This window comes from Impatiens glandulifera, chromosome 3 (genome assembly GCF_907164915.1).
Source record: "Impatiens glandulifera chromosome 3, dImpGla2.1, whole genome shotgun sequence".
Lineage (NCBI taxonomy): Eukaryota > Viridiplantae > Streptophyta > Magnoliopsida > Ericales > Balsaminaceae > Impatiens > Impatiens glandulifera.
The window spans coordinates 49,502,608-49,574,696 of NC_061864.1; the positions used below are offsets into that span (position 1 = coordinate 49,502,608).

Below are 72,089 nucleotides of genomic sequence, written 5' to 3' on the forward strand. Positions count from 1 at the left end.
ACGCTTCCTAGAAATAATAAAACTCCAATTATTATTTGTAGCTGATAAGATTCGAACCATAATCACTAATGTGACAAGCGAGAGTACTTACCACTGTACTAGAACACCTTATTGTTATCTTTAAATATATTAATATACTTGATATGATTTGAAATTAAATATATATAATTTAACTTATATATATGATTGAACTTAGTTTTATTCATTCATTATCAAAACCTTCTCATAAATTATAATCTAACAATTTCTCCATTTTTGATGATTTAAAATGAATATTCAAAACCTGGTAGTTTTATAATCGTTGACTAATTATCCTAAATTAATTAGCTAATTTAATCTAACAATTTCTCCCTTATTGATTATTTAAACTAAATTATCAAAACCAGGCGAGTTTATAATTAAATCAGTTTAGGCATTATCGTAATCTAACCATTCTAAAATATTTCTAAGGTAAGAAAACTTAGACTCGGGAAGTGGCTTCGTTAGGATGTTAGCCACTTTATGCTTGTTGCCTTCATATGCGATGTTTGTCAACAATCGTCTGTCCAGATGTCATGCATAATCTTCCACACTGCAGTCCTGTTTTATCTGCATTCATAGACAATAACAAATTTGGTACCCATTTTTCTTTGGGTCTGTGCCTTATTAGTCCCTTGAGAATCCATACCTTAATTATGCTTATGGATTTCCCATTGTGTGCATGTGTGGTAACTTTGGCAGATCTCTTACTGCCTACTGATGATTCTTTAGCTTCAAAAGATGATTTTTAGTAAACATTTCTTGACTTCCTGTCAAGTTTTTCTTTGCCATATCAACTGGCTATCCTTCTCTTAGGTTTAATCCAGTTTGAAGTTGGCTTAACATAAATCACTTCTTCCTTTGAAGTAAAATCATCATAGCTTGGATCAGTTCCCTTTTCAATTGACTATCCCTTGACAAAACTTATTGAGGAAAGTTTGCCTCTGTTAGGTTTCAACTTCTTGGTGGACTTGTTTGGGTTGCCATAGTCATATCCTAGACTAGATTTATATCTGGCAGGCCTTAGTTGACTTATCATCTGTTTGACTGCATCTCCAGATTTTTTCCATGCATCGACCACGTAGTTGGATCTCTCATTTTCTTTAGTCAACATTTGAATTGTCTCCTTGAGCTTCTCTGATAGGATCGACTTTATCGATAGAGACGGGGGTCTGGCTAAGGATGAAGGCTTATGAAAAACAGTTTGAAAGAAATCTTGTTAGGGATTTAATTCGTTTTCTATTCTACGCAAACTTGTGTAAACACTTGAAACGGATTCAAGGCGGAATTGTTTACTTGGATTTGAAGCACAAGATGAAATATGAAGAGATGACAGAAAAGAAGAACACAACAGTTTGTTTATGGATGTTCGGAGAAACTCTCCTAAGTCACCCCTTCTTCCAACCACCGGAATGATTCACTATAAAATGATTAGAATCAAATACAGTTTACACACACACTTAGCTCACTATTGAACAGAACACTTTCTGTTCAATTACAAGATGAAGAATATCACTCAGCTAAAGGTGTTTTGATTCTAGCTCTCTCTCTCGATTCACACACATTACAATCAGAAAGAAGCTTCAAAATATGAGTTCAATAAGCAAGATGATTGAGTAGTTTCTCTCTCTGCAAAATCAGATTGCTTGTTCGTTGTGTAAGGCTAGGTACTTCGTCCGTTGTCCTTAGGATTAGTTAAATATTGAGCAGGAGTTAACGGTCGAAACTTCAAGAATGATACGTGACACTCTTCCATTGGAAAGCCTCCATTGTACATAGCAGGTTCTGAGCACAAGGATCGTGGTCGTACAGAACTGGTAGTGCGCCGAATATTCCATCAGAGATGTACCTGCAAAAACAAGTAATTTGAGGAAAATTCTCTTACGTGGCATTCCTTGATTGGATGCGTATAGCTGTTGTACTAATCTTCACTAGAAAGTGGAGCAGAAGTAGGGTAAAGCTATAGCACGTGGGTAGGTGAGATGCTATATTCAAACGTACTGCTCAAACTAAGCATTAGACATATTTCAGTTAGACAGATTGTGAAAATCAGTCTAATGAAATAGGTCATCACCTTCTAATAGAAAAACGTCTATTAGACCGCCTAGTCTAATAGAATTAGACTCGCGTCTAATTACAATAACCATTAGATGGTACGTCTAACTCCACTGAGTTAGACTGCACCTCTAATTCCGGATCTACCTCAGACTTGTCTGAAGGAGTTAGACGCACGTCTAACTTTCATTAATTAGACCAGACGTCTAATTATTCAATAACCATTAGACTGGCACGTCTAACTCCACTATGTTAGACTGCACGTCTAATTCCGGTTCTACCTCAGACTTGTCTGAAGGAGTTAGACGCACGTCTAACTTTCATTAATTAGACCACACGTCTAATTATTCAATAACCATTAGACTGGCACGTCTAACTCCACTGAGTTAGACTGCACGTCTAATTCCGGTTCTACCTCAAACTTATCTGAAGGAGTTAGATGCACGTCTAACTTTCGCATCAATTAGACTACCCGTCTAATTACAAATGTATTAGACTACACGTATAACTCCGATGAGTTAGACTGTACGTCTAATTCTATTAGACTTACGTCTAATTTCGTGTATTCATTAGACCATCCGTCTAATTCTTTACATCTATTAGACTACACGTCTAACTCCAATGAGTTAGACTGTACGTCTAATTCCGTGTATTCATTAGACCATCCGTCTAATTCTTTACACGTCTATTAGACTACACGTCTAACTCCGATGAGTTAGACTGTACGTCTAATTCCGTGTATTCATTAGACCATCCGTCTAATTCTTTACACGTCTATTAGACTACACGTCTAACTCCGATGAGTTAGACTGTACGTATAATTCTATTAGACTTACGTCTAATTCCGTGTATTCATTAGACCATCCGTCTAATTCTTTACACGTCTATTAGACTACATGTCTAACTCCGATGAGTTAGACTGTACGTCTAATTCTATTAGACTTACGTCTAATTCCATGCAATGAAGGTCAAAATCGGTCTAATGATCCTCATTAGATCCAAGTCTCATAGCATATCGTCTCAATACACGTGTATCAAAACTCATAAATTATTTCATCATCAAAATGTCAGTGGTTAAATTATTTCAACACTTAGTCAAAATAATTTGACCCAACATTCTCGTTCTTAGAGGATAGTTCATTTGTCTCACTAATCACATTGTGTAGTTGAGTTGAAATGAGATCAGATAGTTTCTTGTACTTAATGACCATGTCATTGAGTGCAGTAATCAAGTCTTACCAAATGAACTCTTTAGAGGAGAAATCAAATACATCATCGTTGTTCGCCATGAAACATTTGATGTCCTCATCATCACTGTCTCTAGATGAGCTTGAGTCTGAATCGCTTTCGGCCCATTTGCTTTTTCTTTTTCAGCCATCAGCATTTTCTAATCCTTCTTATGCTCGGATGCTTTATGATCCTCCTTATGTTTCTGATCAGCATACTTCTTGTCATCTCTCCTTGTCTTTCAGCATTCGGACTTGTAGTGACCTAAAGTATCATAATTAAAACATCGTATGTTAGCCTTATTAGAGTCATTAGAATTATTATTGAAAGATGAGTTAGAATGATTCTTCCTCGTATATTTTCCAAATTATTGATAAGTAAAGACATCGCATCTTCGTTGATCTCTTCAGTAGTCTTTGATGAAGAGGGCTCTTCAGCAGTCACTAAAGCTTCAGTGATGATGGAAGTTGATGGCTCCTCCTCATTTCTCGAGTTCATATCAAACTCGTAGACTTTTAGATCAGCGAAAAGATCGTGCAACTTCATTTGGTGGAGATTTCTGGACTCCCTCATCACTGTAGCCATAATGTCCTAAGTACTGGAAAGAGCCTTCAACGCCTTGACGATGATTTCTTTGTTTCCATAGACCTTTCCTAGAGTGGAAAGTTCAAGGACAATGCAGGTGAAGCGTTCGTCAAATTCGTTCATCGTCTCCCCTAGGCGCATCTTAATGCTATCGAACTTTTGAGTAGCAACCATGAGCTTATTCTCTTTGGTTTGTTCGTTGCCCTCATTGAGTTGAATGATGTTCTCCCATACTTCCTTAGCGGTGACACATGCTCTGATTTTTGCGAACATGTTTTTGTCAAGAGTTTTATACAGAGAGTTCTTAGCCAAGTTATTAAAATTGTTCTTTCTTTTATCTTCAGCTGTCTATTCGCATCTGGGCTTCTCAATCTTTATCGGATCATCAGTGATAACGAACCACATGTCGTCGTCTTGACAGGACAAATGCACATGCATACGGATCTTCCAATCAACAAAGTCTTCATTGCGGAACATGGGGGGCTTGTTGGAAGAAGACATGATGATATTCGAATGCTTGAGAATAGAAACAGTCCACTTTGATACGACTTGTTAGGATCGGGTACAACGATATAGACGGAGTCTAACTATGTTGAACGCTTATACACTTCGGTTTAATATTAACTTTTTTAGAAGTTAATATCCGTTTCTAATCTTCGCAAGTCGTCACAAACTCTTGAACGAAGTTCAAGTGTGTAAGTGTGTTGTTTAGACTTAAAGCGGCAGATAAAAGGTTGGAAGATTCAAAAAGTAAAGAACACAAGAAACAAATTTTGTTTATGGATGTTCGGAGCAAAACTCTCCTACGTCACCCCTTCTTCTCGACCTCAAAAAGGATTCCACTATAAGATTTGATTTGAATAACACATCTACACAAATTCAGTCAGAAACCAGGTCTTAAACACTGACTGTTTCTGAATTCTTAGCACACACAACACTCTGTTGTTAGACACTCTATTAACTTACAAAGAGCTCACAATATAGAAAATGATACAATGATTTTCGGTATGAACAATCTCTCACAGAAGAATTGCTAAGGCAAAAGCTTGAATATATATTTGTAGAGAGAGAGTTTTTAATTACCAAGAGAGCCTAGATCTTCACCGTTTGCTTCTGTTTTTTCTTTGATCTTCTTTTGTATCCAAGGAACAACGGTCAATTTGCTTCAGAGGACACCAGTCCTAATTTGATTGACTGAGTTCCAGAGTAGTACATCAAAGAAGATCTTCTTTTGATCTTGTCTGTACTGAATGATAGTAAGCCAAAATATTCATTAATGGAATGTGGTATAATGCTTGTATAGTACCGAAATTGTAAAATACCGAAAGCGTCTCTTAAATACCGAAGTCATTTAATATCGGAAGCGCCTTTTGATATTTTGGAGTGTTCAGCGTGCACAACCGAACTCGCATACATCCGAACCGGATGCGGTTTTTAGTCATCTAGTTGGACACTTTCCTGAAATAATAAAACTCCAATTATTATTTGGAGCTTGTGAGATTTGAACCTAGTCAACTGTGTGACAGACGATAGTACTTACCACTATACTAAAACACTTTGTTGTTATCTTTAAATATATTAATATACTTGATATAACTTAACAATTATATATATATATATATATATATAATTTAACTTATATATATGATTGAACTTAGTTTTATTCATTCATTATCAAAACCTTTTCATAAATTATAATCTAACAAATTCTTTCAAAACAGGAAAATGCTTAAACAATGGAACGTTATAGTATTGAAATTGATTCCCAAAATCTCACTACCGGAAAAAAAATTAGAACTTTCGTCATATTTCATGCTGTAAATAAAACCACCTCTAAAATCTTTTCGCAAAGATTTAAAACTGTTATTTCAAAATTAATTAGTTTAGGGCAATCAATTTTTATACTGATTCGTTTTATCACCCATAACATACTTCTTATACAGAGTTTATTGAAAAGTTATGGGAAAAGTTATATCTCCAAGAGTGGTTTTCAAAATTGACATTCAGAAAGCTTTTTGACTTGATAAGATTGGAATTCATCCATGAATTCCTTAATGTTGTCGGTTTCTCTAACATTTTTATCAAGTGGTTAATGTAGTGTGTTTCGACCATTCACTTCATTGTTGGTTTGAATGACATATATAATGATTTCTTTAAGGGTGAAAGGGGAGTAAGGCAATGAGATTCTCTCTCACCTTACCACTTCATTCTTATTATGGAAATCCTGGACTACATCTTTAAAATGCTCTTAAGGAACCATAAATTCAAATTTCACCCCTATTGTAAGGAAGAAGCAATAACACACGTTTGTTTCTCTGATGATCTATTCTTAGTGGCTCACATAGATGTTGAATATGTTTATACAATTAAGGAAGCGCTGACAATGTTTTTTAGTATTACATGTTTATCCATTAATGAAGACAAAAGTCGGGCTTTCTATGGAGGAAGAATGAAAGATGATTCGAAGAAAAATATATTTAATATCATGGGGATAAAAGAAGGAACGCTTCCATTCAAATATCTTGGATTCCCCTTATATGCAAATCAACTTCAAAGCTCACATTTTCGCCCACTTATTGAAATAGTCAGAAATCTTATTTTGGATTGGACTACAAAAACACATGTCGTACGTAGGAAGAATAGAGCTTGTGAAAAGAGTTACTATGGGAATCATTGGATACTAGGCACAACAAATATTCATTCCTAAAAAAGTCATGGCTGAATTGGATAAGCCGGTGAGAGACTTCATTTGGGGTACTCAAGACAAATAAGACAAAAAGGTCAAATGGGAAATTGTATGTACCCCAAAAGAAGAAGGAGGGTTTGACATTAAAAATTATGTTATATGGGCTCTTAAGATGAAAGATTTATTATGGATCAAATGGGTTCATATGAGATTCATGAAAGGAGAAGTTAACATATAGACATGTAAAATTAAAAATGAAATGGCATGGTCCTTTGAAGAAAATCCTAAGAACCATAGGAGAGGCGTATCTATTGATGAAGTTTAGAATCGGTAATAGGAAGGAAATATTATTCTAGCACAATCCATTTCTAGAGAACAATCTCATAATTCGTCGGGAGGAATTCCAATCTATTAGAGTCGGAATCAGAAGAAATTGTCTCTTGTACTCAATTAGAGATATTTAAGAAGGAAAATGCAACTTTATTCCGAGGAGTATTCTAGAAGGAGTCAGAATTCTAAATCTGATCAATAATATGCAATTTAATGGAAACATTGATACAAAGAGCCATGATACTATTATTAATGGAAAGTTTGTGGCATGAAAAGTGAGAGATTATTATAATAAAGGAGGTAGTGGTCGATTGGCATAAAGTAGTTTGGTCTTCAAAGGTTATACATCGACACCAATTCATCCTTTGGTTGACATTCAGGAAAAGATTGGCGACAAGAGACATAATTAAGAAGTATATGAATATTTCTTACATCAATTACCCAATCTGCATAGTAAAAGAGGAAAGCATTTACCACTTGTTTGGGGAGTGCGCGTTTGTATCCAAGCTAAAGATCAATTTTACTCAAAACATGAATATCACTAACTTTTCAGGTACATGAATGTTTACAAATGTTTCTTTGGAACCCTAGTCTATAATACCTAGAGAGAAAAAAATACAAGAATTCATAGCACGAATAAGAGAACAGAAGGAAAGTTTGGGATGATATTATTTCTGATGGTAACGCTATCATACATACATGGAGGAGAATTCCAATTAATGAAGCTAGTTGAAAGTTAAGTCATAGATGGAATATACCCTATAAAATCATTACAAGAAAAGAAATGTTCAAATAGTTCTTGTTTGATTACTTGTTTGTAATTCAATTGTTTGTTGTTCTGTAATTCAGTTGTCTGAAACTCAATTGGTGTTTTTAACAAAGTTAGGATGTTGAGATGTCTTGAATTGATGATGCAAAGAAAGAGAATATTGAACAAAAGGAAAGTATATCTTTTTGGTGTGTAATCTTGATTTAAGAAAATAAGATTAACACAAAAGGAAATATGATCTTTTATTATAGTAATATAACTAGGAAAGTATTGTGATAATATTTGGGAGATTATTTGCCAAAATATTGTGTTGACCTAGTTGAAGACTATTTAAAGGTGCAGTCGGGCACTTCAGAAAGTTGAAGTCTTTGCCTTGAAAGCATCGTTTCCAGTCCCAGTTCTGTAACTGTTAGGGTTTCGGGGGACCGAGTGTTATATAAACTCGTGTCATAACCCTAGTTTATACGGTTGTAATCTTTGTTCTGATCTTGTAATAAGATTTTCTCTTCTGGGTGGACGTAGCCAAGTTTTATCTTGGTGAATCACGTTAAAATTTGTGTCGTTCTTTATTGATTACGTCATCCCACGCGTTCCGTTATAACATAGGATCTATCTAGTTTTTTTTTTAAAACTCATTTCTCTCTTTTGAAGTTTTTAATGAAATGAAACTAAACCGTTTTTCAAAAAAAACCATATCATTTAAAATGAATTACGTTTTTTATTTATTTTATGAAGACCCATAGACCCTACTAATTAAAATTTTGGTTATAACAGTAGAAATTCCCCTAAAAAATTGAAAAAGTGAATTAGAAAGGTAATGACGTTGCATAATTTATTTTTTTTAAAATAAAAAGATTTATCTATCTTCTCTCTCATCACATTTTATCATTTTATTCAGGGGAAAATGAAGTGATGTCACGTCATTATCTCGCCATATCCTCCTCTTAATATATATTCATCGTCATATCCTCCTCTTAATATATATTCATCTTTATTTATTTTCTTAATATTAAACTCTAATAAATATTATTTGAAAAAAATTAATAATAATTTGAAAAAATAAATAATTATGATAAATCAATTTATATGCAGTTTATTATTATTCAATTTTTTTAAAGTAAATTTTATATACATTTGTATTAATTAATGATTTTTGTTAAATGAATCGAACAGACTTTATAATTTATCCAATCCGACCAACTAACTAATAAATCAAAATTGACTATTTGAGATTTGGCTAAATTGATTATAATGATTTGGTTATGTATTTCAATGTATATATTGACCAAACCAAATCATTTCTTACAAATATTTTTTAAATTTGAGATAGCTAAGATTTTTAATTATTATTTTTTTATTCCATTTAGAAAATAATAATCTTTGTTTGAAAACCGTAACCCATCTAGTTTTGAATCCAAACAAGAATACGTGAACCTTGATTAATTAAGGGTGCCAGTGTAAAACAATAAAAAATTAGAAAAGAGTTATTTTTTTATTAATTCAAAAAAGAAGTTAAATATTGAAAATTAAATTTCAAAATAATATAAACAAAATTAAAACAACTAAATACAAATCTAAGTGTTAAATAATATGACATATTTATAATAATTATGTGTTAAATAATAGGACATATTTGCAATAATTAAAATTCTAAGGATAAAGATCGAATAATTTTGTAATATTTTTAAGAGTCTCCAAAGATTCGTAACGATAAGGGATGAAATAGAACAAACTGAACAAACCAATCAAACTAATCAAACAGTGTCAGAAGAATCTCTATAAAATATTTTGAGCGGCATTGAATTTTTTCATTGACCGAGGGTTAGTAGACAACGCCAGAAAAAGTATGTTAAGTGATAACCGATCATCTACATATATGGTCAAAATAGTGAGAAACTTGTAGAAGCAATAAGAGAATACATGTAAGAGGGCCTCCGACTAAAATATCTTATTTGGTGACTATTTATTAGAAAAATGAAAAACAACTCAAGATTCGGTAACTTTATTTTCTTTGTTTCTAAAAAGAGAACGTCGAGCACAGACTCAAAATAAGTATCACCAACACAATCGAGGGATATCAGCATCAAATGATCCACCGAAGATTGATAGAATTATTTGGATCACAAAAATCCGGGATAAAAGTTTTGATACAACTAAATAAGATGTCGCATCGAACAAAATACAACAACTCAAATTTGAGGAAAAAAAACAGAACACCTCCGATGCTAGAAAAATCATCAAATGGGCCATGAAAGAATGCTTTTTTTACTCTTTTTTTCAACTTTTTAAACATTTTATAAGGAGAGAAAAGTGAGAAAAAAAATTAAATGATATATTTTAAATCCAATTTTTTACGAATTATATATATATTATTAAAAAATTATCATAAAATTACCTTGGTACATTTTTGTTTATGAATTACCTAAGCTTTGAGTATTTAAAAAAATGAGTATTCTAGATAATTGTTGTGAATTTCAAAAGGACAAACACGGTGTTTATTTATTTCTTTACCGAATTTTGGGAGATAAACTTGTTATTGATGAATGTGACATAATGACCTAATCATGCTAAAAAAAATATTTTTGTTAATACTTAGTTAAACTATTATCTTAATAGAATAAAAAAATCAAATTTAAATTTTAAATTAATTGACTTTTTTGAGTTCATACAATGTAATATTGTTAATCTGAAAATTTGTATTTCATTTATTAACTATTAACTATTTTTATAATTAGTTTCATCAAAGTTTAGTCAAAATTGTTTATCTACCTATTAATATTTTTGTAAGAGAAAATATGTGATCTCAATCTTAGAAATTCGGCGCTTTGATAGAGTAAAGAATACCGAATGGAATGACTTTGAATATCGATTCATTAGTAAAAAACCTTCTCCAACCTTTGAATTATCAAAGCAAGAACTCTATGTAAGAATTGAAGCTCCAAAAGGGGAATTGGGAATTTTTCTGATAGGAGATCAGAATATTTTTCCTTGGAGATGGAAAATTAGACCGCCGGCTTTTATCAATTCGCAAATTTTTCCCTTTATAACTTTGATTGGGATAGACTTTACTCCCAAGGAATCAATGTTCTACAATTCGACGTCGCTTATTAGACCAAAAACTTATTATCCTTATTTGTAGCTTATCCATTCAACATAAGCCATCATTGAGACTCGAAAATGTTCCTCACATATCATAATTTTGTGTAGGAAGTGGGGAAGTTGTGGTCTAATTATCCTACGATTGAGGGGAGACCATCTTTTATCTTTTTTCACAAACTTAAAAATCTTAAATCTTTATAAAAGAATGAAAGAAAACCAACTATGATTCCAACGTTCAAACTTTACCATAAAATTGATAGTTTCGATAAATTGGAAGAAGAATGTACTCTCATAGATAGGGATGACAATGAATACTCGTATGCCCGATACCCGTGATATCCGATAGTCGGGTTCATGTATTTTAAATTGGGTTCAGGGTCGGGCAAAGGAGGGGAGTAAGTATCCGATCGGGTACGGGATTGCATATAGGGAATGTGCAAAACTCAAACCCAATATCCGACTATATTAATATTAAAATTATTTTTTATTAAATTTTAATGTGCGACTTTTCAAATTATTGATTATTATAAATAATTATCATAAATATTATCATTTAATTTGGTTTATTCACACTCTACTCCAAATATCGTCATAAATACACTACACTCCAAATTTAAATTTTTTATATTTCCCAAAAAAATATTTCTCTACATAAATCTTCTTGTTCAACTTTAATTTAATAATAAAATATTACTTCTCTCTCATCATTCTTAATATTCAGTCTCTAACTTTTTTTTACTTTCATTCTAGTTTTTCTCCACTTTAGTTATATTCTTCAAAATGTACAAAATAAGTATATAGATAAGTAATGTTTTTATTTGTGTTTTTAACATTTCGATATTATTAATTTTAAAATTATTTACTAAAATTATATTTCTTTTTCTTCAATCTTTACAATCTTATAATTTTGTTACTCGGGTAAAGGCTATTTGTGGGGATCAGATACCCGACGAATCGGGAATGATGATAGAAGTAAAGATATTCGTTGGGTTCGGGGATAGGTACTTCACTACTTAACGGATAGGGTACTCGTTGTTATCCATACTCGTAGACATTGAGACATCTAATAGATTCACACTCATGGAGCGACTCAATTCTCTTTACAAATAGAAAGAGGATAATACTAGGTTGGGATCACGTTGTTTGTGGCTTAAGGAGGGAGATTCAAATAACCAATTTTTCCATAACTTTGCTAATTCTCGTAGAAGATACAACTAGATCTTTATTCTTAAGGTTAATGGGGTCGAGCCTTCTAACTAGTCAACCATTACAGACTTCATTCTTTATTTGTATGAAGATATCCTTATTGAATAGACTAATTAGAGACCTAATCTTAGGATTGTGCTTTAACAGATTTAACAGTCAAGAAAATCTAGGAAGCCCTTTCTGGTTGCAATAGGGACAAAACTTCTAGCCCTGACGGTTACACAATTGCATTCATCATATAATTTTGGGATATCATCAAAGATGACTACTTAAGGTCGTTCAAGCATTTTCACGGAACGGCCTCATTTGAAAAAGATGGTACTCTAGTTACATTATTCTTATTAGAAAGATTCATTGAGTGAGGGAACTCAAACACTTCAGGTCTTTTTGTCTTGTTTCTAGTTTCTACAAGAATATGGTTAAAACCATTGCAAATACTCTCAAAGTCTTCATGTCGAACCTTATCTCCCACAATTAGATTGTTTTTGTGCAAGGTAGGAAAATCTCTCATGACTCACTCATCTTCAACGAGTGCACTATCATTAGAAGAAAGAAAACGGGTTGTCTTTGTAAATTGGACATTGAGAAAGCTTTCAATCATTTCATCTAGGACTTTCACCTTTTTATCCTCGAAAAGATGGGCTTCGGGAAAAAGTAAAAAAATTGGATAAAAACATGCATCTCTTAACTTAGGTTCTGCATCATTATTAAAAAAATGTGATAACAAATTAAGTATGTAGCTCGCAAACACACTTAAACATTTAACCAAGCGCAAAACTTGACGGGCTCGAACCTATGAACTTAGGGTTAGTATCCACCTCTTATTGCCACTAGGCTAGAAGAGAGGATTCTGCATCATTATTAATGGTGAAGCTTTCGGGTTTTCAAGAGCTCGAAGAGTCTCAGATAGGAGATATTTTTCTCCCATTTTGTTCACAATTGCTATGGAAGGATTATCTAAGCTTTTTGAGAGGACAATTATTGCAAAGTCTTTACGGGGATAAATTTAGGAACGTTGAGATGGACTAACTTCATTACTTCATTACACTTTGTCTTGTAAGCCCACATTGTGATCGATTTTAAAAATACATTTTTCTGGTAACTCTGTTGGGGACATTCGACGTTTGACTCCAAAGTAATTTTGGCCAAGTATTTAAACTTTCTTACTCTTTAATTCATACTCTATGTTCACATTATTTGATTATTTGCATGAGACTTAGAGCTCCGATATGGAAGTGTGTGAGAATACATCGTTGGATAAAACTCACACATTTATATTTTATGTGCTAAGGGTAGCCAATGTGGATGACACCCTCAACCCATTCCTTGAAGTCTTGTGTGATTTGAGAGTTGAGAAAAACACTATGAAAAACCTGGATTAACCCTCTCTTATTTATTCCTATGGATTTTTTCCTTATTCGCTGGTTTATTTAATCAACACATTTTCTTTTCAGTTGTTGTTTCACCCCAACATTCTATTCTCATGGAATTCTACTTTTTCACCGATTTATTTAGTCGACACGTTGACATAATGTCGTTTGATGAATCTCAACACTTCCCGAGTTTATCAGGATTAAAGATTTTGTTATGTTTTTTGTCTTTAAGTAATATATAAGACTCTTGACATTTTATCTTGTATATTGACATTCAATTGTATCCATTGACATTCAATCTTATCCATTGACGACAGAAATTCACATTTGAATTTGGTGTAAATTTATATTCATTTGGATGAAATTTCATTTAATTTACTTACCCAAATTCTTATTTCTATTTAATTAATGGAATTGGTTTAAAATTCCAGTAGATTATATCATCAACAATTTACCATCTCGTCTTCAACTTTGAGTTGTTCAAATCTCTTCCATCTTCAATTTGATAAATAATGTTATCATATATAGAATAATATATTTGTAAATATTATCACAATATTATAATATTGAGATTATATCATTATTATATTATCATATTAGTTTCTTTGTAAGTTTAATATAATGCCTATATATTAGATATAACTTATACAATTTAAAATAAATTATTCAATACAAATTTTTTCTCTTCAACGTGAACAATTTAGAAAAAATAAATAAAAGAAATTTTCAAAAAAAAAAAATTTAAATTGAAAGAATCAAATACTTTATGCTTCCTTATGCATTTATTTCTATCCCAAAAAGGGGATTTTGTACGGATTTAAAGTTTTTCTTTTATCTTATTGGCATTTAACTTATTTTTATCCTCTATTCTTTTGTTTTTATTTTTTTTCTCTCTATGTAATTCTTTAAACGCATCTTGTCAATTTTTTAAATAAAAAGTTAAACTTTTAAGAAAAGAATCCTTATAGCACAAACTGTATACAAATTCATCAATTGAACATCAAAGCTCATCATCCACTGCCTACACTACTTTCTCATTAACTACAAAATTCCAAGTTTCAAATGACCAAATCTACTTTTGTAAAAGTGAAAAAAATATGGTTAACAAACTCTTTTTCATTGTTCATTCTCGAGAATTATTTTGTTTAACTCCCTTGAAATTTTTCTTTCACCATGAACTTGATTTCATTCAATGTATCATTCATTTCTTGGTCATGGAAACAATAAATTTTAATTTTGAGCAATTTTATTTCATTTCATTTCTATCTCCATGTGCATTAAAGAATGATATGTACTTTTAATGGCAGACCACAATGCCCAATCAAAAATATTTAAAGTCTTTGGAATTCACACTGCAAGGACAAAGAGTCTTGATCTCCAAACCAAAACTCTTCTCTTTGACAAAGAAATCACATTTTTCCTTGGAAACTTCAAAAAAATCAATATTTCTAACTGGGATGGGGCTTTTATAAACTTTGATTATAAACCCACTCTCATTGTTTTGTATACTATTGACAAAGAATAAATTTTGGCTGCAAAAACAAACTCACAAAATGAATTTTTTCGCTTTCATTTTGAAAGTATTTGTCATTCAGATATTGATTTTCTTAACAAACTTGAACAAAACCCATACATACATTCCTCATCTTGAACTTTTATTGTTGTATCAGCTTTCTTAACAATTCAAAAACAGACCAATCATTTCTAACATCAAGTAGCAAAAATCAAAAATTAAATTAAGACAAGCCTGATACCAAATATAAATTTTTCAAAAATTCATATGATAACTCATCACCAAATTTGTATGTACCTCATCTGATATAAAATAGAAACTTTAATTAGACAAATATTCATAAACTTATTCACAGTGTTCTCGTCTAGATCCAATCCAAAATTTGTTTCAAAATGACACCATTTTGCAATTTCTCCAACAAGAATCTAAAGAAACAATTAATATAGATCAGAACTATCTTATTATTATTTCCAATTAATGATAAAAGTTAAAAGTGTTTTCAAATTAGATAACCTCATTTCATCATATCACTTATTAGCCCCAAAGGCCCAAGATCATCATCTAAGTAATTTCTAGGTTTCATAATTTCTCTATATACACATACTTATCGTAAATTCGAAATCTAGATCATCTATCGACCCTTATAAGAAGGCGAGCAACTGAGATGCTTAGGCCTTTCTAGAGAAAGCTTCTCTAACTCGGAACTATTGGTGCTCTTCAATTCTTCAGAGCATAACTCACTTATTTTAGTAGTCTCATCGGCCTTCTTAAGTTCATTTAGAGTCTTTTTTGCGTAAATGGTGAATCCAATTGTGGAAACAACTGCAATAATTAAAGATATAACATTGTATATTATCTCTATTGAACTCATTCTATGGTTCCCATAATGCACATCTGCCAATGTCCTTATCAGCCTCCCACTGCATATCAAAATCAACCAAGAAAGTAACATTCAGTATCTTTTTGTTTTACGGGATAAATACAAAATTTGACATTAAAAAACAAAAATAAATAAATGATTTTCTTCTTTGATTGCACATTGAATAATCTATAACTGTTGATCCAACATAAAATCCAGCTTGTGATCTTCTCCTAGTTCATTCAACTACATTTATTAACAAATAAAATGTATCTATTTCTTATAATAAATTGGTGGCTTCTAATTGGGATTCAACCAAAACTACAATCACTAATTCATTTGTCAAATGAAGCTTAATCACACTTTTTTACCAAGCTATGGGCTGTTTTGGTCTCAACTATAAAATAACAACGATCTAAAAAATAATTTGGATCATGAATAAGAATAAGGGAAAAAAGAATCTATATACCAAATGAAGTAAAAAAAAGAATCTATATACCAAATGAAGTCAAAAAAGGAATCTATATACCAAATGAAGTCAAAAGGCACACTATAATTTGGATAATGATCTAGAAAATTGTTCAAATAAAATCTTATATGAAACGGAAAAAAATCACTTTCAATTTTGACTTTGGCTGTTTTTCAATGGTCCCTGATTTGACATAAATTGTGACAAAATAGCAGTTTCCAAATGAATCTGTTTCCCAAAATTAGTTGTCAATCGTTTTGTGATCCTGAGAAATCTACGGTTATATTTGCCAAAAATCACAATGATCAATAAAATAATTGGGATTGTCGTCTAGAAAAATTAAAGCCAAAAAGCACATTATAATCTGGATCATGATTAAAAATTAATCTTTAACAAAATGAAGCAAAAAAGTACAAATTTTATTTTTTATTAGTTTAGTAAAGTCAAGTTTGGGCTCTCTAAAGACTAAAGAAATCTTGTACAAACCGAAAAAATATAATTATCAATTTAACTTTGCCAATTTTTCAATAGGATCGTGATTTTGATAGATATTCGTTCAAATTGAGCTACAACTATAATATTTCTATGAAAAACATTTTTCGAAATGGGTTAAATGTTATGAACAGAGAAATATCCTTTCTCCTGGTTTTCAATAGCATAAAAATGAATCCAAAAGCAGGAGAAATGTTACCTGTAGATGTAAATGAAAGCCTCTGGTACCATTCCAGCTATGGAACCAGATAAATAAGGCCAAAACCGCATAGTTGTCACCACTATCGCATAGTTGAAGATTGTGTATGGAAATGGAGAAATCCTAAAGAGCGCCACAACTCGGAATTGATGAAACCAGTTCCCTTCAGCAGCCAGTCTAATCATTTCGGCTTTATCAGGCCATCTTTTTAACCATTGCTGTATGGACATAAATATACAAATTAAAATGAGCTTATAGGAGAGAAAATTATCCAGCCCCATTTAGAACCACTTTATTTTTATTTCTATAGTTCAACACGTTTAAAGATACAGAAACGTTTGGAAACAAAATAAAAGCAAAACTGTTTCCAAATGAGCAATTTTCTAATGGTTGTCTTACATGGATCCTATCGCGGAAAAGTAGACCTATCCAATATGGTAGAACCATTCCCACAGTTGTTCCAACCATGATTATGACAAAACCAAGACCATAGCCGAAAATCATGCCAGCCAACCACATAGAAGGACCAGAAGGAAGTAACAAGACAGGGAACAATGCCAAAGATGTCAGAAGTACAACGGCTAGAGCTGGTCGACCAAACGCAGTTGCTTCCCATTGCATTATTGGAAGAAGAGCCTACAAAATTTTCAAATAAATACTATTTTAAAGTGGAAAATGCATCATATGGTCTATCAAAGCTCACAAACTTTCATATTCTGTATGTATTCTACGAAAAATCCCTAAAACGTCATAAACTGTTCGCCAAACAACACTAGAATTCATTTGGACACCTACTCCATAAATCATCTAAGATAAGCAAAGCAAACTGATTGTGAAACATAATAACCCGAAGATACCAACAGTTTGGCTGATAAAAATCAAAGATACAGAAACAATGAGAACCATAGGATTAGATTGTTTAGATTACCTTCTTAAAAATAAATGGCACTCCCCACTTCACAGAAACAAGAAGAACAAGAACCGAAAAGATAGACCAGAATATAGCCTTTAACCACCAGATGAATTTCCTAGTTCTCGTGTTGCTCTCATGCTGCAGCAAATCAGATTGAGGTAGCTGCCTAGGATCTTTTGGTATAACCAATCTGATGTATTCACTGTCTTCCTTCACATGAATCCTGACATCTGAATCATCTTTTCCCAACTCCTTGGCTGAATCTAACATCTTTCACTAGACACCAGAATCTGATATTAAAGTTCTTTGTATCAGTTAAGGGAACACAAATCTCTCAAAATAAACCTCTCAATGACCATTTCTTCACAACTGATTTTCAAATTTCAAGCTATACCCATCATTTCATTACAGAAACAAAAACTATGAATGCTAATTCAATAACCCACTTCATTAGATGTTAAATTCTTTTCATTTCTTGCTTAGAAAAAAGTTTCTTTCCTAGAAAGAGAATGAATCTACATAAATATTAGTAGTCTGTGAGAGTTAGGGTTCTAAACTTAAGATTAGATACTTACAGCTCAAAGGAGTGGTCTGGAAGAACAGAGAGCGTCGAGATTCGAAAACCCAATGACCAATAAGTTGTTTTGCTTTATTTTTCTCAAGAAACTCAGAATGCTTGAAATCGGAAAATGGAGATTGGTCGTAGAGAAGAAGTTCTTCACATCCTCACCTCATGTGAGCTGTTTTGATTCTTGTATTGTTGGAAGATGAAGTATCTCTCTCAGCTTCCTTATCACGATGATCTTCTTAAAAGGAAATTTGTCAACTTTGTGATTCCATTGGTGCTGTTCGCGTGTGTTGGGGGAGGAGAGAGAAAAAAGAGGGAGAATAACAAATAGGTTTAACAGTAGCCACTAGCCGTGAAGAAGCTTCTTTTTTGTTAAAGATGTGTTTGGTTTAATTGTTTTCAAATTAAATCCAATATTTTTTATTTAACTTTATAGATCTTGTTTCATTTGGGTTTTTTTAGATTTTTAAATACTTCGAATATAAATCTGGTTGAAAAATGGATAAAGGGTGAAAAAAAAAAAGAAACAGAATTTTTTATATTTTTTTAGTCTCTTTCAAATTTCTCTCTAATTATCTTTCTAAATTAATATTTAAATAAGATATTTAAAATAAAAATAATTTTTAAATAAATAATAATAAAATAAAAAAGCAAACCCAGTAAAAAAGCAAACCCAGCACCCGGGCAGTCACTTTCCAAACAATGCAAATTTATCTATTTAATTCATTTATTTAAATATTAAAATTTTATTTATTTAATATTTGTTTCTTATATTTGTATCTCATTTATCTAAAGTTAGAATAATTATTAAATTTATAAAAAGAAAATTAAGTCAAACAAATATTTTATCAAAACCAAAAAACCTCCCAACATCAAACAAGTTCTATATTATGTTAAGATTCATTTCTTAAGATTGATAATGATTTCCTCTCTTATGAAAATAATTTTTTTTAAATTTAACTAACTTTTATCTCATAATTTTCTAGATATGAATTCTTATTTTTTTTTATATGATTGATAAGTTGTTTTAAAATAACTTTGTTAGATAAATTATTTAAATATAAATATATACAGTACTAGAAGCCCTGTTTGGAAACCAAAAGATTTTTTTTAAAAAAATTATTGTTTTTTTATATTTTATTGGGATATTGATTTAGATTCATAATGTTTTAAAAAAAAAAGTTTATAATTATGAATATTACAAATTTAATAATATTTGTTCCTTCAAAATAAATGTTTTTTTAAAATCAACAAAAACAAAAATATATATTAATACTGTCAATAAGTTAATTTTAAAATAAATAATAATCCTACAAGTAGAGTGACAATATTCTTGCATAAAAATATTCTATTCAATTTCCAATAAGTTGAAATCTAAAATTTATTTATTTAAATTATAAGAAGGATTCAAAGACATATTTTGATCAATAATTCTATCTAATGGTATGGGAAATTTGATGAAATGACCCTCATAAGTAGTCTAATTCCAAAAAAGGCCCACGGTTGATAAAGTTGGCAAAAAGGGCCTTTTTGCCCTGTGAAAAGTTTATAATACCCTTTGCGCGCCTGTTTTACTGCTCAACTACGAGAAATGTATTTCTCGCATTTGGTGCTCAATTACGAGAAATGTATTTCTCGCATTTGGTATTTCTCGCATTTGGTGCTCAAGTACGAGAAATGTATTTCTCGCATTTGGTATTTCTCGCATTTGATATTTCTCGCATTTGGTAAATATTTTCCGGCCATGAACCCTAAATTTAGGGTTCTCATATAAATACTCTAAAACCCTAATTTCACATTGTCCTTGTATTCTGAAGCTGCCAAAATGTCGAAGCGAGGTTAGTGTTTTCATCTTCTATACAATTCTTTGTTAACTACATGTTTGATACTTGATAGTAATTCAATGTTGAAAAACAACGTGTTTCAGGTCTTCCTATGGCGGCTACGGTCAATTGTGCCGACAATACCTGCGCGAAGAATCTCTACATCATATCAGTGAAGGGGATCAAGGGTCGTTTTAATCGATTGTCGTCTGCTTGTGTGGGAGATATGGTTATGGCGACGGTGAAGAAAGGGAAACCTGATTTGAGAAAGAAGGTCATGCCTGTTGTCATTGTTAGACAACGCAAGCCCTGGCGCCGAAAGGATGGAGTGTTCATGTATTTTGAAGGTGATTTAGTAGATTCTGATTTTGTTTTGTGTTATAACTTATTACTTGTTTAACCAATTCTTTGTTATTCTTTACTAGAACAGTTAGACTGAAGAACCCCCTCTTTTCACGATCTGATTGATACAATCCCTTATTTGATTACAACTAGGGCAAATCAAACAATTTAAAAAGCATGCACATTTCCACAAGTAAACAACTTAACCAAACAAAGCTCATCATAATCAGATATCTGTTTTGACAATCAAAGTGTCATTTAGTTAGTGTACAATTTGACTTTTTGATTGATTGTCATGTCTCACTTCATCATCACAATGCCTTTAACCCCCTTCTTCACTACAATTCACTTTTGTATGACAAACTCTCAATGTTGAGTATTTAGAAATAGTTTTTCTTTAGTATTGGTTTTCAAGGGTATTTGGGTATTGTATATACCCACTAAGATATTAAAGAAAGAGTATTAGAGATAATGAATAGAGTTTATGGTATGATGAATGATTTATTTAGAAACACTATACTCACTTCTTTGCGTTCAAAGTCTTACCTATTTCTTGATCTTCTCCATTTTGAACAATCACAACACAATTTTTTATATATATGAAATTTGTTGATTGTAATATGTAAATATCTTGGTTGATAAATATGTTGTTACTATGCAGATAATGCTGGTGTGATAGTGAATCCTAAGGGAGAAATGAAAGGTAAAAAATGTCTCAAAATGTGTTAAATTACTATATCATCTTTAGACCTCATTCATTCACTCACCATTATTTGTTTGATGGTAAAAAATCCAGGTTCTGCCATTACTGATTCAATTGGAAAGGAATGTGCTGATTTATGGCCCAGAATTGCAAGTGTTGCCAATGCTATTGTCTGATAAAGCTGGGGGACTCTTTTGCTTTTAAAAAACTTTTCAATTTTGTTTTTTGATTCACAACTGAGATTAGAATCATATACCCTTTCAATTCTTGTGATACGCATAACATATTTATGAATGTTGATGTATGTGAGTGCTTTCAACTTTGGGTCATACCAAATATGCTATTCAAATATGTAAAACATCTAGTCAAGAAAATGTGAAATAAATAAAGCAGATGGTTAAAAGGTTTATATCTAATACCAACATATATAATGTCAACAATTCTTACAGGACAAATCAAAAGTCGCAAGAAGTTTTTGTGTTCTTATCAAGGCCCATAGTTAACCTCTTAATTTCTCCATAGTTAGCCTTTTATTGACATGATTCCATTAAGATTATAGTTGTTGAAGCATGAGTCTGTCGGATTGACATGAAATAAAGAAAATTCTGTATCTTTTATAAAGGATATTTTAGCTATCATTTTAAAAGATCGTGCATGTTTTATGATGAAAAATGCTTATAAATTTGTACTCGTAAAATGAAACCAGACAACGATTTGTCAATTATCATCTGATTTCGGTTTTCATATTCATAAAATTATTTCAAAACAAGTATTTTTCAGCCTGCGGTCTTAATAACATAATGGGTTTAGCCAAAAAATAATAAACATTTGGATAGAAAGTGACTGTAAAACTCCACAAATAAACTGTAATTTTCACTCAACAATCTGACTGTAAAAACTCCATAAATAAACTGTAATTGACATAGTGTTTGCTTAAAGATGATGCAAAAGAGAGACATAAAGACAGTAATAGTTTACAAACTTAAACAGATTCGGGTTCAACCCAACAAACATATTTCACTGTTCTTCGTCACTATCATTCCCGAAAACTGAAGCTATTGGAATCTTTGCCTTCTTCTTTGTCGAGCTACTGTTTGAAATCTGGCCAACATAAGAAACTGCCTAATTAGGAAACAACAATGACAAGAGTCCCAACATAAGTAACAAGGAAAAACAATTGCCTCCCTTTTTGGCTTAGCTTGTTTTGCAGATTCTTGGACCTTGGCAGTATAAGCAAACAACCAGGTAATAAAAACTGTATGAAATTCTCAAGACCTTCCAAACTTGATGATATCAATTCTTCTCAAAAGACACACATATAAAAGAAATATGTGCTGCATTCTGCTAATAAATGTTGGTTTTGTAAAAAAAAAAAACAAGCATCAAGCTCCAATTATCTGGGTATGCACACATACAAACTGCAAAAAGCATACCTCTCGTTTCTTAGCAATCTCCTCTGTCTCCTCTAACTCCACGTCAAGTTTCTTCCTTTGGATATTTTCTTCAGCAGTATAAAAATCATCCTCTTCCTATTTTCCAACTCCCAATTTTGCATCCCGCATACCAGACCTTATTGGCTCAATTATTCCTTAATATAAACCGAAAAAATAATTTACTACCCAATTATTTGATAGAAGAAACATAACAGATGCACAAACAATGAAGTTCCTGAAGAAATGTTCAATTCTTGTGTCTATCTTGAGAGCTAGTTCACCCATAAAACCTTGCTATAACGTATTATAATCAATCTACTTCAAGAGGAGAATTGATGTTTATTTACCTTGTTCATCCTTCCCAAGACTTTTTCCTTTCCAACCCATCTTTTGGAGAAATCTAAATCCAATATTAGAAGATGACAATTGTGTATTCAATGAAGTTTGTTCTACATTATCAAGATCAACATTTTCAGTAGGCCTGTGATTAATTGGCAGATAAAACACAAGAGTATGAATATCTTAAGTATATGTAAGACAATCAAATTTACTTTTGTAGAAATCCAACAACCAGCAACCTAAGAAACATCTCGATACTTACATCCACCTTTTCCGGCAGTGTATCTCCCGGATTCGTTCCTTGTCTGCTGTTATAGCATCTTTGGTGATTCATTTTATCCTGTATATATAAGACGAAAACCCTTAGAATTAAAGAAGAAACGAAAAAAACCCAATTAATCACAGAGAGAAAAGATCCAACTTTAGGTATTCAAATTTCTAATCTCATATAATACCAACCATTTTCTTCAAACCCAGTTGACCTATCTAGCCAAGTCTGCATATTTGATGAAAGACCCAATCTCAAAGATTTAATAATTTGAAAGAACAAGATCTAGCTAGAGAATACATACAAGGCTTTGGAAGTTTGGTGTTGAGGTCGGAGCGAACATTGCGTTCGACGGTGACGGGGGCAAGTGGAGCCTCCGATGATAAGGCGTTCTTGTCTTGAGTCGTCATCATGTATGTGTGTTAATCTGATATCCAGAGATGAATGCACCGCGATCGCGTCCTCCATTGGAGATTGTTTTTCGTAGTTTATTGTAGATCGATTCGAAACCCTAGCCGTTTTCATATATTTTACAAATGTCTGAATCTCAATATATATATACCAAATGCGAGAAATACCAAAGGCGAGAAATACCAAATGCGAGAAATACCAAATACGAGAAATACCAAATGCGAGAAATACCAAATGCGAGAAATACATTTCTCGTAATTGAGCATCAAATGCGAGAAATACCAAATGCGAGAAATACATTTCTCGTAATTGAGCACCAAATGCGAGAAATACATTTCTCGTAATTGAGCACCAAATGCGAGAAATACATTTCTCGTAATTGAGCGGTAAAACAGGCGCGCGAGGGGTATTACAGACTTTTTACAGGACAAAAAGGCCCTTTTTGCCAACTTTATCAACCGTGGACCTTTTTTGGAATTAGACCTCTTATGAGGGCCATTTCATCAAATTTCCCAATGATATTAGTTTTTTTTAATAAGGTAGGCATCTAATTTACAAATTTTAAATTAATTATTTTAAATAAATAAAATTAAAATAATTAAAAGCAAAGATTAAAAGCATAATTAATATTAAGTAAAATTAATTATTATGATAAATAAATCTAATTAATTAAAAATAATGGTTAAATAAAATAAATAAAATAATTTGGGATAAATGTTTTACTCATTTTATATCAAATTAATTTTAAAAAAAATCAAGGAGAATTAGATAAATAATTTAGGATGAATGTTGTATCAATTATATTTCAAATAAATTATTTGTTAAGCCTCAAAAATATTTAAAAAAAAAAAAGTAAATTAGTAAAATAAATGTCATATTTATTAAAATATTTTGTAGGTTAAAAATAAAGCCAAAGGGATAAAAGAAAAAAAAATCAATTTCAAACAAGCTCTTAAGCTAAAAATGGAGCATGATTTGTTGCAACCATAATCATGAGGATTCGTTGCAGCAGACCCTAAAACCATTGGATGAGACAACCATAATCAGGAGGATTCGTTGCAGCATACCCTAAACTTTAAGTCATTGAATGAGGCAACCATAATTAGGAGGATTCGTTGCAGTAGACCCTAAAGTCATTGAATGAGCGATGGAAGTTCATCCAATGCACGAGAGTCATTCGCGTCACCCGCTGCAACAAAAGTGAGGCGCTTCTACGCAACATAGGATCAGCAGACGGACGCCACCAACAGCGTCAGCCTAGATGCGCGTTGATCTCTCTTCGCCAACGGAACACTAACGAACGCCCAACGTCCACGTATAGGCTCGAAACGTCGACGTTTTAGCCCTTCCTCAACGTTGAAACGCAGAAGGAGGAAATAGCGTCGTTCTTGTCTAGTTTGTCTTCTTCCTTGCGACGACAAACTGGATAAGAACAGTTTCATCTTTGATTTTTCAAAGATGAAACTTTGTTGTTTCTCAACCTTTTGACTTCGTTCAAAAGGTGAAATGACCACCCTACTCCGGAGATCATTTTCCTTACACCTTGAGGCATCATTGCAGCTTATACCAACAACTAGTCGAAGATCAAACAAAAGACCATCAATGGTCTTTTGACCTAATTTGATCCACTTGGTCGATGAACCGATCTTGGGAGGCTATAAATAGCTTCCTCTGGGAAAACCTAAGGAAAGAGATCCAATCTCCTCCTCTCAATCAAACCCAAAGAAAAATCTGTCATTAAAGCTCTTTAAGCTTTTCTAAAAATTTGGAATTTTCTTGTAAGCATATAAGGCTCTGATCTAGACATTTAGGAAGCTTCTCTAAGAGTTAAAGAGTGTTTTTCAACTTCAAGTAAGCATTCAATCACACTGTAATACGAATTATCAGTTTGAATTGAATTTTTTATATTTCGGTTTTATCAATTTCATATACTACTTGATTGTCTAATTTTTTTATTGTAATATGATCATAAGATTATTTATAAGTTTTCTGTTGAAACAAAACCCAATAAATCAACTTAAATAAAAAAAAACAAATTTGATTTTGAAATTTTCAAAATCGGGATTTTGTTCTTGAGTTTTTACTCAAGAACAATAAAAAGTTGCCCAATATGTTTCTAAAGATGTTGGGAACATATTTGAAATAATTATAGGTCATCCCGATCATGTTTGATCAAAAACTAAAATTTTCATAAAAATAAAAATTCCAGTTTTTTAATGGGTTAAAACAAGCAATCAATGTTCATATTTTGATTTCATTCAACCATATGAAGCGTAAAGAAATTATTGGCAAGCTCCTTATGCTTCATTAAAGCCTAAAGCCTAAAAACTCAAAACCCGTTTTTCATACCAAAACTGTTCAAGTTAAGTATAACATCATCCTGATCGAATGACACATCGTGATGATGTTATAAATGATCATGGGGTACTATACGAAGCTTCTCATGTTCTCGGATTAAAGAATCATGGCCTCAAAAGAAATCATCAAACATGCAATTTGATGTTCTTGAGGATCGAGAGTCTTTCGCACCTAGGACCGGTAAAAATTAGCCCAAGACAAACCTAAGACCGAGTGTTCTTCACACTAAGGACCGAAGAAAGTTAGCTCAATGCTAACCCAGGACCGAGTGTTCATCACACCAAGGACCGAAGAAAGTTAGCACAAAGTTAACCTAAGACTGAGGCTTCCCGCATCCGACCTAGAGTCTCATGCACCCAGACTAAGAACTCCCGCACTCGAGCGAGAGTCTTCGACACCCCAACCGAGAGTTCATGCACCTCTACCAAGGGATCTTGACCCCAGACTGAGGGATCTCGACCTTGGACCGAGGATCTTAGCCTAGGACCGATGTAAATCGCACCTAGGACCAAGAACACTGGTCCCAGAGCCTATATGGTCCAACTTTTAAATTTTCAAAATTATTTTTATAATTTTGGAAACACAAACCATTTTTTAAAAATATAAAAAATTAGAAAATGATTTCAAAATATTTTTAGAATATTTTCATAAAATCTATTTTGACAAGGACCTATTTGGAATTTATTTTTAGATCTTAATATCTTAAAAACTGATGTTTTCAAGTATATTCCTCACTAATCATCGACATCAGCTTCAGGTACCAATATTTAAATGTTGTTGTTACAATTTAAAATAAATGAAAAATATGTGCATGTCTAGGACTTGAAAAATAATTGATTAAAATAAAACGTAATAAAACCAATTTTTCAAAAGTCAAGACTTTATAATGTAGAGACCGCTTTAAACGGGTACGGATGATATATCACAAAATCTTTTTCTCAAGTATCACCAAACATCGAACCAAAAAGAGACTTTGGTCAAATATACGTTTGTAGACGTATAATTTTATTGATTTTTAAAAATCAGCTAGCGACTCTTATTAAAAAATAATCTCTTAAATTAATTATTTTAATTAATTTAAATACAAATTTCTTTTAATTAAATGTTAATTTAATTATTTTAAATCTAAAAAATTATTTAAAATTTGATCAAAATTAATTATTGTTATAATTAATTCCAAAATGTTTAGAAAAATAATATTTGTATAAATCTTTTAAAATAATATCTTATTAATGTTGAAATTTCTCGAACCCAAATATTTTCGAGATAAATGTTTTCGTGGTTACACATACTAATTATTTCTATAATATTATATATATTAATTTTGTAAAATATTAAAAATCAACTTTGAGAATGTGAAAAGTCATTTTCTATGTTGATGGTCTTTACCGTAAAAGAATGTATTGCCTATATTTTGTTGCGCTACTTAAATTTTAGTTAATATTACTTTTTGTTTGGTATGACATCAGATTAGTTGTCAGATTTGTGATTTCCATTTTTTAAAATTTAAATAACATTTTAGTAGTCGATGATAGTTTGTTACTTATATATTTTAATTGTATTGATTATGTTTTTTCGATTTCTTGTCAATTTCCTACTTAACAATTTTTGTATTTTAATAAATAGTTGTTAAAATTGATGTTTTGTTTAGAAACTCTTTTATAAATATCCTTTAATTATTTATAGAGTTTTTCGTTATTTTGTTATATATGTAAATGATAAATTATCATTATTACTTTATAAGACTATTCAATGTTATTTATCAACGTTGTGATATTGACAAAATTTATTATCGCTCAAAATTTTTAATAGAAATTATTAACACGGTTTGATAGTTTGTTCGACTTACTTTTTTATGTTTTTAAGACGTCCTCAAATAATTATATAATTAGAATCTCCTACGTTAATTCTTTTTTATATGTATAAATTTGTTATAGGAAAAAAGCTCACTTAGACGTATGTACTTGTACAACTAGCTCATTTAGACGTATGTACTAATAAAATGTCATTTAAACATATGTACTATCAAAAATTAACTCATTTAGCCTCTTTTAGTAACCATGGTTAACTTTTATTTTTAAATTTATATATTTATTAATTAAATATTAATATATTTTCTCACTCTTTCTTTTTCATTAATTAAACTAGGTAATTTATTTTATTTTTAAATTTTTTATTATTTTAATATTATTTTTTATTTTATATTTCATTTTTTTTTATTAATTTTTATTTCTCATATTTCTTAAATTCTCATTTCTTTTTAAATTAACAACACTGTAATAATTTTTTTGAAGGGTTTTTTCTTATAATTACAGGGTTTTTAAATAATTATAAGTTTGGATCAATATAATGAATTATACCTCTCACTAATTCAATCTAAAAAATAGTAATATTTTCATTAAAATTATTTTAAAATATTCATCTAAAAAAAATTATTATGTTTAAATAAGATATTAAAATTATATAGTTTGTAATAGTTTATAATAAATTTTTATTTTTAATAAATAATAAGTATATACAATTTTATATATTTCAATCCAACCGTTTTCTTAATAATCTAACTAATTATGATCTTAGGAGATACTCAAATAAGTCATTGTACTTATATTTGTGTCAAATTACAACCTCAATTTGTACATCATGTCACCCTTTAAATTTATTTATATTTTGGAAAGGAGAAACTATATATCATTGCTATATTTAAAAAATAAATTTATATTTATTTGAATCTCATTCCTTACTTTATAAAACTTATGAAGTTGTGGGGTACTTCTATCCTATTGTAGGGGAAAATCACTAAGTTAAATTGCTACTCTAATTACTTCTTTGCAAGAAACATGCTCCAAAACACGACTATCACCATCATTGTCTCCATCTTGATTTTTTTTCTTTAAGACCCTCAATGATTTCTTCATTAGTTAAAATCTCGGTCGTGTCGTTTTCACCCGGATAATCCAAGAGTTGATCCACATTCATTGCGTTACGATAGTGTAATTTCTTTATTGTTGACCATAATTCCCTAATGTCTTCTTCTTCTAAAGGCTGTGAAACCACATTTTCTACCGAACAAAGTTTTCAATGTTGAAAAAAATTTGCAATTGTTGTATTCTTAACATCGTTCATCCAAGCTGAGATAGCAATGTTGATTGCATCTAGAACATTGATCTTCTCTGGATTTGTTTCTCCAGCCTCAAAACCCTCTAAAATAGAACGACAAATTCTGCGACGATAATGCATCTTAAATGCTCTTATAATTTCCGCATCACATGGCTGAATTTTTGAAGTTGTATTGGATGGTAAGAATAACAATTCAACATTTTGTAACCCTTGAATTACCTCTGGATGGGAAGGACAATTGTCAATAACCAATAAAACCTTTCGTCCATCCATCTTTTTGTTGAACCATCGAACATATTCTTCAAACAATACTCCAGTCATCCCCGCGTGTTTATTGGCACGATATTGACAATTTAAACTTTGTAAATTAACATTTTTGAAGCAACGTGGTTTCGTAAAATTACCGATGATCCATAATGGCATTTCCTCTAACCCATCTTCATTGCAACAAATGGATACTGTCATTCTTTCTTTGTCCTTTTTTCTTTCCTTAAGTTGTTTTGTAACCAATGAATGATTAGCTTGTAATCTATAAAAAATCCAATTTTTTCAATGTTGAAAACATCTTTCATGGCAAACAGTCTTAATTTCTCTCTTATTGTTGGTAAGTTGCTATCCACATCACCCATATTGACAGACCCGCTTTCGCCAAAATACCTAAAACTTGATACCATGCCGTGATTTAAACCTCTCCACCCAACCAAGAGAGTAATCAAACTCTGGATCATAATCACCATACAATATTTTCATAAAATCTTTTGCCTTCTCTTGAATTAACTCTCTTAATATATTTATCCGCTCTTGGTGTTAAAAAATCCATTCATACAAAGCCTTTTTTAGATTTGGAAACTTTGCGGATTTGTGTCGTTTGGCACCAGGTTTCGTCAAATCAACCGAGAGATATTCCATTGACCGCTTAATTATATTCGATATTGTCGCTTAACTAATCTGGATGTTAAATTTTTCAAAAACACATTTTTGTAGCTCTTTTTGAGACAAAGTTGGATTCTCGCTTTTATACTCGCACAATGTTTTACGCATTTCACATGTCATGGTTGTATGCTTCACCCTTATAAGATGGGAAGCCATTAGAGATTAATATAACAAAAATGAAGAGAGTAATATAAAATTGATTAGAGAAAAAGAGAAAATGAGAAGAAAGAAGATAGAAAAGTAGTAGAAGATTTTGTATTGTATATATATGTACCTGAAGATGAATATTTTGAGATAAAAATCATCTTACAATATAGGATATTACACCATTTACAGTACATATTAAATGACTTTGAGAATAGAAAATTTTTTATAATTGATTATATACTTTAACAACTTATACAATAAATGAACCCTATTATATAGAACTAGCATGTATCCCGTGCATTTGCACGAGTAATAATATAAAAAACCGTGAAAAAATATAATGGTAAAAAATTTATGGGCGGGTCAACCCACAATCCGACCCAAGTATCCATTTACTCTCACATATATCCAAATTAACCACAGCTCTCGACCCGGCAATCTGGACACTTTAAAAATTAAGCATCATTATATATATATATATTAGTTATTTAAAAAATTGAACTTATATTGTTAAAATGTCACGCGTTTATCAAATTTTGGGTTGAATTTAAAATATAAAGTGTTATTAACCTAGTTGGTTAAAAGAATGTACTTGTTTTGTTAGGTTCCAAGTTCGAACCATACCTATAGCATTTTTAATTTTATTTTTAACCGTTTTAAGTTTTGGGCGGGTCAACCCACAATCCGACCCAAGTATCCATTTACTCTCACATATATCCAAATTAACCACAGCTCTCGACCCGACAATCCGAACACTTTAAAAATTAAGCATCATTATATATATATAGATTTGAATTTTAAAATTCAACAACATTCACTAAATATATATTTTATTATTATACATTTAAAATAATAAATTATTACTTTATTGATTAAATAATATTTCCATAATATAATATTTTTTAGCTAGCCCAACGTTACTACTTTATAGAGAGTCTACTATATATATATTTAAAATTATTTGATGAATTTTAAAAAAATCATATTAAATGTACAACTAAATTCCTAATTAAATTAAATAATCTGATATGAATCTATTTAGAAACACTAAATTATGTTTAAACGAAAAAAAATGTTATTAAATTTGTTAATATATAATTAAAGTATATTCTAGACCATAATTTCATTTAAATCAATATTGAAATGAAATATTTTTAAAAAGTTAATACTTTTAATAATAATTTTTTTTTGTTCAAACTAAGATTATTTTCAAATAAAGTTACTCTAATAAAAGTAAGAGAAACAATTAAAGAGACATCCCTTCATCTCTAAAATTCGAACCTACTTATACCATCATCATTATTATTTTAATATTTATAATACCCCTCTAATATCCGCACCAACTAATATATTAAGCATAGTATCATGTTTAAAATGTAAACACTTTAACCACTACACCACATATATTTATATTCATTAACTTGCGGTTGAGTTTATACTTATATGAATCCACCCAATTCATTTTGACTAACATAAAATCCAAATCACTCTACGCGTGTTCGACCCGTTAATCTATGTCAATCTAAAATTAAAAATTATTATATATATAGGTTGTTATATATATATTTAATATATAATTATATAGATTATAAAATTATTAATATAAATAAAATTATTAATATATTAAATTATTTATTAAAAAAATATAAAATAGAATTAAAAATGAAATACTTTTAACATTAATAATTAATATGTATTAATTAATTTTTTTTAATATGTATAATTATAAAAATGGTATAATTTATACACACTCGTTAACTTACGATTTTAATTTATATTTAAATGAATCAACTCGATTCAATTTGTCTAACATAAATATTCAAATCACTCGTATCGTTCACTCATCGTTCGACTCGTCAATCTAAATAATCTAAAATTAAGCATTATATATATATATATATATATATATATATATATATATATATATATATATTAGTTTAAAATACGATTAAACATTTTTTTATATGAGATTATTCTCGAGGATGATAGTAAGACCCACAATAATAATGTTATTTAAATCAGAAGATTTTTGTAATGAAAAAATAAACATGAAAATTTTGATGTCTAAGTAGTTGAATTACACAAAAATGGATAAGCAACCAAATTAAATAAAACAAAATTTTCAAAGTTGAATAGTGAATTTGAAATATTGTGTAAGTTAAGATTTCGGTATAGGGTAAATAAAAGTAAGATAACTAATTTATGTCCTATAAAAAATAAATGCATAATTTAATTTTGTGGAACTGCGAATGTGACACGTGGTTGGTTCATGATTAATTAGCCAAGCAAAACTATGAATCCTTAATTTAATCCAAAAATCCTAATAAGCCATGAGGGTTTGTTAGTAATGGAATTATGCCACTAATGATAAGGCCTCCACTACCTGCCTATTGGATGTCCAATATAGAACCAAACCGGTCATAATATGGCCTTTCTAGATTAATAAGTAAATATTTACTTTATAAAGTAAATAATTTATTTAAAATATAATTAAATTTCATTAATTCATATAATCTATAATCTATAGAAGTAATTTAAAGAACATAACAATGTTATATCAAAATAATCTAACAAAAATTTAAAATTTAACAGTTTAATTCTCACTTAATGTTTTTTAAATGAAAGTAAAAATAATATATGTGCAGTGTCATGTTAGATTCATATATAGTTATAACAAAGAAAAAAAGCTCACTTAAACGTATGTACTTGTACAACTAGCTCACTTAGACGTATGTACTAATAAAAGTTCATTTAAACTTATGTACTATCAAAAATTGGTTCATTTAGCATCTTTTAGTAACCATGGTTAATTTTTATTTTTAAATTTATATATTTATTAATTAAATATTAATATATTTTCTCTCTCTTCTCTTTACATTTATTACTAACCCTCTATCTTTTTTTTATAATTTTTTATTATTTTTATATGAGTATTTATGATTGATTATTTTAATTTTATTTTATATATATATATACACACGAACATTCATCATTAATTATTTTAACTCTATATTTCTTCTTCTTTTTTATATATATATTTTTTTATATTTACATTAATTATTAATTATTTTAAATTTATTTATCCCAATAATTAAATATAATAATGAAAATTCTTTCAACAATAAATTAATTAATAATTAAGAATTGAATAATAATAAAAACTTATTCATCAAACATCAAAATAGTAATAATCAAATATTAACAAAAACAATTCATTTACTACTAATATAAGTCGTGAATAAAAATTATTAATTTTATTTTTATTTATATTAAACTAAATAAAAAAACCCTTTTTCATTTTTATTATATTAAATTAAATAAGAAAAAACCCTTCAAAAAAATTATTACAGTGTTGTTAATTTTTTTTAAAAAATGAGAATTTAAGAAATATGAGAAATAAAAACTAATAAAAAAAGATGAAATATAAAATAAAAATTAATATTAAAATAATAAAAAATTTAAGAATAAAATAAATTACCTAGTTTAATTAGTGAAAAAGAAAGAGTGAGAAAATATATTAATATTTAATTAATAAATATATAAATTTAAAAATAAAAGTTAACCATGGTTACTAAAAGAGGTTAAATGAGTTAATTTTTGATAGTACATATGTTTAAATGACATTTTATTAGTAGATACGACTAAATGAGCTAGTTGTACAAGTACATACGTCTAAGTGAACTTTTTTCCTATATATAATTCAAGTTTAAAAAGAAATACTAAATAAAACAAAACATCAAACTAAAATTTGAATTTTAATTTAAAAGTAATTTGTATATTGAATTATAATTTATAGAAACAATTTTCTACCCCAAAAAAGAATATTTTAAATTTTCATTTAACAATTTTTCTATCGACAGTGATTGTGTGGAGATTGGTTGCAAAGTATTAATTTCAAAAAGATTAATGTGTCACTTTAGAACATGATGATTCGCATTTTGGCAATTAATTAAATGCTTTTGTGGTGAAAGTTGAGAAGTGGTCCAAAAATTAACCATTTTATAAAATGTTGATAATTAATAATACGTGTTATATTTTGAAACACTTAAAATTATAATTCCAACGTATAACATCCTGATAAATAAATTGAATCTTTAGAGTGAGTTTGATCTTCAATTTTTGTAATAAATAAATAAATTTCAATATCATAATTTATTTTTTATAAAATTTAATTTAAAAATAAGAAAATCACATTTTAATAATTTACTTTATTTTTTTTGTGTCAACACAATTTTGATTTCATAATTTACTTTTATTTTAATTTTTAAAATAACCCAAAACTAGCAAAAAGCTCTTTTATAAAAATAAATAAATTAAAGTGACAAAAAAGTGAAAATAAAAAACATTTGATAAAATACTTTGAAATAAAAAGTCCTAAAATATTAAGTTTCCACGTAAAAAAATATTTTCCAACTGAATCACAAAAATTACCAATCATATAATAACTGGTTGAATTATTAATGAGATTTAAAGGTGTGCGCGACTCGGTTCAAACAGTTTGAATACTGAAATACATTCACTAAAGGTTTGTAAGGTATTCTTTTACAACTCTTGACCTCTTTAGTTTAGTTTGTTAGGTAAGTCATTATTAGAGGGAAATAATTAATTAGTTTGATGTTGCTAAATGACTTTATATATTATCTCTCTTTTAGCGGTTTTTAATTTTGTTAGGGTGATATACAATGTCTACACACCACGTGTGCAAAGATATCACACCTCGTGTGCAAAGATATGGATGAGATTAGAGGGGTATAAACGAGTCGGGTCGAGTTCGAACTAGCCCTAACTCGAGTTCGGCTCGACTCGTTTTTTATTGGCTCGGCTCGATCAAATAATCATAGGCTCAAGTTCGACTCGAAATGTCTGAATTTAAATATATTTATATATTAATTTCTTATATTAAAAAAAACTTAAATCACCGGTTATCAATCACCACACAAATATTTTAAATTCTTAGTTACATATTAATTAAAATAGACAAGATGAACCACGCATCACTTTACATATCTCCAAATCGATCTATGTTGGGTGGGATTCATTTCCCTCCCATTTCCATCTTTTGCAATCGATCATGTCCCCGGATACATCCGAAAACCACTCCCTTCTCAGCAACGATGACGTTGAGGCTGAATTTGGTGCAACTGAGGATGCATGAAACATCGTCAAGTATTGTATCAGATTGTGTTTGGTTCAGGAAGAGATTGATGTCGGTGTAGAATAGATCTCGCTTGGTGACATGATTACTCTTATTGTAGAGCTGATGGATGAGCTGTAGAATCTTGGTAGTGATGGTGGTTTTCCGCACGGTGGAAACATTGGCGTAGGGACGAATAGAGGATTTGTCCTTGAGGACTATGCGGTCGAGTTCGGGAATGTATAGCTGGTTGGAGAATGAGCGGGAAGGGAAGGAGAAATCGTTTCTAGAGAGTATTGATTTGATGAGAGTGAGGATTAAGGTCTCGATCTCGGACTGGACTGATAAGAGAGAGAGATCGGAGACTTCACATCATGTGTTGGAGAAGTTGAGGTCGGCGAGGGTTAAGGTTAGGGTTAGGGATTTGGCGGCGGAAGAGGAAGATGAGGAGGTGGAGGTTTGTTCGGCCTTGAGGGATTTGAGTATAGTTAGAATGACTGAATCTGGTTTCAAGCGTTTCTTGAATGGTTGTGATGTTGAAACTTCTATTAGGATTTGTATCTCTCAAATCCGACCTGCTTGAAACAATCTGTAAAAAACACAAGAAAGAAGAACACAAGAAGACATAGATTTATAGTGGTTTACTAAAATTGAGCTACGTCCACTTCAGTCGTCACCAGATTTCACTATGAAGAAGAAGAATGAATACAGAGTTTTTGCCTCACACTTTATCTCTCTAGAATTTTGTCTTAACAATATAAACCCTTAATAATCACATATTTATAGGGTAAACATTCAGGTAATAAATCTAAATAACTCTTGGTCAGGCCCAATCCCAAAATCAGATTTCACTATGGTTGAGGGATTTGAGTATAGTTAGAATGAAGGAATCTAGTTTCAAACGTTTCTTAAATGGTTGTGATGTTGAAGCTTCTGTTAGGATTTGTATCTCCCAAATCCGACCTGCTTGAAACAATCTGTAAAAAACGCAAAAAGAAGAACACAATAAGACACAGATTTATAGTGGTTCACTCAAATTGAGCTACGTCCACTTCAGGCACCACCAGATTTCACTATGAAGAAGAAGAATGAATATAGAGTTTTTGCCTCACACTTTATCTCTCTAGAATTTTGTCTTAACAATATAAACTCTTAATAATCACATATTTATAGGGTAAACATTCATGTAATAAACCTAAATAACTCTTGGTCAGGCCCAAGCCAAAAAAAAACCAATAAACTCTAATTAACAATGTAGAGTTTATTATAAGTGTAGGCTCCATAACTCAACAATCTCCCACTTGGAGACTAACTTCATTATCTCTCGATCGGTAGCGGCTTTTCATCCGGTGTCTTAACGAAGAAGAACAATTAAAGTTGCACACAACTTTAGTTTCTTATTTGTCACAACTTTCGTTAACATATCAGTTTGATTCTCACTCCTGGGAATCTTCTCAAGAGATAATACTCCATCTTTTAAAGTTGACCAGATGAAATGATAATGAACATGTATATGCTTCGTCCTGCCATGATAAACATGTCTTTGCCAAATGAATCGCACTCTGACTGTCGCATCGCAACACACTTCCCACGTAATCTTTACCCAATTCTCGCAAAAAGGGTTGTAACCACATCATCTCCTTAGCAGCCCCTGTGACAACAACATACTCTGCCTCACAATTAGAAAGAGCAACAATCTTCTGCAATTTTGAAACCCAATTGATTGCACTACCTCCCAGAGTATAAATGTACCCTGTTGTGCTCTTCCTACTATCAACATCACCACCATTGTCAGCATCAACATATCCTTCCAAACCCATATTAGACTTTCGAAAACACAAAGCGAGACCCGTACTTTCTCTTAAGTATCGTAGTATCCACTTTACTACTTTCCAATATTGTCTACCCGGGTTGCTCATGAACCTACTAACAACTCTCACTGCATGTGCTATGTCTGGTCTTGTGCAAACTATCGCATACATAATACAACCGATGACAGAGGCATACAAAATAATGGCTATGTAATTTTTCTCCTCCTCTGTTGAAGGTGACTGATCTTTAGATAGTCTGAAGTGACTAGCTAAGGGGTTAGTAACTGGTTTTGCATCATACAAGTTGAACCTACTAAGAATTTTCTTCACATATTCTTCTTGTGAAAGCTTGAGAATTTTTCATCCCTGATAATTCTCATCCCAAGGATTTGTTTTGCAACACCCAAATCCTTCAGTGCAAACTTTTTAGATAACTCTTTCTTGAGCTTGTTAATCCCATACATGTTTGCTCTAGAAATCAACATGCCATCAACGTAGAGGAGCAGAATAATGTACGATTTATCAAACCTCTTGATATAGCAGCAATAATCAGCTTCACACCTCAAAAAATTGTTACTTTTCATTAAGCTATCGAACTTCTTGTATCATTGCCTTGGAGTCTGTTTCAAACCATACAAACTCTTCTGAAGCTTTACACACAAGCTCATCTTTTGCTTTGATTTAAAATTCTTCTAGTTGTCGCATATAAATCTCTTCATCTAAATCACCATGAAGAAAAGCAGTTTTGACATCCATTTGTTGAAGATGAAAGTCTTCTTTCACAACCAAACTCAAAATAGTTCTGATTGTCATCAATTTAACTACTAGAGAGAAGATCTCATTGTAGTCAATACCTTCTTTCTGTTGAAATCCTTTTACAACCAACCTTGCATAATACCTCATGGTTTTATCATGTTCTTTCTTTAATCCTGAAGATCCATTTGTTGTGAAGTGCTTTCTTTCCTTTTGGTAGCTTAATGAGCTCTCAAGTATGATTCACCGACAAAGAATCCATCTCATCTTTCATCACAGACTCCCACTTAACTAATTCATCAGACTGTATTGCTTTCTCATAGCATTCAGGTTCACCTCTATCTGTCAACAAGATATAGTTCAGAGATGGAGACCACCTCTCAACTAGTTTTCGATTCCTTAACGATCTTCTCAGCTGTATAACCGGTGTTTGCTGATTTACCTATGGGGCCACGTTCTCAACGATTTCATCTTCAACAACACATTGTTCTTCTTTGACAGTCGGTATATATCCAGCTGAAAATTCTCTCAAATCGACTGTATCAGTCTCTTCCAACTTGGAATCACCATTTGATATCTTCCCAACACAATATTTATAGAGAACCTATTCATTGAAGATGACATTTCTGCTACGAATGATCTTCCGATTTTGATTATCCCAAAAACTATAACCAAACTCAATATCACCATAACCAATGAAAAAACATTTATTAGACTTTGGATCAAGCTTGCTCCTATCACATTCATTAATATGAACATATGATAAATAACCAAACACTTTCAAATAAGAAAGGTTTACATTTTTATTGCTTCAGGCTTCTTCAGGAATTCTGAATTCAAGAGTAACAGAGGGTCCCCTGTTTATCAAATAGACAGTAGTATTGATAGCTTCTGCCCATAAGGTTTTAGGTAGCCCTGCATGAAATCTCATGCTTCTAGCACGCTTGTTCAATGTCTGATTCATTCGTTCAGCTACTCCATTCTCTTGAGGCGTTTGGGGAATAGTCTTCACTATACTGATCTCATTCACATCACAATACTCTTTAAAATCTAAATTGATATATTCACCTCCGTTGTCGAATCTTAAGCACTTAACTTTCTGATTTGTTTCATTTTCAACCAAAGTCTTCAATATCTTGAAAATAGCAAATACTTCAGACTTGTGCTTCATAAAATATACCCATACACTTCTTGTCGAATCATCTATAAACGTCACGTAGTATTGTGATCCTCCAATAGAAGAAACATGTGCAGGTCCCCACAAATCAGTGTGTACCAATTATAGCCTTTCTTTCTTGAGCTCATTCCCAATCTTTAAGAAACTCACCCGTTTCTGTTTTCCATGAATGCAGTTTTCACATAACTGATGTTCAACAGACTTCAGTTCTGGATCTGTCCATTCTTCAAAAGAATTTTCATCCTTTTTTCGCTCATATGGCCCAACCTGCAATGCCACATCTCACTATTCTTCGAGTCATCAACTATAATAACAATTGTTTCTCTACAGGTTGAAGTGTTGTATAACGTTCTAGTTTTGTGACCTCGAGCAACAACTATTGCTCCTTTAGTCACCTTCCATGCACCATTTTCACAACTGAAATTGTGACCATCTTCATCAAGCTGTGTAACAGAAATCATATTGCGCATTAAACCTGAAATGTGTCTCATCTTATTAATCTTCCAAACATAATGATTTGCCATCTTCAATTTGATGTCACTCATGCCAACAATATCTAGTGGCTCACCATACGCGAGGTAAACTTTCCCACAGTTTTCAGCCACATAATTCTCCATTAATTCTTTATGAGCAGTGGTGTGGAAAGACGCTCCCGTGTCCAAAACCTATAAATCTATCGGACTATCAACAGACAGAAGTAACGCATCAGTGACAGATTCTATAACAACGTTGTCTGCATCATTTTTATCATCACCGTTTTTCTTCGATGCTTTGCAGTTCCTCTTTAAATGACCATATTTACCACAATTCCAACATTCAAATGTCTGCCCAGACTTGGACTGACTCCTCATGGTCCTCGACAAAGATCTGCTCTTACCTCGGTTGAAATTTCTATCATTACCTCTACCCCTGTTTTCCACATTCAAAACAGAACCCTTGAACGTTTCACCATAATCAATTTTACGAACCTCTTTAGAAAGAATATGATCTCTAACTTCAACAAATTTCAGTTTAGTATTTTCAACTGAATTACTAATTGTTGCCCTCATAGGTTCCCAACTATTTGGTAGAGATGGTAACAAAATCAGGGAACTAACTTCATCCCCAAAATCAATCTCAACAGATAACAATTGATTCACAATTGTATTGAATTCGTTCAAATGAGTAGTGACAAAAGTACCATCAACCTTTCTTAAGTAAATTAGTCTTTTCATTAAGTGGACCTTGTTGTTAGCAGATGGTTTCTCATACATATCAGAAAGAGCTTTCATCAGACCCATGGTGGTCTTCTCCTTTTCTACATTGTGAACAACCGTCTTGGCTTGCGTCAATCGGACAACTCCCCAAATCTGTATATCAAGAAGTTTCCATTCAGCTTTATCCATTTCTCTGGTTTCTCACTCAAAGGAACATGAATCTTCTTTCCATAGAGATAATCTTCAATCTGCATCCTTCAAAAGGCATAATCTGTCTCATCGAATATTCTAATCCCATGTCCTATACTGTTCTCGCTTGTCATCATTTCCAATGCTCAGATCTAGCCTAGCTGCTCTGATACGAGTTGTTAGGATTTATATCTCCCAAATCCGATCTGCTTGAAACAATCTGTAAAATCCGAAGAAAGAAGAACACAAGAAGACACAAATTTATAGTAGTTCACTCAAATTGAGCTACGTCCACTTCAACCGCCACCAGATTTCACTATGAAGAAGAAGAATGAATACAGAGTTTTTGCCTCACACTTTATCTCTCTAGAATTTTGTCTTAAACTCTAATTAACAATGTAGAGTTTATTATAAGTGTAGCTCTATAACTCAACAACTTCGTCTTCTTCACTATCGGAATCAAGGGTTATGTGGATAATTGGATTTTGTGGAGGCCCATAAGTAATAAGCCCATAAATAGTCTTATGGGTATGCTTCAAATTTTTATTAAAAAGTAAATTATAATAATAAAAAAATTATATGATTAGGCTCGTAAAAGCTCGACGAGTTTTCAAGCGAGTTTTATCTAAGTTTGAATTCGGCTCGAAACTTAAACGAGCTGGCTCGAGCTCGGCTCAAATTTGATTTTGACCGAGCGGCTCATGAGTGACTCAACTCATTTACACCCCTAGATGAGACCCTAGATAAATGAGTTGGAGTAAATAATAAACTATGAGTTAAAATGAGAGTAGAGATTAACCTTCACTTTTTTTGGGGGGTGGAACGGTTAAAACTATTTCATTAAAATCCCAAAAGTGGGAGGGTCAAAATCAAAACTAGACAAACCCTAGCTATGATTAAGGATGACAATCAAAATACCTTAAAAAACTAATTAGTAGCATTCATACATTCTAAAAAAACAGAGATTACAAATAGAAAAGACTACATTCAAACCTAAATATCCCAGCCTGAGATTTTTGCATGCCATCTATCTTCATTGAGAGGCCTTCTTCCCTTTCCTCTTCCCATTCCTCTAACGATGGAACGGTTAAAACCATTTCATTAAAATCCCAAAAGTGGGAGGGTCATAAATCAAAGCTAGATAAACCCTAGCTATGATTAAGGATGACAATCAAAATACCTTAAAAAACTGATTAGTAGCATTCATACATTCTAAAAAAAATAGAGATTATAAACAGAAAAGACTACATTCAAACCTAACTATCCTAACCTGAGATTTTTGCATGTCATCTATCTTCATTGAGAGACCTTCTTCCCCTTCCTCTAACGATGTAAGAAGACTGTATTGAAAGGATGATGAGTTTTGTTGTTTCTCATTTTGAATGCTCTCTTTGTACGAGCCCGTTCTGATTTGATAGAAAGAATTGTTTCTGAGAATTTCAGGGCTTTTACCTTTGTTATCTTCAACTTGAATTTCTGTATTTTTGTTTTCCTTATTTTCGCTTCAACTTCAGACTCCACATCGGTTTTGGAATCTTTTTATCGACTTTTGAATTCTCTGTTTCAGCTTTAAAATATTGAGTGTCTTCTTCTTGAGTTTTCTCAACAATAACTTGAGGTTCATCTTCCATTTCCATCCTGATCCTTCGCATTACAGAAAATTTTCTTTTCCTCTTCACCTTGATTCCTTTTACTTTCTTTCCTTCACTGTTTTCCTTTTTCCCAGAATCCTTCTTACTTTCTTCTACAACTGTTTGATCTTTGAGTTTGGCCTCCTCTATTTCCTCTTTTTATTTTCTGCTTCCTGACTTTTCTGGTTTTTCTGCTTTTCTTCTTTAGCTTTATTACATTTATTGTGTAGGAAAAAATTACAGAAATCACACCTCTTTGGTTTCCATTCTTAAGAGATCTCCATGACATTGTATTTCCTTTTCTTTCAACAACTGTCATTTTCATTGGTAGGACACTCCTAGGATGCACTTAAATGTTAATTCTAGCAAATGACAAGTGCTCTCCTCATTAGTTATTAGGACCATATATAATGGTTTCCCAATTGTACTTACAAAATGACTAATTGCTTCAGCATTGTACATGTATGCTGGAATGTTCCAAAGTTTGAACCAAATCTGGGTTGTTTCTTTTGGTTTGCTTTGTAGATTCATCTATTTTGACCACTTTTCCAGCTTCATGCAATTTGATCCTGTATAAGTATGCACTTTCTCCAAATTTCTTTCAGATTTGAGCCCTTTTTGAACTGCAGGAAGTAGAGATCATGTATATTTGCAGAAACTTTTTCAAGCCTCTTTTCTCCCTACTATTTAATTAGAGCCTCTTTGGTAGTTGGGAATGATACTCTATTTTTCCCAATAAAATTTCTAACCACTACAAACTTCCAGTCTTCAATACATTTCTCCTCTACTTTAGAAGTCAATTTAATTCAAAAGGAGAGTTGAGTACCTCTACCTTTGTTTGGATATCCTCCAAGTAGATTTTCCCTTTGTATGCATGATCTTCAGATTTCTTTTATGCTTTATTCTTCCATACTTCATTGACTTTCCATGTTGAATTACTCCTGATAGTGTAGGTCTTGGTTTTGGGAGTCTTCATCAGCTTCTTCATTGCATCAACTGACTATTTAACTATTTCCTCATATTCTATTTTCTTTAGTAAATTCTGGTCTTTGAGATAATGAATATTGAGTTGGACTGTTATTTGCTGAGATTTCTCTTTACTAATTGTGATTTCATCCTTCTTAGCATGTATTAGGAGTTTGGTAATCTGGTTTTTAAGACCAAACAGGTTGGCTCTTTCATTATAACCAACATTCCAAATTACTTATCTTTTCCCCTGTTTTCCTGCAGCATTTTCTTCAGAATTTTTAACAGCAATTGGTTCCTTACCTTTGTTGTATTCCTGTTTTTCCTGGATTATTTCTTCAGCAATCATATCAATTTTCTTTTCAGCCACCTCCCTTAAACCTTCCATTACAAATTCTTTTACTTCCTTATACTTATTGTTTTTATTTCTTCCAATTTTAATGAAGAACAGAACAAAGCAACAAAGCAATTAAGAAGAGAAATTACAGAATATGGTATACCAGAAACCCTAATTATACAGAACAGGGTAAACCAAAAACCCTAACCTTCCAACCAAGATCTGTAGATGAATGATCGACCTAACAATTATAGCTGATACCGTGTCGTTCGTGCCGATTGTGTCGATTGTGCAACAATAAGCGATCTACGACCTTGATATCGTGTAAATCGTGTCGATCGTGTCGATCGTGACGTTTGTGCCGATCGTGCCGTTCGTGTCGATCGTGCCGTTCGTGTCGATCGTGTCGATCGTGCCGATTGTGTTATTCTTTTATTCGTGATGAGATAATTTGCTGCCGGAATTTTCGCCGAAAACCTAAAATCTCCCATTAACCTTCACTTTTTGAAACAATTGAGTGATATATTTTGTCAATGTTTGTTTTGTTAGTAACTAAATGATACATTTTGTTATTTTGTTTATGAGTGAATAATGTTTTTGTTAGTTAATTAAACTTAATATTTTAAAAATAGTATTTATTTGTTTTAAATATTATTATTAAAGTTTTAAAATAAGTAATGTATTATGAGAAATAATTAGGAAAAATAAAATTTAAAAGAAATATATTAATTTATTACCGATATTTTTATGAAAAAACAAGAACAATAATTTTTCGACGGATATTCCTATGAAAATATTATAAAATTTCCGATGAATATTCTCAGAAAATTTTCAATGAAATAATTCGTCGAAAATATCATCGTAAATTTTGTGATAAAAACATTACAAACTTTCCGACGGATATTCCTATGAAAAATTTTCAATAAAATAATTTGTCATAAATTCCCTAGTAAAAATAATGGAAAATTTCCAATGAAATTATATGTCGTAAATATCGTCAAAATATTCGTCGTAAATTTCTCGGCCAAAATATCTTCTGTGATGAAAGATATTGTGTTAGAAATATCATCACAACATGACATATATGAAAAATTCGTCACAAATATTTTAGAACAAATATTTTAGACGGATTTTATTTTCGTTAGAAGATTTTATATATTCAGAAGATTCTGTTAGAAATATATATGTCACACATGTCAAATTTTCTTGTAATGTGATGAATCTTTTGTTATTGGTATTATTATTATTATTATTATTATTATTATTATTATTATTATTATTATTATTATATATATATATTCATCTAAATTTATTGTAGTGTGAAGAATATTTTGTTATTGGTATCATTAATATATATATAAATATATATTATGATATTTTATTTTTAAAGTGTCCGGATTGTCGGGTCGAGAGTTGTGGTTAATTTGGATAATATGTAAGAGTAAATGAATATTTGGGTCGGATTATGGGTTGACCCGCACATAAATTTAAAACGATTAAAAATAGTATATGTAGTGTCGGCCCTAAGGTAAACCCGACAATCCCTTGGGCTAGGGCAGCCCACTCCCAAGGGCCGCCCATTTGTTAAAAATATTATGTTATATTTATTATAATTTTAAATATAAAATGTGTTTAGCTTAGTGGTTAAAGATAAAAATTAATAACTTTTATATGGTTATGGGTTCAAATCTAAAAAAACAATTTTCTTAATCAATTTTTAAAATTAAACCTAAGGCAACAAAAATATATCGTCTTTTTTCTACCGTGGTTGTAGTAGCCTAAAACTCGGGGACGACTTTAACTATATGTAAGTTTTGAACTTGCAACATAACAAAACAAGTACAATACTTTAACCAACTAGGATAATAACACTTTATATTTTAAATTAAACATCAAATTTGATGAACGTGAGACATTTTAACAATATAAGTTCAAGTTTTTAACTAACTAATATATATATATATATATATATATATAATGATGCTTAATTTTTAAAGTCTCTGGATTACCGAGTCGAGAGATGTCGCTAATTTTAATATATATGTGAGAGTAAATACATACTTGGATCGGATTGTGGGTTGACCCGCCCATAAACTTAAAACGGTTAAAAATAAAATTAAAAATGCTATATGTATGTTTCGAATTTGCAACCTAACAAAATAAATACAACACTTTAACCAACTAGGCTAATAACAATTTAAGTTTTAAATTCAACAATAGATTTGATGAACGTGACACATTTAAACAATATAAGTTCAATTGTTTAACTAACTAATATATATATATATATATATATATATATATATATATAAAATAATGCTTAATTTTTAAAGTGTCCGGATTGCCCGGTCGAGAACTGTGATTAATTTGGATATATATGTGAGAGTAAATGGATATTTGGTCGGATTGTGGGTTGACCCGCCCATAAACTTAAAACGGTTAAAAATAAAAATAAAAATGTTATATGTATGTTTCGAACTTGTAACATAACAAAAGAAGTAAACAACTAGGCTAATATCACTTTATATTTTAAATTCAACACCAAATTTGATGAATGTGGTACATTTTAACAATATAAGTTCAACTTTTTAACTAAATAATTTATATATATATATATATAATGATGCTTAATTTTTAAAGTGTCCGGATTGCCAGGTCGAGAGTTGTGGATAATTTGGATATATATGTGAGAGTAAATGAATACTTGTGTTGAATTGTGGGTTGACTCGCCCATAAACTTTAAACGGTTAAAAATAAAATTAATAATTCTACATGTATGTTTGAACTTGTAACCTAACAAAACTAGTACAACAATAAAACCAAGTGTGATTGAGATGTGATTTGCCGAAGGATAATAAACTTATATCAATTGAAAGTGGTTAATTTGGATATATATGTGAGAGTAAATGGATATTTGGGTCGGATTGTGGGTTGACCCATTTAAACTTAAAACGGTTAAAAATAAAATAAAAAATTCTATATGTATGTTTCGAACTTGCAACCTAACAAAAACAAGTACAATAATTATATATTAAATTCAACAATAAATTTGATGAACGTGAGACATTTTATCAATATAAGTTCAACGTTTTAACTAACTAATTTATATACATATATTGATGCTTAATTTTTAAAATGTCTGAATTGACGGGTTGAGAGTTGTGGTTAATTTGGATATATATGTGAGAGTAAATGGATATTTAGGTTGGATTGTGGATTGACCCGCCCATAAACTTAAAACGATTAAAAATAAAATTAAAAATATTATATGTTTCAAATTTGGAACCTAATAATACAAGTATAACAATTTAACCAACTATGCTAATAACACTTTATATTTTAAATTCAACACCAAATTTGATGAACGTGTGACATTTTAACAATATAAGTTCAACTTTTTAACTAACTAATCTATATACATATAATGATGTTTTATTTTTAAAGTGTCAGGATTGTCGTGTTGAGAGCTGTAGTTAATTTGGATATATATATGTGAGAGTAAATGGATACTTGGATCGAATTGTGGATTGACCTGCCCATAAACTTAAAACGCTTAAAAATAAAATTAAAAATATTATATGTATGTTTCAAACTTGCAACCTAACAAAACAAGTACAACATTTTAACCAACTAAGCTAATAACACTTTATATTTTAAATTAAACACCAGTTTGATGAACGTGAGACATTTTAACAATATAAGTTCAATTTTTTAACTAATATATATATATATATATATATATATATATATATATATATATATATATATATATATATATATATATATATATATATATATATATATATATATAATAGGCCGGATCGAGAACTGTGGTTAATTTGGATATATATGTGAGAGTAAATGGATATTTGGGTCGGATTGTGAGTTGACCCGTCCATAAATTTAAAACGGTTAAAAATAAAAATAAAATTATTATATGTATGTTTCGAATTTGTAACCTAACAAAACAAGTATAACACTTAACCAAGTGTGATTGAGATGTGATTTGCCGAGGGATAATAGGCCGATATCAATTGAAAGTGGTTAAAAAATATTAATTATATATTTGATTAACCAAAATTTGTGGTCACGGTGTTAAATATTAAAAAACATGAATCAAATATTTGATTCACCAAAGTGAATGTGTAAGGTCAAGAGTTAAGAGGTTTATTCGGAAAAAAATATGTGATAAGATAGGTGAGAATATATGTTGTTTCACGGAAGTGAATATTTTTTATTTTAATATATTTTTCATGATTTATTAAAAAAATTAAATATTGAATACATATTATTATTATTTTTTATTAAATTTATTTTATTTATAAAACTATCCGCTTTTCCTTGGTCTGGCCTTTGGCTACTTAGAGACATCCAAGGATAACTTCTTAGGAATTTTCCTAGTTATAATAAAAGCACAGTGCATAACCAAAATAATTCAATGATCAATTCTCCAGATTTTTCCATCATTCTAACCACAACTAGTAAAGTTTCCTGTCCCAACTGTCTTTATTGCACCCCAACTTGTTAAGTATTTATTGCCTATTCCTCAAACTTTTCCAATTACATTAAATATATAAGGTAAAATGTTTCGTAAATATTAATGAATCTCACTCATTTAATGAATGTAAATTATTTTAAGACATGTTAGAGAACAGAGTGATTTTTTTTTTTATTAAATTGGTTAATATATATGTAATTAAATAATATTATTTCATATAAATTAATACCCAATAAAATATATAATTTTTAAGTAATTTTTTATTTTTGTCCAAACACAGTTTCAACTTTATAAGGAGTATTTCTAAATATGATCATTATTAATACCAATGACGTCTTAATTGAAGTGTGAAATTTTGAAATAACATGAACAATTTTTTTTTTGTGAAAGCATCTATTTCAATTACAATTATTCTTCATAAGTTATCCAAACAAAAAATGAAATAATTTTGCTTTGTTTATTACACTTTGGTACATTTTATTTAATGAACTTATGTTATGCAACTCTTAAAAATGTCTCAAATTATTTATTTTAATTTTATATATACATATATTTTTTTAATAAATGAAGCTATCATGTCCTCATAACTATGTCATCATTTAATTTTATAATTAAAATTAAAATTATTAAATTTTAAATTAGTTTTACATAATATTAATTCATGATGGTAACTTAAAATGCAAATAATATTATATAACAAATTATAATTATTCTGTTGAGAAGTGTGCTAACTTATTTTATAAAATAAACTTTTTTTTTTTAATGTTTATCTATAAAAAAAATATAATTTTAATAATTTTAAAGTTTAAAGGATTGTTTTTCATCAAAAACATATTCTCTGTTTCATTTTTCGGTGAGATCTATCACGGCTAGGACCAGGGTCGGTCGAGCTTAGGTAAGTCCGACAAGTCGGTCTAGAACAGCCCACTACAAGTTGTCCAAGTTGTCAAGAAAGAGTTATTTGCACGAGTAAAATATAAATGTATTTCCAAGGCAATTTATTTATTAAAAATAGTAAGATATTTACTTAAATTTATTATAATTTTAAACATAAATGTTATATTTGAATGGTTCAAAATAAAAATAGAAAGAATATCAATTTTACACACTAAGTTGTAAGAAGGTGTCAAATTTACTCATTAAGTATTAAAATTCTATTTATATATATTAACTTGTCAAAATGTATCAAATTTATTTAAAATAACGAAAAAGTTAAACGGAGTTAAAAATTTTGGCACATGTAATATCCACCTATTTTTTATTTATTTTTAATTTACATTACTTTAATTTTTTTTCCATTCAAACAAAACATTCAAATTTTTTCTTTCTCTCTCTTTACCCCAACTCTTCATTCTAATTGTTCATCTTAATCTCTAATATGAGTAATCTATTTTTTCTGAAATCTCTATAATGTTCACGAACACCATTTCTATAGCTTTGATTGTCTATTTTTGTTTAGGTTATAATTGGAATTAAAATTGATCTGATAGAGAATGAGTTACTATAATGAAGATTAAATTATGAAATAATGAACTAATCATCTATAAAGATATTTTCTTTCTCAACTTTTTCCATAAAATTAAAGAACCAGCTATGTCGAAGTCAGATAATATATTGTGACGGAAGAACAACCAGATGGCCGAAAAACTGTGACGGCGGTGAAGGTGGCGGAACAGACGATGAAGTGTTCGAAATGCGATTCTCCAAACACGAAATTATGTTACTACAACAACTACAGCCTCGCGCAGCCGAGGCATTTCTGCAAGACTTGTAGAAGGTACTGGACAAAAGGTGGGGCCCTCCGTAGTGTACCGCCGAAAAACAAGAAAATGAAATCCTGATCAAGGCTTTCAAACGGAGCGGATTTAAAAGATTTTGGCGGTTCTTCATCACATATGATTAATGGTGGGTTTAAATTCTTCCATGGAATTAATGGGATCCCAATTATGGATTTTAGTTTTTTATTTCATAATACTTACTCATATTAAAGATGAAGAGATGAAGAAGAACAATTAGAAGAAAATGAAGAGTTAATGGGTAAAGAGAGAGAAAAAATTGATAAGGAAAAATTTGAATGTTTTGTTTGAATGGAAAAAGAATTAAAATAATGTAAATTAAAAATAAATAAAAATATGTGGATATTACATGTGCCAAAAATTTTAACCCCGTTTAACTTTTCCGTTATTTTAAATAAATTTGACACTTTTTTACAAGTTAGTATATATAAATACAATTTTGATACTTAATGAGTAAATTTGACATCTTCTTACAACTTGGTGTGTAAAATTGACATTCTTCCCAAATAAAAATTAAATTTTTTTATTTAATTATAGGTTCAAATCTCATAAAATAATTATTTTTCTTCATAAATCTTTTAAATTAGACCTATGACAAAAAAAAAAAAAAAGAAAATTATCAATTCTTTTTTTTCTAGTGGGGCTGGCAGCCCAAATCTCGGGGTCTCCATACTCATTATTTTTTTTTTATAGTTTTGAATCTTTAGATTACTTTGTCAAATTTTACTATAGTAGCTTAGTCCACGTATACTACTGAAAGTCTAGATCATTGATTTTGTTTATTTTTTCTATCTGTTATAAGTTACTCAAAAGCTTTGATTCAAATTAGCCTTATTGGACAACTATTAGAGTATTAGATGTCCAAAGCTATTCTTTTCTTAAAGATGGTCCTTATTTGGATGGTATATGTAATATGATGATAAGCAAACATAGATATTTAGAGGAGTAGGTTTCTTGTAATAAATTCGAGCTTATCTTCAACTTTAGTGTCATAAATGGCCAGCAGTCCAAATGATCTTTCAATACAACATTATACAATGGGCAGTCGGTATGCATTTAATAACATCACTTATACAATATTATAAAATATCTTAGAAAATTTGCATGAAAATATTAATAATTAGAATTTCTTGGAGATTTAGAAAATGATTATGGGTTTGCAGTTTGAGGTAGATATCAACAATTAACCAGCACAGTTGACTAATAAAGACTTTGGAAATGAGTATATCATGAATATTAATCATTCTCTTTTCTTATGAAGAATATCTAGAGAAAGAGAGTGAGGAAGCTGAGCCTGTGATTCCATTGAAGAATGGGATCAAGGGAGTTGTTCTTCTTGGTGTTGCTTTCCTTTCTAACTTGTCTGGTATTAGTTGCTTCTGAAACAAATAATCTTGATGGTAAGCATCAATGCTTGTGTTCATGTCATTTCTCATAGTTTTTTTCTTCTTTTTTATTAATACTATGAAAATAGGATTCAGGGGATATTCATGTTTCTAATTTCTTGTATTTGCTTGATTCATGTCAAGAAAGTTGAACCATGAATAAATATGCATCTCCAATAATATTATGCAGTCACTAGTCTGAAAGCTCTTATGGATGGCTGGAAAAATGTACCGCCAAATTGGGTTGGAACAGATCCCTGTGGAAGCCATTGGATTGGAATTGGGTGTACTGGTGCAAGCATCACGTCAATGTAAGTTTGGAATGTTAATTCTTCAACTCGTTGCTTTTTTCGTCTCATTTCTTTGTGTTCTTCCCAGAACTCTGGCTAGCTTGAGCTTGAGTGGCACTCTTTCTGGAGATATAGCATCATTGTCTGGATTAACGAAGCTGTAAGTAAGGTGTTTTCCTTTGTTGTTTTCAGTGATGGGAATAATGTTTAATGAAATTTAATGTTTTATTGTTTCAGGGATCTTTCTTATAACAAAGGCTTGACAGGATCCCTTCCTCAATCCATTGGGAGTTTAAAGAATTTGACAATCTTGTAAGCAAGATTCATTTATTTGATATATTATGATTAATGAGTAACTCTTGTTAAGAGTTCCTGTTGTGATTTCATCAGATGTCTTATCGGCTGCAGCTTCTCTGGTCCGATTCCAGACACCATAGGATCATTGCCTCAGCTATCTACCTTGTAAACAATTTTCCTCCAGTCTTTGTTTAACAAATTTCGAAAGCTTCTAGACTATGGATGCATATACTATCTTTGCAGGTCCTTGAATCGCAACAGCTTCACGGGAAGAATACCATCTTCTATTGGTAACTTAAAAAGCCTGTATTGGTTGGATCTCGCAGAGAATCAGCTTACTGGACCACTCCCAGTCTCTGATGGAACAACGAGCGGTCTTGATCAGCTGGTTAATGCAAAACACTTGTATGGGCTCTCTCATTTCATCTCAAACACAATTAGATGTTATTAGCTTCTGATCATAATTCATGAACTCAATTGACATATTTGCAGTCATTTAGATAAGAATCAGTTCACCGGTGAAATCCCACCTCAACTTTTCGCTCCAAATATGAAACTCATACATGTGTAAGTATTTCACTAATCCTCAGGCTTTGTTTAAACCAGAAATCTTAAGTAATCTGAAATGTTGATCAGGCTTTTGGAGTTCAACCAGCTCACAGGCAGCATTCCTTCAACAATAGGACTTCTGCAGCACCTTGAAGTGCTGTGAGTATTTCTGTCCTAAGACACTCCTATTGGCTCTGTATGCGAGTTTTATGACTAAAATCTCGTTTTGGAAACAGCCGACTTGATGGGAACATATTAACCGGAGATGTACCATCTAACATTAGCAGTCTTACAAGTGTCGGCCAACTGTAAGTACACAAATCTGAGCGTTAATGCTTTCCATTTTGCCATTTTTTTGTTTACTAAGACTTGATCATGAAAATTCAGGGACTTATCAAACAATCAACTTACAGGCTCTATACCTGATCTTGGAAGAATGACTATTCTCAATACTTTGTATGTAGTTATTACCTTATTATACCTTGTTGAATGTTAAATAGTTCTTACTTCAGAAACATGAACTTGCAGGGATCTGAGCAATAACTCATTCCAAGCATCTGCATTCCCTTCTTGGTATTCCAATCTGCCATCATTGACAACATTGTAAGTCTCTCTCGGTAACACACAAAAAATCATCGTTTTTTAGTTATCTGAAACATTTTCTGATTGTTGGTATATTTTCTTTTGATTAGGCATATGCAAAGCACACAGCTTGAAGGCGAAGTTCCTCCAAATCTCTTCACCCTTCCTCAGCTGCAAACCGTGTAAGTATCCAACTAGACTTCTAAGTTCTAACATTGTGAGCTGAATTTTTAGGAATGAATAATTTTCCCATGTTGTGACAGCATACTGAGAAACAACCAACTGAACGGGACTCTAAACCTCACTTCCAACCCGAGCAGCCAGTTGAAGCTGGTTGATTTGCGAGATAATAAGATAGACTCATTCATCGAAAGACCTGGTGTGAATCATGTAATGTAAGTCTAGTTTGTTTATTGGTTGACTGTTGTTGTTGTTAACTGCTCTGCTCTGGTTCATGTTTAATTAACATTTCAATGAAAAATGCAGACTGGCTAGAAATCCTGTATGTATTGGAGAAGAAAAATTGTACTGCCGTGATGTTCAGTTAGATCATCCCTCCTATACGTCTGAATCGAATAACTGTATTTCTTCCACCTGTAAGGTTGATCAAACTTCAAGTCCCAACTGCCTATGTGCTTATCCATACACAGGAAATCTATACTTCAGAGCTCCTACATTCTCAGATTTGGGAAACTCAACAATCTACAAAATTCTAGAGCATTCTATGAACGTTTCTTTCACCGAATTAGGCCTTCCTGTGGACTCGATTTCTTTGAGTAATCCAATCAGGAACTCTGATAAATACCTTGAGTTAAGGCTGGAAATTTTCCCATCCAGCGCAGAAAATTTCAACTGCACAGGAATTTCATCTATTGGATTTGTTATGAGCAACCAAACTTTCAAGCCTCCACACATGTTTGGACCTTATTTCTTCATACCTTTTACATATGATCATTTCCCAGGTATGTTATATATCAAGTAAGTACAATGATATAAACAGGGGAGAAACCTTTTATAGGAGGAGGAACCCTTGTATTATTTTATCTATGAGCATTTATATATAAAAAAATCATTCAAAATGAGCTTTAATCTAATTTAATCACACTTTACATACCATATCCAAAAATAGAAAGAAAAAAAATAGTATTGGAGAATTTGGCCTGTGGTATATGTTGATGACTGTCTATTTTTCTTACATATTCAGGTGGTTCTAACAAGTCAGTGAATGTTGCTGTCATAATTGGGGTAGTGGTTGGTGGTTCTATCCTCGTGTTGTTGGCTATATTTATCGGATTTTATGCGTTACGTCAGAGGAAAAGAGCAGTGAAAGCTGATAAGAAGAATAATCCTTTCTGTAAGATTAAGATTTCCTTCTCTCTTTTTTTTCCTTGAAGCTGTTTTAAGGTTGTTGGAAAGCTCATGTTTTTGTAACACTCAATTCGTACACAGCTTCTTGGGGCTCAAGTAAGGATAAGAGTGGTGGTGACATTCCTCAGTTAAAAGGGGCGAGGGCATTCTCGTTTGGGGAAGTGAAGAAGTACACAAACAATTTCTCCAAGGCCAATGATATCGGTTCGGGTGGCTATGGGATAGTGTACAAGGGTACTCTTCCAAATGGGCATCTTCTTGCTATTAAAAGAGCACAAAAGGGATCAATGCAAGGAGCAGTTGAGTTCAAAAGTGAGATTGAGCTTTTATCGAGAGTCCATCACAAGAATGTAGTCGGGCTTGTTGGATTTTGCTTTGATCAAGGCGAGCAGATGCTTGTCTACGAGTACATTCCAAATGGAACTCTCAAGGAGAGCCTCTTAGGTAACCAACCCATAATGACATTTTTCATCATAGTTTTCAACCATCACACATTGTTAAGAAAGACTAAAGGAAAATATTGAATAATGAATAAACTAAAGGAAAATATGTAAATTTTAAGTAGTTAATATGGAAGATGATTTGATCAAATGTGAAACTAATATGGGATAGTACATCAAGACTGTTTTACCATCAAGACTGTTTTACCATTATAATGACATAAGTTGATCATTTCCATTTCTGTTTTGCTAATGATAATTTTTAGTTTAATGTTGTCTTTTAGATTATCAATTTGTAACTTACTTAACCAAGCTAGATTTTATAACTTATTTTTTTAGTTGAATTTAAATCAAAATAAATAAGTGATATTAAGTTTTATGAACTTAATTCAAATAAGCTTCTAATAATTTAGATTAAGTGTAATCTGTGTTATCAAATGCAGGAAAATCGGGAATCATGTTAGATTGGTCTAGGAGGCTTCGGATAGCTCTCGGAGCAGCTAGGGGCTTGCACTATTTGCATGAACTTGCAAATCCTCCAATCATACATAGGGACATTAAATCCAACAACATTTTACTTGACGAAAGGCTAAATGCTAAAGTTGCTGATTTTGGTCTCTCCAAAGCAATGGGAGACTCTGAACAAACACACATCAGTACTCAAGTCAAGGGAACTATGGTGAGTATATAAAAGTTTTTTCATTTAGAAAACATTATTTCTCATACATGTGTGGATTCATATATGATCACTAGGATTCAAGTGTATATCATCTTAGTGTGAGCCACATTCATAAATTCAGTGGTGGGCTCTCTTCTGAATCTAGATATGGATCAAGATTAAAAATTAATAGTGTTTCCATATAGGGTCATTTGTTACTTTTGGAAATAGTGTTATTATCTAGATCTCGGTCTCACTATGAAATCGAAATGACTTTTGGGATAAATATCCAAATACATTTCATGAAATAATGCATCCTTATTCTTATGCAAATTTGGTCATAATTTGTAAATATGTTCAATATTCAATGTTTGTTGTTAGCTATAAAAGAACAATATCTTTGTCTCTTAACTTTAGGAACCAAATGGTTAATTCCATTGTGGATCATATGTGTTTTGTGGCACTTTGAGCATGCATGTTTTTTATTGCGATTTTTTTTCTCTTTTTCTTGGGTACAGGGATACATGGATCCGGAATACTACATGACACAACACCTGACAGACAAGAGCGACGTTTATAGTTTTGGTGTGCTATTATTAGAGATTGTAACCGCCAAACAACCGATCGATAAAGGCAAGTATATAGTAAGAGAGGTTCGACAAAGAATGGACAAAACCAAAGTTCTTTATGATATTCACGAGCTCATAGACCCCACTCTCTTGGGCCTAACACTTAATGGCTTGGAGAAGTTTGTGGAAATCGCGATGAGATGCGTTGCGGATACAGCAGCCGAGAGGCCTACAATGGGAGAAGTTGTGAAGGAAATCGAGGGTGTAGCTCAGATGGCTGGCATGAATCCAAATGCTGAGTCATCGACTACATCCGAGAACTATGAAGGGTCTAGCCAAGCGTTTAGCCATCCTTATAGTGATGAAAGTTTGTCTGTTTATAAGTAAGTGAAGATGTGGAAGTGTTTTAGCTTTTGTGAACAAATTGAAATGTCACTAATTCTTTTGAATTGGTTGTATGAATTATCTTGACACTATTTGAAAATTGGTATTTTTCTTTATTTATTTATTTGTAAAATTAGGGTAAGTAAGTTAGCATGATATATAAATAGGTGTTTTTAATTTGGTGTTTTTGATAAAACTCTTATATTTATTGAGTTAAACTTTTAGGAAAAAAACAAATGAGAAAACCCCTAAAATCGAGCCTCATTATGAGATTTAAGATCATGATCCCGGTTAGAGTATAATTTATTATATTTGTAAGATATTATCATAATATTATAAATTGTAATAATATAAATATTAAATTATTTAGTTTCCTTATATATCAATTATAATGTTTATATAATAGACATAATCTATGTAACCATAAATAACAATTCAATACAATATTTTTCTCTATTATGTTCTAACAAGGTATCCGAGTCTTGTTATTGTTCTTGAGTCAATCAAGTGATAGTCTTCCGCTGACTCCATTAATGGTTACATTAGTCATTGATGAAGGACTTTAATCATTTATTATTAATATTTGTTATGTCGGTGTTCTTAAGTAACTTATACAGGGTCTTGGATTTTGTTTGAGTGAATTTGTTGTCATCTAGTTGGATTAAGGATTTTAGTAGTTTGATTGGTCTTTGTTTGATTGATTTAGGTTGTTTTGAGTAAAGAAAGTTGAATTTGGTTTGGGTTTTCCCTAAGTTTGTAATGTTTGATTTGATTGGTTTTGGTTTGTTTTGGTTTGATTGTTGTGGGTTGTTGATTTCAGTTTGGTTTTTTGGTTTTGATTTGATGTTAATTTTGGTTGGTCTGAATCGAAGAAGAACTGTTTTTTTGGTGGATGGTCAATGGATTGGGCAGAAGAGAAGATAAGGAAAAGAAGAAGATCAAGAATGATACGTAACTTCTTATTGTTTGCGTTTTCGTTTTCTGATTGTCAAACTCTCAATGCTTATTGTTGTTGTATTGTGAGTTTGAGTGGAGATGTTAGAGTATAATATATTATATTTTTAAGATATTATCACAACATTATAAATTGTGATAATATCAATATTATATTATTTAGTTTCCTTATATGTCAATTATAATATCTATATAATAGACATAATCTATATAATCATGAATAACAATTCAATACAATTTTTTTTCTCTTTTATGTTCTAACATGTTAAACTAAAGAGAGAAATATTATATTGAATTTATATTCATGGTTACATAGATTATGTCTATTATATAGACATTATAATTGACATATAAGGAAACTAAATAATATAATATTGATATTATCAAAATTTATAATATTGTGATAATATATTATACTTTAACATCCCCACTCAAAATCACGATACAACAACAATAAACATTTAGAGTTTGACAGTCAGAAAACAAAAGTAAAAAATTACGCATTATTCTTAATCTTCTTCTCTTCTCTCTTCTGCCAAATTCATTGACCATCCACCACAAAACAACTTTTCTTCGATTAACAACCAAATCAAAACCAATCATACCAAGTTTCAAAAACTCCTCCAAAACCAAATTGAAATCAACAAACCACAACAACCAAACTAAACAAAACCAAAACCAATCAAACCAAACATTACAAACTTAAGGAAAACTCAAACCAAATTCAACTCTCTTTACTCAACAAAACAACCAAAACCAATCAAACAAAGACCAATCAAACTACTAAAATCCTCAATCCAACTAGATGGCAACAAATTCACTCAAACAAAATCCAAGACCCCAGATAAGTTACTTAAGAACACCGACATAACAAATATTAATAATAAATGATTAAAATCCTCCATCAATGTCTAAGGTAACCATTGATGGAGGCAGCGAAAAACTATCAATTGATTGACTCAAGAACAATAACAAGACTCTGATACCATGTTAAACTAAAGAGTGAAAGATTATATTGAATTGTTATTCATAGTTACATAGATTATGTCTATTATATAGACATTATAATTGACATATAAGAAAACTAAATAATATAATATTAATATTATTACAATTTATAATATTGTGATAATATCTTACAAATATATTATATTATATTTGTACTCTAACAATTCTTACCTTACTAATTATATTGTTAAAATATATTATAATATAGTTATTTCTTACCTAATTGATTCAATTGCCTAAATAGTTATATATAAAATATTTTCTTAACAAATACATCTCTTTATTTCAATTTTTACTAAAGTTTTAAGATGATTTAAAAAAAAAATCATTACTCAAGAATGTCAAAGTTGTTATGTATGTTGCGATTAAGATATTGTTTTCAGTTGAAAAAAATAAGCTATTTCAAAAAATGGTCCATTTGTTTACTAAATAAAAATGTTTTTATTTAAAAAAAAATTAAAATAGATTTAGGTTGGGCTGGTAGCTATATGCTGACAAATCTATTTGTTTTTCTTTTTTTAAATATTAATAAAGAAACAGAAAAAAAAAATACAGTAATTAGGATTCCAATTCCAAATTATGATTGCATTTGGTCTATCCATGGAAGTATTGAACTTCTATAGATCTTAATTCAGGATTTGGATTGCTTTATACCAAAAATATGTTTTTTTTATGTTTTTATTAGACTATGTATATTTTATGTTAGATTCATTAAATAAAATAATATTGTATTATATTTAACAAAAAAAAAAAAAATCTAATTTAATTGGTTAAATATTATATTGATATATTTTGTGGCATAACTCTTAAAACTTTGTAAAACACTTTTCTTAAGCCTCTAGTAAGGAATAGGAGATTAGACGCCCACTTTAACCAATTAAATTAGATATTTTTTTTTTTGTTAAATATAATACAATATTATTTTATTTAATGAATCTAACATAAAATATACATAGTCTAATAAATGACAATTAATTGTAATATTAATGATTTTAGACATGAAATATTTTTAATTATACTTATTAAGTTAGTCATTTAATTATATTTATGTACGTTAACACTTTATAATTTTTTCGAATTTTGATTTAGACCATAAAACTATTTTTTCTCTTATATCTTAGAAATGCCTCTCTTGGAGAGTCGACAATCAAAGTTCAAAATGTAACGAATTTCAAATAAAAAACTCAAAGCTAGAGATAAAACCACTGAGCAGGAAGAATCGAAAGAAGACCTCTTTCATTGAACTTGAAATTGCACTCATTCTAAGACTAAGCATAATTGGGACTAATTATTTAGGTTTAATTCCTCGTTGAGTAAGTCCCCATACCTCCTTTCGTAACACTCGAACCCAAAACTTTATCTTAAATGTGTGACTGCATGCCTTGTTAAGAAAATAAGCGTTTTCAAAATATTTAAATGACAACATATTTACTTCTAAACTATCCATTATTTTTAATATCTTATTATTATTTTTTTATAAAAAATTCACTTATATTTATTTCATTAAAAATGTCTCACAGTAAGGACACGTAATATCTTATTATTATTTTTTATAAAAAAATGACTTATATTTATTTCATTAAAACAGTAAAGACATGATCTAATCGTCATATCTAAACTTTAAATTATTTTTTTATAAAAAATGTAATATATTTTTCTTTCAAGACCTCTCGATTACTAAACGGGTGCTCTAACCAACTGAGCTACAAGAGCTATATATTATAATAAAAATTGTGAGTAAAAATTATATATTTATTTATTTGATGACAAATATTTTTTGTTCTCCAATTAACATTTCACTATTAATTTTGTGACTTTACTTCGAGTATTTTTAATCTCAACCATCTCATATCATTACTGCAACCTTTTTACCCCCAATTTAGCAAACCAACCACCAATCATATTGACCTCTCATCTCGTGAACTCACTTTTACACTTCGGCCAACCAACTATCTCAATCACACCTTAGATATTTTAATTATACCTATTAAGTTAGTCATTTAATTATATTTATCTACGTTAGTACTTTATAATTTTTTTTAATTTAGATTTAGATGTTAAAACTATTTTTTCTCTTTTATCTTATAAATGCCCCTCCTGGAGAGTCGGCCATAAGAGTTCAAAATGTGACGAATTTCACATAGAAAAACTCGAAGCGAGAGATAAAGTCATTGAGAGGGAAGGTTCAAAAGAATACTCTTTCCACTGGTAAAAAAAGGACCTTTACCGACGGTTTTTCCCGAGGGTTTTGTAAACCTCTCCTAAATACTCCCAAGAGGAACAAATCTTTCGCTATTAAAAATAGATTCCGAGAGGAGTGTAAAACCTTCGGGTTTGTTAATTATTACCGAAAGTTCTACAAAGAACTTTCGGTTTTTACCTTCCCAAAAAACCCAAAAAAATTCTAAGTGTTGGGTGTGGGTTATTTGCGAAGGTTTTAGGAAAAACCTTCGGTTTTGAAATCCCTTGGTTTTTGAATTGCGAAGGTTTTTCAAAAAACCTTCGGTTTTGCCTTTTTTGAATATTTCATTTCCGAAAGTTTTACAAAGTACCTTCGGTTTTGCTCATTAAAAAAAATCAAATTTTTGAAATTGGTTTTTCCGAAGGTTTTTTAATAAACCCTCGGTTTTGACTAATATCAAAACCGAAAGTTTTATGAAAACCTTCGGCCTCAACCTCTATAAATACAAACCCTAACCCTTCTCTTTTTCATTCCGCTCATCTCTCATTTCTCTCTCTTCCGCCGCCGCCGCCGCCTGCCTCCTCCAAGCCGCGGGTTCTTCTCCTCTCTTCAGGTAATTTGTTTGATTTGGTTTTTTTTTTGTTTATTGTAAGATTTAGATTTCTTAAGTTTATATATATATATATATTATATATAGATCTAGATTTATGTTAGTTTACGTTATTTTGTTTGATTAATATATATATATATACATATATCTGAAATGCATTTAGGATATGGGTGATTCGACATGGTAGAGACTTCGGCGTACACCGGAGAAACTGCATCCGTGTTACCAGAATCTGATAACACAATCAGAAATTGCGGCATGTGAGGAAGAGGTCAGAAAGATGACGCTGGAAATAGAACAAATCCGATTAAGGGATGCCGAAAGAGGTCGTTTGCTCAGTGAAATCAAAGCGGACCGGGCCAAAATGTCTTAGAGATTAGAGAATCTTGAACAGGAACTTGTCTTGTTGAGGAGTCGACTGAATCAACCACCCCCTCCTTCCACCCCATCTAATAATTAATTTCTAGATTTATTATGGATTTATTATGGGTTTATGACAGTTATGTTTTAATATTTATGAATTATTGTTATTATGTTTGTTTGGTTTAATATGTTTTAAATAATTATGTTTTTGTTGACTTTTCACATTTTTTTTTAAAAAAAACCGCATCGCCAAAACCGAAGGTTTATTTGAAAACCTTCGGTTTTGACCCATTTTTTTTAAAAATCTTGAGGTAAAAACCGAGGGTTTTCACATAAACCTTCGGTTTTGACCCCTCATTAAAAAAATCTGATTTTTTTCTAAGTGTGGGGAAGGGTAAAAACCGAGGGTTTTCACATAAACCTTCGGTTTTCACCCGGGTAAAAACCGAGGGTTTTCACATAAACCTTCGGTTTTGACCCCTCATTAAAAAATCTGATTTTTTTCTAAGTGTGGGGAAGGGTAAAAACCGAGGGTTTTCACATAAACCTTCGGTTTTGACCCCTCATTAAAAAAATCTGATTTTTTTCTAAGTGTGGGGAAGGGTAAAAACCGAGGGTTTTCACATAAACCTTCGGTTTTGACCCCTCATTAAAAAAATCTGATTTTTTTCTAAGTGTGGGGAAGGGTAAAAACCGAGGGTTTTCACATAAACCTTCGGTTTTCACCCCGCAAAACCGAAAGTTATACTATTAACTTTCTGTGTTACCACATCATAATTTGTAAAATTAATTGGTTTTCTACCTTCCAATCTAGACTCTTAACTAATATTATCAAGTGTGTGTTGTTTTAAAAAAATTAAGATTATGTTTAATGTTAAAATGTTTATGATTGTGTTTGATTATATAAAGAAGTGTGTATAGATGTTTGTGTTTGATGATCACATGAATGTGTAAAAAGTTTGATAATATGAATTGTGTAATGTTTTAAAATTACCAAATGTGTTAAATTAATGTTGTTCAATGTCATTAGAAGATTAAAAACACATTAATTCAATAATTTTGTGAAATTGTAATTCCGAAGGTTAATGCTATAACTTTCGGAAATGACTATCAAAACCGAAGGTTATACCATTAACCTTCGGAATTGCCATTTCATAATTTGTAATATTCATGTGCTTTTTACTTTACAATCTAGACTCATAACTAATATGATCAAGTGTGTTGTGTTTTAAAAAATTTAGATGGTGTTTAATGTTAAAATGTTTATGATTGTGTTTAATTATATAGATAGTTTATATGAATGTTTATAATGTTTGATTATCCTATCAATGTGTGTAATGTTTGATCATATAACTTTTGTGTAATATTTTAAGGATGTCAAATTTGTTAAATTAATGTTATTGAAGGTCATTAGATGATTAAAAACTAATTAGATTAACAATTTATGAAATGGTAATTCCGAAGGTTATTGTTATAACCTTCGGAAATAGTTATCAAAACCGAAAGTTATATATAAAACTTTCGGTTTAGCAAATTAAATAAAATTGTAAATATTATCAAAACCGAGAGGCATGTGAAAATCTCTCGGAATTTAATTTATCAAAACCGAGAGATATGTCAAAATCTCTCGGAAATATGAATAATAAAATCCGAGAGTTATATGATTAACTCTCGGAATTGATTAAATGATCAAAACCGAAAGTTAATCATATAACTTTCGGTAATGACCCTTTACTAAAATTAAAAAAACCCTTTCTTTTCTCCCTTTCTTCTTCTTTCCCCGTTTTTTCCTTCCGCCTCTCGATCGACTTCTCTCTGCCTCCGAAGACGCCGCCGCTGCCCAGACGAAAGCCGCCGATTGAAGTTCCGCCGCGCCGCAAGGAGTGTCTCCCAGCCACGCCCGATTGAAGTTCCGCCGGCCGCCGACGCTTGGATTTGGTCCGATTGAAGTCCCGCCGCGCCAGATTGAAGGTTGCCGTCTCGGTTTTGAAGTTCAGGCGCCTCCTGCTTCCGCCTACTGCCGCCACCTCCTGCTGTCGCCTACCGCGTCCTGCCGCCGCCTGCTGCCGCTGCCTACTGCCGCCCTACAACAAAGGTTAGTTTATTTTTTAGGTTTAAGTTATATTTGTATAATTTTAGGTTATGTTTGTTTCATTTTAGGTTATATTAGTTTGATTTTGGTTAGTTTAGGTTATATTAGTTTGATTTTAGGTCTTTTGTTTGATATTAGGTTATTTGTTTGATTTTAGGTTATTAGTTTGATTTTAGGTTATATTTGTTTGATTGGGTTGAAAATTTGGTTGATTTTGGTTAGTTTAGGTGATATATGTTTGATTTTAGTTTGATTCATCATTTTGTAGTTTGATTTTAGGTCTTTTGTTTGATATTAGGTTATTTGTTTGATTTTAGGTTATTAGTTTGATTTTAGGTTATATTTGTTTGATTGGGTTGAAAATTTGGTTGATTTTGGTTAGTTTAGGTGATATATGTTTGATTTTAGTTTGATTCATCATTTTGTAGTTTGATTTTAGGTCTTTTGTTTGATATTAGGTTATTTGTTTGATTTTAGGTTATTAGTTTGATTTTAGGTTATATTTGTTTGATTGGGTTGAAAATTTGGTTGATTTTGGTTAGTTTAGGTGATATATGTTTGATTTTAGTTTGATTCATCATTTTGTAGTTTGATTTTAGGTCTTTTGTTTGATATTAGGTTATTTGTTTGATTAGGTTGAAAATATGGTTGGTTTGGGTTAGTTTAGGTTTTTTAATTTGATATATGTATGATTGGGATTTAGTTTTTGGAATGGATTGTTGGATTTTGTTTTTGGATTAATTAGTTAGATAATGTTAGATTAGGTTGAAAATATGTTTGATTTTGGTTAGTTTAGGTTTTGGATTGATTATTTTCTTGGATTGATTTGATATATGTTTGCTTGAATGTTTGTTGGTTTGATAGTTGTTTAATTGATGTTTGATTTAGGTTAATTATGATTGAAGTTTAGGTTAGAATTTTACGTTAAAATTTTGATTTTGGTTAGATTGAAGTTTGATTGGAGTATGATTTGGTTAGATTTATTGGTTTGAATATTTGGTTATATTAATGTTGGTTATTGTTATTAGGTTTGGATTAGAATATATGTATGTTAGATTTAAGTTAGATTTATGTTAGGTTTTATTATTGTTTGTTTATGTGGAATTTTGGTTATAATATTAGATTAAATTGAATTTTGGTTGGATAATGATACATTAGTTAGAAATTATGTTAACATTATGTAAGCCTAATTAATTTAGACAAATTTAAGTAATTAATAATGCGGGTTTTTTTCCATTTTATTAGAAATATGGAAGTACCCGATAAAAGCTGGATGACCTTACGTCGAGATCATCCAGATTACGAGGAAGGTGTTGACAAATTCCTCGAGTTTGCTGTTAGGAGTACATCCCGACAAAAAGTGAAATGTCCTTGCGTGAAATGTTTGAACACGCCGTTTATGGAAATAGACGAAGTGAAGACTCACCTCATCATTTATGGAATAAATGTGCATTATGAGTACTGGTATTGTCATGGAGAAAAAAGACGTACTACTCAAGTGGTTAATGAAGATGTCGATGAAGATGGCGATGACTACGATGATGATGATGATGATGATCAGTCAGAGGATGCTGTACCAGAATTCAACGATCCGAGAACGGAGACGAATAATACAGTTAACGAAGAGGTCAATGAAGAACGTTATATGCACAATTTCGTAAACGATATGTTCTCCAACGTTAATGATGTCCCGAACAACCATGAACCAGTCGAAGATGCGCAGAGATTTTATAAATTGCTTGATGATTCCAAACGACCATTGTATGAAGGTGCTCGAATAACGAAATCATCGACACTGTTGAAACTACTTCACATAAAGAATGTCTGTCAATGGACAAATTCTTCGTTCGATATGTTGTTGCGTCTACTTAAAGACTACATATTACCGATTGACGCTCAATTGCCAAACTCCTACTACGAAAGTAAAAAATTCATTACTGATATCGGGCTTAAGTATGACAAGATAGACGCATGTAGGAACAACTGTATGCTATTTTGGAAAGACGACATAAATGAAGATTCTTGTAGAGTTTGTGGTCTTTCAAGATGGAAAGTCGACCAAACAAGTGGGACAGTTCGAGAGAAGCAAAATGGAAAATTCATTCCAAAGAAGGTGTTGAGATATTTCCCTCTAATACCAAGACTGCAAAGACTATACATGTCCTCAAAAACGGCTCCAATGATGAGATGGCATAAAGAAGGAAGAGTTGATAGTGATACGTTGAGACATCCCGCTGATTCCTTAACCTCGAAAACGTTCGATGAAAATTATAAAGATTTTGCGTTTGAATCTCGAAACGTAAGACTAGGTTTATCAAGCGATGGGTTTCAACCATTTGCAAATGGAAAAAAGTCATATAGTGTTTGGCCGGTTATTCTCGTTCCTTATAATGTGTCACCCTCTACTTGCATGGATTCTAGCAATTTTATTTTATCTATGTTAATTCCGGGTCCAAAGAGTCCGGGAGATGCGATTGACATATTTCTCCAGCCATTGATCGACGAGTTGACTGAACTGTGGGAAACTGGTGTGAGAACGTTTGATGCACACACCTCGCAATACTTTAACATGCGAGCGGCATTGTTGTGGACCATTAACGACTTTCCCGCATACGCGAATTTATCGGGCTAGAGTACGAAAGGTAAATTTGCTTGTCCTTGTTGTAACAACGACACAGTATCTCTTCGATTGGTTCATGGTTCCAAACAATGTTACATGGGTCATAGACGCTTCCTTCCACCGAAGCACAAATACAGAAGGGATAAAGAGTCGTTTGATGGTCGAACTGATTATGGAGAGCCCCCTAGATTGTTAACGGGTCAAGAAAGTTACGAGCAAGCACGAGACCTAGAAGACATAATTCTTAGTACGGATCTAAGCAAGAAAACCAAGATATATCATGAAACGCGGGGAGACAATTGGAACAAATTGAGCATTTTCTTCCGCTTGCCTTATTGGAAATCATTATTATTGAGACATAATTTGGATGTGATGCATATTGAGAAAAATATTTGTGATAGCGTGTTGGGAACAATAATGAATGTGAAAGAGAAGACGAAGGATGGTCCTAAAGCGCGTAAAGACTAACAACTATTAGGCATAAAGTCATGGTTACATCCTATAAATGATGAAGGAGTGGTTCATTATCCAGAAGCGCCTTTCACTTTGACATCCGATAATAAAAAACGTTTTTGGAAATTCTTGAAAGATCTCAAGTTGCCTGATGGTTTTTGCTCAAATATCAGTGGTTGTGTAAATTTAGAAGAGAAAAAGATTTCGGGATTAAAGAGTCATGATTGTCACATTTTGTTGGAATATCTTATTCCTTTAGCAACCCGTGGATTACTTCCAGATAATGTGTATGATGCGTTAGTAAATTTGTCTCGGTTCTTTCGGTTGTTGTGTTTCAAAGAGTTGATTCAAGCGGACCTCGAACAATTGTACATGGATATTACATTGACACTCTGCAAATTTGAAATGATTTTTCCGCCGTCAATTTTCGACATCATGATGCATCTCCCGGTTCACTTGTCATTTGAGGCTTTGCTTGGGGGACCTGTTCAGTATCGATGGATGTATCCGTTTGAACATTACATGGGTACAATGAAAAGATATTTGCGGAATAATAACCACCCAGAAGCCTCTATAAGCGAGAGCTATCTTGTAAATGAGAGTATTAGTTTATGTGCAAGGTATATGGAGGAAGAAGAGCAAGAAAATGCACAAACTGAAATCTCGGGCATTTCTATATTTTCATCGTTGGAAGACCTTTCTAACGGAAAAATATACAACTTGGATTATATCGATCGAGTGACAGCTCATTCATACATTTTGAAAAATTGCCCTGAAGCTGAACCTTTTTACATGTAAGATTCTATGTTGCTGTTATTAATTAGCATTAAAAAGTATGCTATTTAATATTCGATCTATTTGCAGAGATTACATGCAGTATTGCAATAACAACGAGTCTCGTGGAGAAACGTTTGCCGCATATTTCAAACATAGAGTGAGTTCATTATAAACCATATATTCTAACTCTTTATATTTATTTAACAACTACATGTCGGGTAAATGTATGTATAGGTTGCTCAATTAACCGAATTTAACGACATATCAAGAGACCTCAAGATCTTAGGAGAAGGTCCAAGTATGTACTCGTCTATGTATGTTTGGTGTAAAGTAAACGGATACAAATTCTGTACAGAAAAACACGACGAAGGTTTGACAACTCAAAATAGTGGGGTGGTTGTTGAAGGGTTCAATGGTTCTGAAACTATGTCATACTACGGAGTTTTAACAGATATAATCGAAGTGCAATACTTTTCTCACAAACGAGTTGTTTTATTCAAGTGTAAGTGGTTTGATACACACTCGGGGGAACTAGGAGTGAAAGTGGATAAATATGGCTTCGTAAGTATAAATGTAAACCGATTTTTAAAAACCCAAAGTCAAGACCCGTATATATTGGCGAGTCAAGCAAAACAAGTCTTCTACGCCCTTGATATGTCAGCCCGACCCGGTTGGAAGATTGTGACAAAAATAAAACCGCGGTTTACAAATATATAGATCAGATTAATTAGGTAGATTATCTGTTTTTTACTATATATTATTTCTTATTACTACTTTATTTCAATTAGTCGCTCATTTATTAATGGTGTATGCATTAAGAATGTCTAAAGGTAGTAAAGAACCTTGGTGGAGTATGAGGAAAACACCCAGCAAACTCTTAAAGCCGTACCAGAACCTCATTGCACAATCAGAAAACTTGAGGCTCCGAGAATCGTCTACTAGAGATGCACCACCTATTGCTGTAGTCCCGATAGCTACTGCTCCCCCAGTAGACGAGGATGTTGAGGCTGCTGAGGCAGAAGAGTTTGTAGAGAGTACATTTGCTAATGTGGGGGATGAGGACGATGAGGCTGACGACGAGGGTCACGAGGACCCTCGGGACGTGGATGAAGAGGAGGAGCATGGATCGACTCCCGACCCATCATCGACAGGTAACTTGTTTACTATTAGTTATAGTTTGAATTGATTCACATATCTGATTATGAATTTAATCTATTTTGAAGAATCTTGTGCCCGCAAGAGACGAGGGAAAAAAAAGAATATTGCGTTATCTAAGAGACCAGCGGGGACAAGGATTCCTCTCACTTTTAGAGAGGTAGATGGGAGGCCGGGAGGTGTTGACGTTGGAAGAACAAGGTGGTCTAGACATGTGGGGTCGGTTGTGCGGGATCCCTCAGCCGTCTCGCACCGTCTTTTGAAGTGGAAGGCATTAAGTGCTGACCAATTGGATTACATTTGGAATGCTGCGAAGGTAAAGATTAATTAATTATACATTGATCATTCAATAATTATTTTAAAACATTTGAATGTTTTTATTTTCAGGATCCGTTCGAGGCTACTAATGGTCCTATTGATTCTTTTCGAAAGACCGCAATGGGACACGTCAGACAAATATGGGATAGATGGCGCTCGGATTTGCACAAGGAATATATCCGCATCCATAACGGAGACGAGGCCGCGGTACTTGCCAATCCTCCACCAGACTACGATCGAGATGATTGGGAGTTTGTGTGTCGCAACCATTTCTTTACGGAGAAATTTAAGGTATGGTTTCATAATTCAAATAAAATATGATATTAGTTATTCTAACTTCAATTTTTTTATTTGAATTTCAGAAAAATAGTAACACAAATATAGCTAACAGAAAGCAGCTGAAATTCCCGCATCATACGGGAAGTAGACCGTTTGCTCAAATTGAAGAAGAGTTGGTAAGATTGTTATGAGTTATATAATAACTTAATATAAAGATTGTTACGAGTTATATAATTTTTTTTTTCAACAGGCGATTGAAATGGGACGGGCTCCATCTGTCGTTGAAGTGTTCAAGAGGACCCGTACCCCAAAACCGACAAAAGAAAACCCAACTCCCGTCCCGGACGACCGCGTTCAAGAGAAAATTGTAAGTGAATTGAATTTAATTAAATTACTTATAACTAGTTTATAAATAATTATATAATTGACAAATTATTTCAAATTTGCAGGTTGAGATGGAGGAAGTTCTAAGTAACGAACCGGAAATATCAGACTTTGAGTTGACGGAGAGAGTATTCGGACCCCAAAAACATGGGGGAGTATTCGGTATGGGATCAGGCGTCCGACCCACACACTTTCGTCAAGATCGACGGAGTTCTAACAATTCTCAACGAGCCACTGATCGATTGTTTGAGGAGAATCAAAGAATGGCGATGGAACTTGAGGAATTGAAGAAAAGGGATGAAGAAAAAACACAAAAGATTAATCAAATCCAAGCGGAAAAGGTAGAATTGATTTCAAGAATGGATAGGGAAAGTGCAAAACAGGAGAAGGAAAGGTTAGAATTGAATGCAAGATTAGAGAATTTTGAAATGTTTATGCGGCAATATCAACCACCCCCACCCCCCACCAGCTAGTTCTAAGACGTTTCGACTATATGAATTGATTGAATATGTTTAATGGTTTAATGTAAAACTTGTTGTTGGGATGATTGATTGGAGAATTTTGGAATGATGATTTTGTTTTGTGAATTGATTGGTTTGGCTGGCTGAACAGGTTTAGGTTTCGGTATGCGGTTTCGGTTGAGCACAAATCAGTACGGCTATTTTGTAAATTTTTAAGAGAAACCCCGAAAGTTAAATGGAAGCTTTCGGTTTTTCTTCAAAGGAAAAACCGAAGGTTATACTAATAACTCTCGGTTTTTCTTCAAAGGAAAAACCGAAGGTTATGCTAATAACTCTCGGTTTTTCTTCAAAGGAAAAACCGAAGGTTATACTAATAACTCTCGGTTTTTCTTCAAAGGAAAAACCGAAGGTTATGCTAATAACTCTCGGTTTTTCTTCAAAGGAAAAACCGAAGGTTATACTAATAACTCTCGGTTTTTATTCAAAGGAAAAACCGAAGGTTATACTAATAACTCTCGGTTTTTATTCAAAGGAAAAACCGAGGGTTATGCTAATAACTCTCGGTTTTTCTTCAAAGGAAAAACCGAAGGTTATGCTAATAACCCTCGGTTTTTCTTCAAAGGAAAAACCGAAGGTTATGCTAATAACTCTCGGTTTTTCTTCAAAGGAAAAACCGAAGGTTATGCTAATAACTCTCGGTTTTTCTCATTGAAGAAAACCCGAGAACTAGAGGAAATCTTTCGGTAAATACACAATTATTTTTAACGACGGAGTCAATACCGAGGGATGGCGACAGTTACCTTAACTCTCGGATTTTAGTCTATACCGAAAGTTATGGGCTCAAAACCGAGAGTTTTAACTCTCGGTTTTGACCATTTTTTTACCAGTGTTCATTGAACTTTAAATTGAACTAATTCTAAGTCTAAGCATATATAATTGAGGAAAATTATTTATGCTTAATTCTCGTCAAGTAGGTCGCCCATCTCACTCGGACCCAAAACATTATTTTAAATGTGCAGTCGCTGCATGTTATATATATAACCTTGTTAATAAAATAAACTGAAAGAATATACAACCATGTTGTATTCATAAATATATATAAATTACAAAAGTGATATGTCTAACATTGTTTTCAAAATATTTGAATGACACCATATTTATTTCTAAACTATCCATTCTTTTCAACATCTTATAAAAAAAAGTGACTTATATTTTTTTTCATTAAAAATGCCTCACAATAGGAAAGCGATCTAATCGTTTAGTTGGAAAAAATATAGTCTAAACTTCAAATTGCAATTGTTGAGAGTTGAACTCAAAATAGATCCATTAGTTTAGCAAACAAGTAAGTTTAAGCTTGTGATCATACAGAAGTGAAAGAACTACTTTTTTAAATCCATTGGATAGATAAAGAGAGTTTGTTGACCCATGTCAACACAATCAGACAAATGAGAAATTAAATTTGTGGCACCAATGGAATGCTTCAATGAAAGAGAACCAATTAAACGCCAGGTTTGATTAGGATTAAGAATAGAAAATAGGATAAGAATATACCTGGTAAGGAGCTGATGGATTAGAGGGGGTGAGAACAACTTTGCCTTCAATAATAGTTACAGACAGATAGATACGGCGACAATTGAACTCAGAATACAAACCTAATTGAAGTTGGAAAGATCTGACATGTATTGCCACCTACAGAACAGGCTAGGTTTTTAGTGTAGACAATAATTGAGTAACAAAAAGCAACTCAGAGCACAATGGCCAACAATTAAATGTGGAGGAACTCTCATTTCCAAACACACGACCAACCGCTCTCGGCCATTCCACACGCTGCCTAGCGCAGAGGTGTGGTTATCTAAAGTGGATTCTATCTTTGTAGTAGATGCCGAACTTGAGACGAGAATAGACCTCTTTTTCATGTTTAACCTTTCAAACTAACCTATTTTTTTCTTTTTTTTTTCAAAACTAACCTAATTTATTATTCAAACTCAGTTTTCTTTTCTTTTTTTTTTTATTTTTATTTTTTTAATTAATTTATTTATTTACATTTAAATTCATTATATATATATATATATATATATAAAAGTTATTATTTTTTATAAATTTGATATATTTAAATTATTATTTGTATAAATTAAATTATTTATATTTTGATATATATTTTAAATTATTATTTTAATAAATTTGATTA

The 72,089-nt window shown here is 31.4% G+C and overlaps 4 protein-coding genes and 2 pseudogenes across 4 annotated transcripts; 2 read left to right on the plus strand and 4 right to left on the minus strand.

Moving 5' to 3' along the window:
* Window positions 1–15,306: 15,306 nt before the first annotated feature.
* Window positions 15,307–18,643, minus strand: LOC124931620. The gene is made up of 5 exons (XM_047472130.1): window positions 18,524–18,643; window positions 17,809–18,083; window positions 17,280–17,516; window positions 16,881–17,098; window positions 15,307–15,781 (listed from the first exon to the last, which is right to left on the minus strand). The coding sequence occupies exons 2-5, from the start codon at window positions 18,061–18,063 to the stop codon at window positions 15,493–15,495; spliced, it is 999 nt and encodes a 332-aa protein (XP_047328086.1). The 5' UTR covers window positions 18,064–18,083; window positions 18,524–18,643; the 3' UTR covers window positions 15,307–15,492.
* A 1,543-nt stretch (window positions 18,644–20,186) lies between these two features.
* On the plus strand, window positions 20,187–21,491 carry LOC124930326 (60S ribosomal protein L23-like). Its single transcript, XM_047470682.1, has 4 exons — window positions 20,187–20,199; window positions 20,289–20,531; window positions 21,188–21,229; window positions 21,323–21,491. Exons 1-4 carry the CDS (start codon window positions 20,187–20,189, stop codon window positions 21,403–21,405), a joined length of 381 nt encoding a protein of 126 aa, XP_047326638.1. The 3' UTR covers window positions 21,406–21,491.
* Window positions 21,492–22,246: 755 nt separating this feature from the next.
* On the minus strand, window positions 22,247–23,679 carry LOC124930327. The gene is made up of 7 exons (XM_047470683.1): window positions 23,611–23,679; window positions 23,214–23,341; window positions 23,010–23,143; window positions 22,849–22,952; window positions 22,663–22,758; window positions 22,411–22,449; window positions 22,247–22,351 (listed from the first exon to the last, which is right to left on the minus strand). Exons 1-7 carry the CDS (start codon window positions 23,677–23,679, stop codon window positions 22,247–22,249), a joined length of 675 nt encoding a protein of 224 aa, XP_047326639.1.
* Window positions 23,680–28,900: 5,221 nt separating this feature from the next.
* Window positions 28,901–30,244, minus strand: LOC124930328 (annotated as a pseudogene).
* Window positions 30,245–35,192: 4,948 nt separating this feature from the next.
* Window positions 35,193–40,495, minus strand: LOC124930329 (annotated as a pseudogene).
* Window positions 40,496–50,924: 10,429 nt separating this feature from the next.
* Window positions 50,925–56,423, plus strand: LOC124928732 (leucine-rich repeat receptor protein kinase HPCA1-like). Its single transcript, XM_047468978.1, has 18 exons — window positions 50,925–51,123; window positions 51,299–51,419; window positions 51,487–51,558; window positions 51,636–51,710; window positions 51,789–51,860; window positions 51,939–52,100; window positions 52,188–52,262; window positions 52,332–52,403; window positions 52,481–52,552; window positions 52,632–52,700; window positions 52,773–52,847; window positions 52,937–53,008; window positions 53,090–53,221; window positions 53,313–53,788; window positions 54,031–54,180; window positions 54,276–54,638; window positions 55,078–55,313; window positions 55,811–56,423. Exons 1-18 carry the CDS (start codon window positions 51,036–51,038, stop codon window positions 56,246–56,248), a joined length of 2,820 nt encoding a protein of 939 aa, XP_047324934.1. The 5' UTR covers window positions 50,925–51,035; the 3' UTR covers window positions 56,249–56,423.
* Window positions 56,424–72,089: the final 15,666 nt, after the last annotated feature.

What these genes read in the sequence shown, in the direction of transcription:
- LOC124931620 (XM_047472130.1), bottom strand. Translation starts at nt 18,063, where the DNA reads ATGTTAGATTCAGCCAAGGAGTTGGGAAAAGATGATTCAGATGTCAGG. An exon ending in TGCCATTTATTTTTAAGAAG is followed by an intron (nt 17,517 to 17,808) that starts GTAATCTAAACA and finishes AAAATTTTGTAG; the next exon opens with GCTCTTCTTCCAATAATGCA. An exon ending in GCTTTCATTTACATCTACAG is followed by an intron (nt 15,782 to 16,880) that starts GTAACATTTCTC and finishes TTTGATATGCAG; the next exon opens with TGGGAGGCTGATAAGGACAT.
- LOC124930326 (XM_047470682.1), top strand. An exon ending in AGTGTTCATGTATTTTGAAG is followed by an intron (nt 20,532 to 21,187) that starts GTGATTTAGTAG and finishes GTTACTATGCAG; the next exon opens with ATAATGCTGGTGTGATAGTG. An exon ending in TCCTAAGGGAGAAATGAAAG is followed by an intron (nt 21,230 to 21,322) that starts GTAAAAAATGTC and finishes TAAAAAATCCAG; the next exon opens with GTTCTGCCATTACTGATTCA.
- LOC124930327 (XM_047470683.1), bottom strand. Translation starts at nt 23,679, where the DNA reads ATGACGACTCAAGACAAGAACGCCTTATCATCGGAGGCTCCACTTGCC. An exon ending in TCTTGGGAAGGATGAACAAG is followed by an intron (nt 22,953 to 23,009) that starts GTAAATAAACAT and finishes CGTTATAGCAAG; the next exon opens with GTTTTATGGGTGAACTAGCT. An exon ending in AGATTGCTAAGAAACGAGAG is followed by an intron (nt 22,450 to 22,662) that starts GTATGCTTTTTG and finishes TATACTGCCAAG; the next exon opens with GTCCAAGAATCTGCAAAACA.
- LOC124928732 (XM_047468978.1), top strand. Translation starts at nt 51,036, where the DNA reads ATGGGATCAAGGGAGTTGTTCTTCTTGGTGTTGCTTTCCTTTCTAACT. An exon ending in GGTGCAAGCATCACGTCAAT is followed by an intron (nt 51,420 to 51,486) that starts GTAAGTTTGGAA and finishes TGTTCTTCCCAG; the next exon opens with AACTCTGGCTAGCTTGAGCT. An exon ending in AATATGAAACTCATACATGT is followed by an intron (nt 52,263 to 52,331) that starts GTAAGTATTTCA and finishes AATGTTGATCAG; the next exon opens with GCTTTTGGAGTTCAACCAGC.